At 43.1% G+C, this 72,089-nt stretch overlaps 1 long non-coding RNA gene across 1 annotated transcript; it reads left to right on the forward strand.

The window, feature by feature from the left end:
• Positions 1-23,773: 23,773 nt before the first annotated feature.
• On the forward strand, positions 23,774-38,758 carry LOC142476399 (uncharacterized). The gene is made up of 8 exons (XR_012791649.1): positions 23,774-23,822; positions 24,837-24,932; positions 26,377-26,488; positions 30,113-30,232; positions 31,219-31,316; positions 32,883-32,993; positions 36,306-36,415; positions 37,787-38,758. It is a non-coding gene; the product is annotated as an uncharacterized LOC142476399 (long non-coding RNA).
• Positions 38,759-72,089: the final 33,331 nt, after the last annotated feature.

Raw genomic sequence — 72,089 nt, forward strand, 5'->3', positions numbered from 1 at the left:
GTTTAAAGTTTTTCTACCTTTTTTTGTTTAATTTCTTGAAATTACCTATGTACTGGTAGGAAGATAAATGTTTGAACAGGGGTTCTCAACTCCAGTACTCAAGCCTGTCCAACAGGTCAGGTTTTCAGGATATCCCACCTTAAGCACATGTGGTTCCATCAGGGGCTCAGTTTTCAACCAAGCCTCTGATTGAGCCAAGATATATGACACATATTACTAATGCAGGAATAAGTCATCAGAAATAGGCCCCTTGTTCAAAACAATATAACCATTTTCTCCTGGGATGTTGGAAGCATTAATATGCCTGATGACGCCATATGCTGGGCACAATGACCGAGATAGCAGCTGAGAGAAAGAGCAGAGAATGTAATAGTGTTTAAAATTGTTTCCCAATAGCTCAGATATAGCGATCAGTGAAAGAACAGTGTCCCATCAGCAGTGGCTGGACTGGATGTCTTGCTCACAAGTGCTATGTAATGTGGAAAAATGTTGCACACCAAAAATCAAAATAAATCTGAGATACTAATACCAGTGGGAGTCCAAGTGAAAAAATGGAGAGAAGGGAGAGTGAGAGAGAAGGGAGCGAGAAGGGAGTGGGAGAGGGAGAAGAGGTAGAGAGAGGTGATTAAAGATTGATTAGTTTGAGTCAGGGGAAGTGGGGCAAGGGTCATATAGAAGGAGATAAAGGGGGAGTGAGTGATAAAGGGAGAGAGAAAAGTTGAGAGATAAAGGGGGAGAGAATGAGCACTAAAAACAGGACTGCTATAACGTCTTGAAAGCCTAAGAAATCAGATCAACATACATAGACCTGAAAATGGAGGATTTTTTAAACCGATCGAATTGGCAGAACCAGACTGAAACAGCTTCTTATCAGCCGTCTACCACTGAGATGTATATTCTTTCAGTGGTAGAGAATGTATCATACCCTCCATTAGCAGTGTCTGATTACAATGGCTGCAGTGAAAGAAGTTAGGGTTAGGGTATCCTGAAAACCTGGCCTGTTTGCGGCTCTCGAGGACTGGAACTGTGCAGGCCTGGCTTACAGCATAGCAAAGTAGGCCAATTCACATAAAGAGAGCTATTTAGAAGTGGTTTGCCTCACTTCAGAGTTACTAGAATAGGCCACAAAATCCTTTGCGGTGTACAGGAAAAAAGAGGCATAACATACCAAGGCTGCCATCTCTTAATATTACAAGGTTACTAGATGCTCTGCAGAATTTTATAAATGCAGTAATTAATTGAAGCCAACTAAAGTGTCACTAATTTTAAATATCTTGGCATTTGGTTTCACTCCCATTTAAAATTTGAGTTGCATATTGATAATCTGACATCCAAAATCATTGCCAAACTGGGTGTACTTTATAGGAACAAATCCTCCCTAGGCCAAGGTGCATGATGGGTTAACTTTTGTATCTTACAGACATGCTTAAATGTAGTTAGTACTGCATTGCTGTGAACAGGACACATAGTGGAAAGTTACCTTAATTAAGAGAAACTCTCCAGAGTTGTATGGGAGTCTCCTGGGCCCTCCCCTAGGTCATGCTTATAGTGCCAGCAACGCGACTGGCGAAGTGACGGGTGACGTCACCTGCGAAAGTTATAATTTAACTTTCGGGGATGTCGCTGGCGACATGGGCATTGATTGGTTCAGAGGCTGTCACATGTGGCGACAGCCTCTGAAAAATCTGATTTCCCCAGCTCCAAATTTTGAGTCGCCAGCGTTACTCCCGTCGCGTCGCACTTACTATAAGCGCTGCCTAACTGGGATGTATACTGAATGCCTGGATGTGTTCTCTGACACATTTGTACAGCAGAGAAATGTGCCAGACTCTCAACTGTGGCAAAGCTGATAGTATACTCAGGACTGCGTGCAGTAAAAATTGATCACATAATAGCAACTATTGGGAGTCCCCTGGTTGTTGATGACATCATGAGCGCTATCCTGAGTGTCATAGAATGCTGAAATATATCCAAAGCTATGTATCCAATAAATTGAGCAGAAAGAGATAGGGGAAACTGTCCAAGCATTGCTGGAGTCAGAGGTAATATGGACCGCAGCCAGTTTGTTCAACTATCTGGGCTGTGGAAATACCAGATGGGTAGTGTAGGGTGGCTGTGCACTGTAGAACCCTAAACACAGTAGTGCCACTGTTGGTCGCTGTCATCGCTGACGTAGTTACTTTGGTGGAACATATGCTGTGAAGTATGTATATACAATTATACCAAGGTACAAAAATAGGAGAATGAGAAAAGGAACATAGAGTAGTACGTCTTTGGCTAAGAGAAGAAGAAACCACTTGATTGTCTCTCTCTCTCTCTCTCTCTCTTTTTAGATATATATATATATATATATATATATATATATATATATATTTATTTATAAATAAATATATATATATATATAAAAAAAGAGAGAGAGAGAGAGAGAGAGAGAGAGATATACTGACTGCACTGCACACAGATAGTGAGTATAACATGACCACACAATTATTACCCTATTTATTATTATCCTCTATCTACTCTATAATTCTTGATGCAATTCCTCAGATATACTACATACATTGTATCATTAATATGTCAGTGAGTTGACTGTATTACCCTGTTAATTTAATGTAATCATGTATGGTTATAACTCTGTTCCCAGGTCATTCTTGAAAATGAGAGGTAACTCTCACTGTATTACTTCCTGGTAAACATTTTATAAATACATAATCTAGTTTTTGTTAAACGAGTATAAATGGCTATTGGATTTCAGAGCGCCCTCCTGGATGCTACAAATGTGGGCGCAATGGTGTCTCACCAGTACACATATAGCAAATAGAAACAAAGAAACACAGAGTTTACAGCAGGTACAACCAAGGAATCCTTTCAGATAAAGGGATTCATCAACTGTAATACTCAATAGGTGGTATATCTCCTGACATGCACATGCGGCCTACACTATCTAGGCCATACGAAACGAACAATGTGCAAAAAGTTTTTAGAACATCGGCGCACTAATGTCAAGGGATTCGTAGTCCTTTCAGTAGCTATCAGGAAGGTGATAAACCAAATCAAGGAATTTTCTGATAAGGGGATATCAAGGGCTCAAGAGCACTATAGTCAGAGATGTACAGCGGTTCCTATGTAAATCTGAAGAGTCATTTAAAATGCATGCCCATTAAGTAATAGATATTGCAAGCTTACAAAAACTGTTGAATACAGGGACACCGATATAATCTAATACAATTAAAATTAGAATTTGAGATTGTATTATGCTTAATGAACCATTTATTGAACAAAACAGCCAGCAAATAAACGAGTGCACAGAGATATCTTCATAAGATCCCCTAATATTCTCTAAGTAGGTGGAGCATTATGAACTTTTCCCACTTTTGTTATATGAAGGGGTGATTAGATTTTCTAGGCCCAACGCCTGGAACAGGTTGAAATGTAACTTACACGAATAGCTTTGGGCAAACCTCAATGAATGAAAAGTGTTATGATATTGCCTAGATTGAATAGGATGCCTACCGAGCAGACATTATGTATTAACATTGTTTCCCATTTTGATTTTATCATTTTATTATTGTTAGAACTTTAATAAAAATTATTTTAACTTTAGTTCCTATATGGATTTCACTAGCACTATAAGTGCTATAATGAAAACACTTGGGTGAAAAAAAGAAAAATACTTTTAACCATTAAGTTTTTTTCTCATTATGGCTTTTTAAAAATATATTCATACCCATAATTACTTGCACTTTTATGTTTATTATTATTCATGTATGTTTAATAAATGGGCATCAAAGTGTCAAGGACCAAATAATACCTCTCTTAAAATGTTATTGTTGAGTTTTCCCTAGCTGAGGATGTTTGAGCTCATTCATATGTATTTTTATTCATGTCAATTTTATGCCATTATTTATTTTATTATATTTATTTAAAAAATCTTTTACCCAAGGAGCTGACAGTCAACCCATTTCACATGCTGGGAGGAGGTAAACTTAGGTCATATAGTGTTACACTGGCGACACACTTTATTCGAGCTGGGCTAGTCCCACGAATTCGGGTATACCCGGGTGTATTGAGGTTTGTGACTGTTTTCTGCCCGAGTGCATTGGGTTATTTTCCAGTCAGGGATTGAAGCATTTTATTCCCGCTGGCTGCAATACTGCACAGTATATATATATATACTGCATTACAATTCATGAATTTATGCCATCTGGTAGACACGCGAAGCATTGCAGCCTATTAAATCCTAATCATTATCATTTAACAGATCAGCCGCCCGTCAGCCAGGCATGAACCCAGGCTGGGAAGGCAAACACAACGGGGCTTGTCAGAGGTGAGGAGCGGCGCATTCCAGGTATCTGCCAGGTACATACTGGGTATTTGCTCGAATAAAGTGTGTCGGTGCAGTATACCACTGAATTTATTTGCACCAATCACCATCTATAGACATTGCACTCCCAGTGTATAAATTGGGGGCTGTTCCCCATCTGGGTTATCTCAGATGAAGTCACCTAGTGGCGAAATGCATTACGAGTTAGTGTTGGAGCATTTGCCACCAGCTAGCATGAGCTAGAACCCGTTGCCTTAGCTGCAGCACTCCTAGGCTGTGCAGAGGCATCCTGTATGATCACAGAGCTTTGTCAGCTGTTTGGAGACCAGCTACTGCGGGCCCAGGGAATCCCTTTCCTGATACAGGAAGTAGTCATATGTTTTTAAACGTATTGCGAGGGAGTGGGGGCTTCTATATACACTGGCGACACACTTTATTCGAGCTCGGCTAGTCCCACGAATTCGGGTATACCCGGGTGTATTGAGGTTTGTGACTGTTTTCTGCCCGAGTGCATTGAGTTATTTTCCAGGCAGGGATTGAAGCATTTTATTCCCACTGGCTGCAATACTGCACAGTATATATATATATACTGCATTACAATTCATGAATTTATGCCATCTGGTAGACACGCGAAGCATTGCAGCCTATTAAATCCTAATCATTATCATTTAACAGATCAGCCGCCCATCAGCCAGGCATGAACCCAGGCTGGGAAGGCAAATGCAACGGGGCTTGTTAGAGGTGAGGAGCGGCGCATTCCAGGTATCTGCCAGGTACATACTGGGTATTTGCTCGAATAAAGTGTGTCGGTGCAGTATGTCTTGGGGCTTTTTTTATATGAATTGGAGGGGTTTTATGTGCATTGGGGAGGTGGGTGGTTGTGTGAATTTGGGGGTTGCAGATTTTTTTGTATGTATTTGGGGGTGGGAATTTTTTTGCATTGGGGTGGTTTTTTTTTGGCATATATTTTGTGGGTGGAATTATGTGAGGGAGAGGGAATTGAGTCAGAGTGTTGTAATTGATGGAAGGGTGAGAGGAGAGAGGGGGAGAGAGAGTGAGGAAAAGAGGGAGTAGGGGTAAGAAATACATGTGAGGGGGGGTAGGTTTAGAGGGAGAGTTGGGTAATTGATGGCGGGGGGAGAGTGAGAGGTGAGACAGAGGGAAGAAAAATACATGGGAAAAGGGAGGGAAATAGAGAGGGCCTACAAAGTGTAAAATGGGGGGGTTTGTGAGGTGTGAAATAGGCCTTGCAACACTACCATTTGAGTAAAAGTTGTGCCCTAAAAAAAATGTCATGGTAGGTGTGCTATGGGGTAGGGAGGGGGGCCTGATCCTTGCATTTGTCCTGGGCCCCAATATTTCTGCTGGCGGCCCTACTGACAAGGGATTCCTCAAATTGGGCCCAGCAGAAGCTACTTCCCAAGCAAGCAATTGCCTTTTTATATTATTTGTTCTGCTTTTTACTATTACCAGTATATATATGTAACATCGCCAAAAGAAGGGTCGTGCGGTCACTGCTGTATTTCATCTCCTGTCTGCACCGCTGATAAGAGGCATAGAGGAATTTGTGAGGGCGGACCCTCGCTCTCGCAGAGGGGAGGGGTTTGATGTCTGTCTGTGTGTGTGTGTGTGTGAGAGGGAGAGAGAGAGTGTGTGTGTAAGAGGGAGAGAGTGTGTGTGTGTGTGTGTGTGTGTGTGTGTGTGTGTGTGTGTGTGTGTGTGTGTGTGTGTGTGTCACCCACCCTGTTTCCCTCTGTCTCACTTTCTGTCGCCCTCTGTCTCACTTTCTGTCACCCTCTGTCTCACTTTCTGTCACCCTCTGTTTCCCCCTGTCACCCTCTGTCTCACCCTGTCACCCTTTGTCTCACCCTGTCACCCTGTGTCACACCATGTCACCCATTTTCTCCCTGTCAACCTCTGTATCTCTCGGTATCACCCTGTCATTCTCTGTCTCACCCTGTCACCCTCTGCCTCACCCTGTCACCCTCTGCCTCACCCTGTCACCCTCTGCCTCACCCTGTCACCCTCTGCCTCACCCTATCTCACACACTCTCTGTGTCTCACACACTCTCTGTGTCTCACACACTCTCTGTGTCACACACACACGCACACTCTCTCTGTGTCACACACACACTCTTAACAAGGACTAATTGTAGTATAATGTAATACAATAAATAAACATGTCAAAAACGAATGTTGTTCTTACTAGGAATTTATTCAATTTTTTTTAAAGCGGGCCTGGGGCGGGGCTAGGTGATGAGTAGATTTTTTTGTTCAGCGAGTAGATTTTTGGGTGATTTGTCAACCACAATATATATATATATATATATATATATATATGTAAGGGGGCCACTCCCGGCTTCCCTGATGTTCCTTTGCCCCTTGCCTTACCCCTGTGGCAGTGGGGGAAGGGGATGGCGACTTTTCCCAGTTGGCGCCGCTATCTGTGCCGGCGCCGTCGGGGGCCCTGATGCTCGAGCATGCGCAGATAGCCACAGCGGCCATGTTGTGTTTGGTGCGAGGTTCGCGCAATACGCAGAGGTTGGCAAGGGTAGTGGTGGCCATTACAAGTGTACAGGAGATCTGGTAGGTTGCGCAGGTGCAGTTATGTGTAGCGGTGGCCACTACAGCTTTGCACAGGTGCAGTAGAGACCGCGCACACAGTCCCCATAGGAAAGAGGTTCTGAGTGGACTACATCCCCCAGCAGCCTCTGGTGAATGCCCTATGTTCCCTGTCACCTGCAACCAACCAGCCACTGAGACTTGCAGATTCTCTGCAGCAGGGAATTTGATACATTGTTTTGTGCAGTCAGGAAGCAGACTGGGAAGCACATGAGTGAGTGAGACTTAGGGGACAAAGGGGGAAAGAAGGTGGGCAGAGAGCTGCGAGATTCTGCCTTAGGCCAGAAATCCCCAGGCTAGAGTTGAGGCCCTGACTTCCCACTAGTGAGGGTGGGTGGTCACAGGGACAGGCCCTAGTACAGGAACCTGTCACTTTAGAGAGAGAGAGAAGTGAAGGAAGCAGAGACTGTCGCAGCACCATTACAGAGGTTTAGGATCAGACCTCTTCAAGCACAGCAGCAACCAACCGGGTGGGATCGCCCTGGAAGGTAACCCTGACGTATCTTCACCGTCGGATCCTTTGCGAAGTCTGTTTGCAGGTCCTAGCGCTGGAGCGCTCGGCAGGTAACATCCATAAGTGCACCAACTATAAATCAGTACATAGTGGCTGTGCAGTCACACACACACATACCTTACTTTGGGGGTGGGGTTGTGGTGTGGGGAGTTGGACATGGTGTGGGTACACGGTGAGGGGTTGCATCCTGCGAGACACGTGAGTTACTGTGTCTCCTAGAAGAGAGACACTTAATGTATGACATGCATAGTTATGTTACTGTTAGAAAAGTCACTGTTCTTTTATATGCTGTGTGCGTGATATTATATTATTGTCCTGTGAGGAACAACTCCCGCTCTGCTTGGAGCCATCACAGGTGGAGGCGCTGCACCATATAGTATTGTTCAGGAGGATACACCCCAGGCTCTCAATGGCGGAGGCTCAGGCCTCCTGTGAGCCTCACAGGTAAAGCACCACACTGGGTAATACATATAGCTCCCCTCACATGCACCCTATCTGCGATTGGGTGGGGGAATATGGGTTACATATATATATATATATATATATATATATATATATATATATATATAGTACCGACACACTTTATTCGAGTGTGGCCGGTACCGCAAGCCGGGAGATTTCCCGGCTTGCTAGTGGCCGCCCCTCGGCGTGCCGCGCGTCATAGACGCGCGGTCACGCGTCTTCGGGAGCGTGCGCCCCCTGCACGCGCGTCCAGGGGCTCCCCGAGGGAGCCCTGGTGTCCCGCGATCGCGGGACAGCGGCAGGGGGTTCCGGGGGACCCGGCGGACCCGGCAGCGGTAGGGAGAGCGCCCCGATCGGAGGGCGCTCTTCCGCTGCTTCGGCGCGCGCCCGTCACTCTCGGGCGCGCGCCAGGCTACTGCTGCGGCCAAGAACGGGCAAATGCTCGAATAAACTTGGCCGCAGCAGTATATATATATATATATATATATATATATATATATATATATACTTATTATTAGGCTATAACTGCAGCACTGATTATTGTGCTACCTAGTTCTTGTTGGTTCTTAATAGATTGCTATGAGGGATATTGTTATATGCACTTATGATATAATACACCTCATTTAGCAATCAGGACGCCACACTCCATATATTTTAGCACCCTCCCCATCAGTTACATATGTTGCTGGTACCATGGTTTTTTACCTCACTACTTCTTATTGGGACTCACACTGGTACTGTCATTTAGCGCATGAATATTTATTTTGTTCTAACAAAATTAACACAGTATAGGAAAATATGCATTTGTCAGAGGGAAAGGCCAATAATCTGGAGTCAGGTCACCCTAATGTATATTAAAAATAAACACAGGCCTGTCTGATACTCCCTGATATTATAAAGTAAAGAGGCCACTCTATAATAAATATTTACACAGGCCTTTTTAAGTCTGTCCCTAATAATCTGTAATCAGGAGGTCATTATAAGTGTTAAAACAGTAGTGGTACTGTGATATTAAAGTGACAATCCCATACAAGTTTAATTCAGCCCAAATCCACACAATAATGTTAATAAATGCATTATAAATATCACATGACCATATGTATACTGGCTTAGTTCATGGCTGTGTTATTACATCATTACATGTGTAATTAAATCCGTGACATTCTCAGGCTCCCCCCTTCTGTGACAATCATACAGCCGGGCCGTTACATTGCAACACACTAATCCCGCCCCTAGTGACATCACGTAATCAGTAACCAGTCAGAGAAGCTAGCAGGCAAAGAACTACATTTCCCACAATGCACCTCGTGGAGTGTGGCTAGCAGCTACACCTTCTCTCACTAGTTTGTCTCCTGCGAGCTTCCGTACACAGCGTCTTGTTAGAGTGGGGCGTGGACATGTGTAAACTTCAATGGTGGGAAAATGAGACAGTTTTAGCTGCTAGCTGAGCAGTGGTACAGCGCTCTGTAGAAGGCGCTCTCAGTCGGGTGAGTGATTTTTCAATGTGTGTGTTTATTTTATTTCATTTCTCATTTTACTTTCACTTTAAGTACTGCATGCTTATTTTTTTCTCTGGGCATTTAGGGATTTAAGTGCTATGTGAGCCGATTCCTCCATTGAAGGAGGAGCTATGAGGCCAACCTATCACAGCTACTGTACCATCCTCAGTTGCTTTCAGTATACTGATTAATCCACGGCACAGAATATGCAACTTCAAATACATCTATCAACTGTCTATATGTTAAGCCCCCGGACAAGCATTTGCTTGTTAGTTATACACTAGTTTCATACAAGCACTTCACACAGGGGGCTTCAACTTAGGTAGTACTTGACCGGCCGGTCTGAGTGTTCTCATTTCCATATATTTCTTGCCTCTACACTTTATTTACATACTTTGTACTTATTACTGCAGTGTAGCATTTTTCCCCACACCTTAAGGTTCAGTTTATAACAGCTTTGTAGGTCACCACTGCTCCTCATTTTAACCATTTATGTGTATGTGATTAATAAACCTTTATTGATACAATTTGTGTATGTTAGAGTGCTATTCAGGGGATTCTTTTTTTCTGTGTTAGTTTTCATATATATGTGTGTGTGTGTGTGTGTGTGTGTGTGTGTGTGTATATATGTATATATTTATGTATATATATTTGTGTGTGTGTGACCTTGGGCAAGTCACTTCATATCCTCTGTGCCTCAGGCACCAATGTCATAGATTGTAAGCTCTATGGGGCAGGGACTTGTGTCTGCAAAATGTCTCTGTATAGCGCTACGTAAAACTAGCAGCGCTTTAAAAGAACATGCTGTTATTATTATTATATATAAATGTGTATGTATTTATTTATATAGCACTATTAATGTATATAGCGTTTCACAGTAGTAATACATGTGAAAATCCTATAAATAACAAATACAAATATCAGGTCATGGGAATAAGTGATTTGGACATAAAAGTAACATTTCGGAAGTGTGGACAACTAATACATCTTGTAGATTGCCTTTACAGTGTGATGTCATTGATTCAGTAGATTGTGTGCAGACCAGGACTGCAGTACAGTGTCACTCACATGGATGACTTGCGTGGTAGAAGCTCAAGAACAAGGATGTCAAACTCCAGTCCTCGAGGGCAGCAAACAGGCCAGGTTTTCAGGATATCCCTACTGAAAACCTGGCCTGTTTGGGACCCTCGAGGACTGGAGTTTGACATGCATGCTCTAGACGGAGCACAGCTGTGGGTGGGAGGTGGATTTGCTTTGCATCAAATGGTTTGGAGCAAGGTTTATTGTATGTATTATCATAATAACAATGCAATGCTTAACTTTTATTTCAGGAGGGATGACTGCAGAACAGAAGTGAATATTGAAGCCATGTGTTCCTTTTCTTGCAAAAGAGAAAATTTGAAGGACAGTTGAACAGAATGAAAATTACTACACAGAGACAGATAAGCAATGTGTATATTTCTCATTTACCATTTAGTATTTGTCGTTTTATTGACTCCACACAATCCGGCTGCTACGGGTTTCACATTGAACATTTTCATCTCTACTCTACCCCTTCCTGTGATCTGAACCATGCAAGTTTTCATTGATTCAATACATCATGAGTAGAGTGTGGCTACAGTATGAAATAAAGACCCAAGGACCACATCTACTACCATTCATAACAAGAACATGTGCAGTAGCGCACAGCTGCAGTTCTATGTGATTGTTATGAAAGGTTGAGGTGGTTCAATTCTATGAATCTGGAGTGGGATGGATCCTGTTTGCATCACATGGTTTCATCTAGGCCAGTAGATTATATAACTCTCAGTACAGGTTACACATGGCATCAGTATTAGTGATGTAAAGAGGAGGAAAGCTTCAATGTGGAGAACAAAGCCAAGTAATGTTGAAGTTACTCCTTTTACCATTTACTTGGTCAGTCTGTACTGTCTACTCCCCACACAGCTGCTAAGGGTCTTCCATTTTAAATACTTTCACCTCCTATTCTGCACTGCTTTGCTGCCCATTATTTAGAGATGCGTTCCAGTCATGTTTACCACTCTGAATCTCTCTGCAGTCATTGATTCAGCACATCATGGGTAGAGCATGGCTACAGATACAGAAAGCTTTTATTATTTTACCGGCTGATCATCCATAATATTGCATTAAAACATAGAATATCACTTAATTTCCAAAAGATTCAGTGATGCTGATAATGCAGAATCTCACAACATTTCCCATCATAATGCCATAATGCACCAGAGGAAGAAATAATCCTTGCTATATCTGTACATTGTGTGACGTATTACCTCCATGACCATTGATAGCAAGTACATCTTCTGTATAGAGCAGCTGTGTTATGATGCAGTTATTGATCATCATTGACATAATCACAAGAATCTTATGCAAAGGGAAATTGTCCGCAGCGAAGTGAGATGTGTGCCTGTTTTAAGTCCTCCAGCTTAACGCCCCTACACCTCCCACTACACAGACATACTTACTTATGCATACACTGACATCTGGCATACCTACACACACCCCAGGGCCACTTCCTTCCCCTGATGTCAGGGAGAGGATGGGCATGCAGAGTGCAGTAAGTCTCCACGTTACTCTGGCCAACAGTCTTGGCCTACCCCCAGCATCTGTCACCCACAACATCTGTTCCCTCCTTGTAAAGTGCTGAACTATCTCACCTGGGTCAGTGCTATAGCTGATCACAGTGCCCGATCATGATGTCACTGTGACAGGCAGCAGTGCAGATTGACCGGTCAATCAATGCAGTGCCGCACCATATGCACTAAATGAGATTTCCGTGCCCCCTGTCAGGTTACTCCCTGGGCAGTGACCCTGCTCACCCCCTCCCCTAGTTCCACCTCTGACCACAATTATCTCTCTTGGAGAGTGTAGCAAATTGGTGTTGGTGGAATCTCACCTCTGCCATGCATGGTCACAATCTGGGCACAGGACCCAAATAGTGGGCAATGTGGCACTTCTTACAGTAGAGAATAAGTAACTATATTCTTTACTTGTGTATTAAGGACCTTATTTGCATTAAAATTCAGTCCCCATGGGACCAAGACTTTCTGGCTTACTGAACAAAGTGGAATTGTTTCGTAGAGGGTGGAGAATTGTATTTTATCTGAAATTACCCCCTCTGCACAAAATACAAACAATTATACACATACACGTACCTTGTGGAAGTTGTTGCCCTCTATCTTCCTGTGGTCTCTCCCTGTTTCTCACCGTGCCTCCTCCCATTTCCTTGCACCTCTGCGTCTCCGCATATATCCCTATACTCAGAGCCGGCTCCGGTCAGTGACATGGGATGCCCAAATATGAGCATACCCATATATGGGCATCCATGCCACTGACCGGAGCCCACTCTGTTGCGGATATGGAGAGAGACTGGGAGATTTACATCCCCTTATAATTCATATGGTGCATAGTACCGGCACGTATTGTTTTACCGTTACTGTGTACCTTCCTACTTTCACACTGGTACAGTATGTGCTGCAGTGGGACTGAGAGGGATATATTGGTAACACATAGTTATTGTTGGGGGAATTCAATCCATTTTGAAAATAGTAATGCAATGTTTTATACTTTTTTTTTTGCAGTAATGAAGAATGAAAAAGTTCTGTTAAAATTGAATTGGAGGTGAACTGGAATCATCATCAACTCTGCACCAGTGTGAATTGATGTTCTTTAATGTTCTGATAAGGTACATGCAACATCTCTTCCTCAACCCCTACACCACTCTCTGCCTCTTGCCTCTCTCTCTCCACCTCCCTGCTAAGCGTATTAACCCATCTAATGTAATCCACATTCCATGTCTCACTTTACTCTTCACTTCTCACGTGCCCTCTGGAATGTCTGCTCTCTGACTAACAAGGTCTATTTGTACATGACCTCTTCTGCTCTCATCATCCACCACTTCTCATTCCCCTCACCCCTGTCCTACTCGATACCTCAGCTTAATTGAACTCTCTCCTCTGACATCTACCCTTATCTCTAACCTCTCCTCACTTTCTGCTTAAACTAACTATCTTGTTAACTTTTACAATGCTATCATCTCCTCCTCCTCCCTCCTCCCTCCTCCATTATATATTTATATGCCCCTTCTAGGCTCTGACACACTCATCCCTCTAAGGCCATGATTATCATGGGCACATGCTTGGTCATCCACAGTGCGTGCGAGCGATGCAGAGCCGCCTCGGACCTCAGTGCAGGGATTGCTGCATACCCCAGCATCTGTCACCCACAAACAATACACACACTAATACTCCCCACAATACACACTATAATACCTCCTCAATACTAATCTCTCCAATAATATTATAGCTCCAAACACAATATACACAACACCCTTACACAAGATACACAATCTAGTACTCTCCTCTGCACCTCTACACACAATATAATACTCCCACACACACAATATACACACTACCCTCCTACCCCCATAAAATACAACCAATAATACACACACACTTTGTGGATGTTGGGACCAGCTCCCGGCATGCACCAGTGAAAGAGAGAGGCCAGCAGAAGCTCGGAAGAACTCCCTCTCTCCATCCGTGCCTCCCTCCGTTTCCCATCTTCTCCCTGTCTCTCTCCCTCCCTTTCCTTGCATCTCCCTGCGTCTTTACGTATACCCAGTCAGTGACGGCTCTGGTCACGTGATGCCTTAATATGGGCTTATCCATATATGTTCATCCACGTCACTAATGTGATGCCCGCACTGTTGCGGAGCTGGTACTTACGACGCGCACTTATTGTTTTATCAGTACTGCGTACCTGACTCTACCGGCCTACTTTCAACACTAGTACAATAAGTGCTTCACTACGAGTGAGTGGGGAATATTGGCATCACACAGTCACTGTTGAATATGCCATTCAATCCATTTTGAAAATAGTAATGCAATGTGGTTTTGTTTTGTTTGCTTTTTGCAGTAATGAAGAATGGATAAGTTATATTAAAATTAAATTGGAGGGGAACTGGATTCAGCATTTCATCATGAACTCTGCACTTGTGAGAATTTACCTTCTTGAATGCCCTGACAGGTACACGCAACTTTAAGACTATAATCTGCTGTGCAAGCTTTCGTGCTATACCTCCCCCTCAGGTTTTGATTTATACATTTGCTCCCTCAAGTCATGTCCTCTAATATTTGAAAGCTCTCTCCTAGCATTTTCTCTCTACCACAGAACGTCATCCCAATGTAACCTCTCTCTTGTTCTCTCTGCTTGCTGTTTCCTCACTCCTCTGTTAAACTTTTCTAATTTCTCTAACTTCCACACTCCTGCTTTTATCCACATGTTCTCCTCTTTCCTTCCCCTACCTTTGCATGTGTCTACACACTGCACCATTTGTACAGACCTCTATTGCAGCTATTTCTGCACTGCTCAATGAAAAGCACTCATGTACATCCTATTCTCTGCGCCCCCTCTCTCTGCGCCCCCTCTCTCTCTGCACCCCTCTCTCTCTGCGCCCCCTCTCTCTCTGCGCCCCCTCTCTCTCTGCGCCCCCTCTCTCTCTGCGCCCCCTCTCTCTCTGCGCCCCCTCTCTCTCTGCGCCCCCTCTCTCTCTGCGCCCCCTCTCTCTCTGCGCCCCCTCTCTCTCTGCGCCCCCTCTCTCTCTGCGCCCCCTCTCTCTCTGCGCCCCCTCTCTCTCTGCGCCCCCTCTCTCTCTGCGCCCCCTCTCTCTCTGCGCCCCCTCTCTCTCTGCGCCCCCTCTCTCTGCGCCTATCTGTCTCATTCTCTCTACGTCCCTCTCTCTCTACATAGAGCTATCTCTGGCTCTCTCTACACCTATCTCTGTGTCTCCTTCTATGTTTGCTGATGTGTGGGATATCTCTTATAATCTTGAACCTGCTCATATACACATCGGGTCTCCCTGCCTCTGCCTCCCTGCTAAGAGTGTTAACCTATCTAATGTAATCCACATTCCTTTCCTTACTTTTCTCTTCCCTTCTCCTATGCCCTCTGGAATGTCCGTTCTCTGACTAACAAGGCTCTAGTTGTACATGACCTCTTCTGCTCTCATCATTCACAATCAGTCATTCCCCTCACCCCATCTTACCTGTCCCACTGATTTTCCTCTGCTTAATTAAACTCTCCTCTGACATCTACTCTAACCTCTCTGCTCTCTCTCTCTCTCTTTCTGCTTAAACTGACAATCTTATTAACTCTTACAATGCTATCCTCTATATGCCCCTTCAAGCTCTGACACACTCGTCCCTCTAACCCACACCCTTGGCTAAATTCCCAAACATGTTCATCACACTTCCACTCGCTGTTCTTAATGCCTATGAAGGAAATCTCACACTTGATGTTTGATTTTTCTACAGTAAAAATGTCTCCAGTCCTGTATAAAGCTGCTCTCTTGGGCCAAACCACACTACTTTTTTTTCCACATTCATCAACACACAAATTTAATTTACGCTGTCTTTTTTCCCCTGTATTTGACTCCCTCCACTAACCTTCTTCTCACACTTGCCATCCTTCCTTCACTTCTCCTCAAGCATTTGACTACTTCAGAGGCAAGGTGGATGCCACCCACAAGGAGATTCCTTCTGTCCCTTCCCCCTTCTCTCCTTCTACCTAATTCTCCTTCTGCATTTGACTCCTTTTCTTCTCTTACAGAGCTGGAAGCTAATCATCTTCTCTTCTCCCTCTACCACATGCCCTCTAGATCGTATCCCCTCACACCTTACTGCATCTCTTAGTCCCCACTCTCACCCACATCTTCAAGTCCTCCCTATTCTCTGGCTCTTTACCCTCTTACTTTAAGCCTGTAGTGGTCACCCTTTTCTCAGAAACAACCTACACCCTATGTGCCTTACTAACTACCGCCCTATATCCCTCCTGCTGTTTGTCTCCTAATTGCTAGAATGTCAACATTCTTAAATCACATGCCCTCCTGGATCCTTTACAACCTGCCTTTCGTACAGCTCGTTCTACAGACTGTGCTTAAAGCAAATTCCCAAGGTCACTTTTCCCTACTAATCCTACTTGATCTATCTGCTGCGTTTGATGCTCTCAATCACTCTCCTCCTTCATATTCTAAACTCTCTCTTGGTATCCGTAACACAGTTCTATCCTGGTTTTCATCATAACTTTCCTGTCACACATTCTCCATCTCTGTTGCTAACATGTCTTCGTCTTCTATTGCATCAGGGCTCTGTTCTGAGATCTCTCTTTCTCTCTACATACTATCATTTGGTGACCTCATCAACTCTTTGTGACAATCCTATAAATAACAAATACAAATATCAGGTCATGGGAATAAGTGATTTGGACATAAAAGTAACATTTCGGAAGTGTGGACAACTAATACATCTTGTAGATTGCCTTTACAGTGTGATGTCATTGATTCAGTAGATTGTGTGCAGACCAGGACTGCAGTACAGTGTCACTCACATGGATGACTTGCGTGGTAGAAGCTCAAGAACAAGGATGTCAAACTCCAGTCCTCGAGGGCAGCAAACAGGCCAGGTTTTCAGGATATCCCTACTGAAAACCTGGCCTGTTTGGGACCCTCGAGGACTGGAGTTTGACATGCATGCTCTAGAAGGAGCACCGCTGTGGGTGGGAGGTGGATTTGCTTTGCATCAAATGGTTTGGAGCAAGGTTTATTGTATGTATTATCATAATAACAATGCAATGCTTAACTTTTATTTCAGGAGGGATGACTGCAGAACAGAAGTGAATATTGAAGCCATGTGTTCCTTTTCTTGCAAAAGAGAAAATTTGAAGGACAGTTGAAGAGAAGGAAAATTACTACACAGAGACAGATAAGCAATGTGTATATTTCTCATTTACCATTTAGTATTTGTCGTTTTATTGACTCCACACAATCCGGCTGCTACGGGTTTCACATTGAATATTTTCATCTCTACTCTACCCCTTCCTGTGATCTGAACCATGCAAGTTTTCGTTGATTCAATACATCATGAGTAGAGGGTGGCTACAGTATGAAGTAAAGACCCAAGGACCACATCTACTACCATTCTTAACAAGAACATGTGCAGTAGCGCACAGCTGCAGTTCTATGTGATTGTTATGAAAGGTTGAGGTGGTTCAATTCTATGAATCTGGAGTGGGATGGATCCTGTTTGCATCATATGGTTTCATCTAGGCCAGTAGATTATATAACTCTCAGTACAGGTTACACATGGCATCAGTATTAGTGATTTAAAGAGGAGGAAAGCTTCAATGTGGAGAACAAAGCCAAGTAATGTTGAAGTTACTCCTTTTACCATTTACTTGGTCAGTCTGTACTGTCTACTCTCCACACAGCTGCTAAGGGTCTTCCATTTTAATTACTTTCACCTCCTATTCTGCACTGCTTTGCTGCCCATTATTCAGAGATGCGTTCCAGTCATGTTTAGCACTCTGAATCTCTCTGCAGTCATTGGTTCAGCACATCATGGGTAGAGCATGGCTACAGATACAGCAAGCTATTATTATTTTACCGGCTGATCACCCATAATATTGCATTAAAACATAGAATATCACTTAATTTCCAAAAGATTCAGTGATGCTGATAATGCAGAATCTCACAACATTTCCCATCATAATGCCATAATGCACAAGTGTGAGAAATAATCCTTGCTATATCTGTACATTGTGTGACGTATTACCTCAATGACCAATGAGAGCAAGTACATCTTCTGTATAGAGCGGCTGTGTTATGATGCAGTTATTGATCATCATTGACATAATCACAAGAATCTTATGCAAAGGGAAATTGTCCGCAGCGAAGTGAGATTTCAGCCCCCAAACGTCTGTAATATTAATGCAATGTCTTACTTTTGTTGCAGTGAACACTGAAGAGACGGATCTACTACAACACTGTACAGGATGAGCATACGCTACAAGCAGCAAAATGATCTTGCAGTTGACAGTATGTTGTTCTGGTAATGTGCACAATTATTATTTATGGGCTACACACCACAGTGCTGGACATATTCTGTTAACTTCAACTCTACTCCTAACATGGAGATGTCTTCCTGGTGTTACTGATTCAGTACATCATATGCACAGTGTGGTTATGATATGATGGATTGATTTAATGAACCCACCAACCAATGATGACATCTGCATCATCTTCTGTAAAGTGCAGCTACAGCATGATATTATCAGCATTTGGTGCGGTATAATCAGAGGTATCTATGTGCTTTTGTGCCTGTTTTAAGTCCTCCAGCTTAACGCCCCTACACCTCCCACTACACAGGCATACTTACTTATGCATACACTGACATCTGGCATACCTACACACACCCCAGGGCCACTTCCTTCCCCTGATGTCAGGGAGAGGATGGGCATGCAGAGTGCAGTAAGTCTCCACGTTACTCTGGCCAACAGTCTTGGCCTACCTCCAGCATCTGTCACCCACAACATCTGTTCCCTCCTTGTAAAGTGCTGAACTATCTCACCTGGGTCAGTGCTATAGCTGATCACAGTGCCCGATCAGGATGTCACTGTGACAGGCAGCAGTGCAGATTGACCGGTCAATCAATGCAGTGCCGCAACATATGCACTAAATGAGATTTCCGTGCCCCCAGTCAGGTTACTCCCTGGGCAGTGACCCTGCTCACACCCTCCCCTAGTTCCACCTCTGATCACAATTATCTCTCTTGGAGAGTGTAGCAAATTGGAGTTGGGGGAATCTCACCTCTGCCATGCATGGTCACATTCTGGGCACAGGACCCAAATAGTAGGCAATGTGGCACTTCTTACAGTAGAGAATAAGTAACTTTATTCTTTACTTGTGTATTAAGGACCTTATTTGCATTAAATTCAGTCCACATGGGACCAAGACTTTCTGGCTTACTGAACAAAGTGGAATTGTTTCGTAGAGGGTGGAGAATTGTATTTTATCTGAAATTACCCCCTCTGCACAAAATACAAACAATTATACCCATACAAGTACCTTGTGGAAGTTGTTGCCCTCTATCTTCCTGTGGTCTCTCCCTGTTTCTCACCGTGCCTCCTCCCATTTCCTTGCACCTCTGCGTCTCCGCATATATCCCTATACTCAGAGCCGGCTCCGGTCAGTGACATGGGATGCCCAAATATGAGCATACCCATATATGGGCATCCATGCCACTGACCGGAGCCCGCTCTGTTGCGGATATGGAGAGAGACTGGGAGATTTACATCCCCTTATAATTCATATGGTGCATAGTACCGGCACGTATTGTTTTACCGGTACTGTGTACCTTCTTACTTTCACACTGGTACAGTATGTGCTGCAGTGGGACTGAGAGGGATATATTGGTAACACATAGTCATTGGTGGGGGAATTCAATCCATTTTTTTTTGCAGTAATGAAGAATGAAAAAGTTCTGTTAAAATTGAATTGGACGTGAACTGGATTCAGCATTTCATCATCAACTCTGCACCAGTGTGAATTGACGTTCTTTAATGTTCTGACAAGGTACATGCAACATCTCTTCCTCTACCCCTACACCACCCTCTGCCTCTTGCCTCTCTCTCCACCTCCCTGCTAAGCGTATTAACCCATCTAATGTAATCCACATTCCATGTCTCACTTTACTCTTCACTTCTCACGTGCCCTCTGGAATGTCTGCTCTCTGACTAACAAGGTCTATTTGTACATGACCTCTTCTGCTCTCATCATCCACCACTTCTCATTCCCCTCACCCCTGTCCTACTCGATACCTCAGCTTAATTGAACTCTCTCCTCTGACATCTACCCTTATCTCTAACCTCTCCTCACTTTCTGCTTAAACTAACTATCTTGTTAACTTTTACAATGCTATCATCTCCTCCTCCTCCCTCCTCCTCCCTCCTCCATCATATATATGCCCCTTCTAGGCTCTGACACACTCATCCCTCTAAGGCCATGATTATCATGGGCACATGCTTGGTCATCCACAGTGCGTGCGAGCGATGCAGAGCCGCCTCGGACCTCAGTGCAGGGATTGCTGCATACCCCAGCATCTGTCACCCACAAACAATACACACACTAATACTCCCCACAATACACACTATAATACCTCCTCAATACTAATCTCTCCAATAATATTATAGCTCCAAACACAATATACACAACACCCTTACACAAGATACACAATCTAGTACTCTCCTCTGCACCTCTACACACAATATAATACTCCCACACACACAATATACACACTACCCTCCTACCCCCATAAAATACAACCAATAATACACACACACTTTGTGGATGTTGGGACCAGCTCCCGGCATGCACCAGTGAAAGAGAGAGGCCAGCAGAAGCTCGGAAGAACTCCCTCTCTCCATCCGTGCCTCCCTCCGTTTCCCATCTTCTCCCTGTCTCTCTCCCTCCCTTTCCTTGCATCTCCCTGCGTCTTTACGTATACCCAGTCAGTGACGGCTCTGGTCACGTGATGCCTTAATATGGGCTTATCCATATATGTTCATCCACGTCACTAATGTGATGCCCGCACTGTTGCGGAGCTGGTACTTACGACGCGCACTTATTGTTTTATCAGTACTGCGTACCTGACTCTACCGGCCTACTTTCAACACTAGTACAATAAGTGCTTCACTACGAGTGAGTGGGGAATATTGGCATCACACAGTCACTGTTGAATATGCCATTCAATCCATTTTGAAAATAGTAATGCAATGTGGTTTTGTTTTGTTTGCTTTTTGCAGTAATGAAGAATGGATAAGTTATATTAAAATTAAATTGGAGGGGAACTGGATTCAGCATTTCATCATGAACTCTGCACTTGTGAGAATTTACCTTCTTGAATGCCCTGACAGGTACACGCAACTTTAAGACTATAATCTGCTGTGCAAGCTTTCGTGCTATACCTCCCCCTCAGGTTTTGATTTATACATTTGCTCCCTCAAGTCATGTCCTCTAATATTTGAAAGCTCTCTCCTAGCATTTTCTCTCTACCACAGAACGTCATCCCAATGTAACCTCTCTCTTGTTCTCTCTGCTTGCTGTTTCCTCACTCCTCTGTTAAACTTTTCTAATTTCTCTAACTTCCACACTCCTGCTTTTATCCACATGTTCTCCTCTTTCCTTCCCCTACCTTTGCATGTGTCTACACACTGCACCATTTGTACAGACCTCTATTGCAGCTATTTCTGCACTGCTCAATGAAAAGCACTCATGTACATCCTATTCTCTGCGCCCCCTCTCTCTCTGCGCCCCCTCTCTCTCTGCGCCCCCTCTCTCTCTGCGCCCCCTCTCTCTCTGCGCCCCCTCTCTCTCTGCGCCCCCTCTCTCTCTGCGCCCCCTCTCTGCGCCCCCTCTCTCTCTGTGCCCCCTCTCTCTCTGCGCCCCCTCTCTCTCTGCGCCCCCTCTCTCTGCGCCTATCTGTCTCATTCTCTCTACGTCCCTCTCTCTCTACATAGAGCTATCTCTGTCTCTCTCTACACCTATCTCTGTGTCTCCTTCTATGTTTGCTGATGTGTGGGATATCTCTTATAATCTTGAACCTGCTCATATACACATCGGGTCTCCCTGCCTCTGCCTCCCTGCTAAGAGTGTTAACCTATCTAATGTAATCCACATTCCTTTCCTTACTTTTCTCTTCCCTTCTCCTATGCCCTCTGGAATGTCCGTTCTCTGACTAACAAGGCTCTAGTTGTACATGACCTCTTCTGCTCTCATCATTCACAATCAGTCATTCCCCTCACCCCATCTTACCTGTCCCACTGATTTTCCTCTGCTTAATTAAACTCTCCTCTGACATCTACTCTAACCTCTCTGCTCTCTCTCTCTCTTTCTGCTTAAACTGACAATCTTATTAACTCTTACAATGCTATCCTCTATATGCCCCTTCAAGCTCTGACACACTCGTCCCTCTAACCCACACCCTTGGCTAAATTCCCAAACATGTTCATCACACTTCCACTCGCTGTTCTTAATGCCTATGAAGGAAATCACACAATTGATATTTGATTTTTCTACAGTAAAAATGTCTCCAGTCCTGTATAAAGCTGCTCTCTGGGGCCAAACCACACTACTTTTTTTTCACATTCATCAACACTCAAATTTAATTTACGCTGTCTTTTTTTCCCTGTATTTGACTCCCTCCACTAACCTTCTCCTCACACTTGCCATCCTTCCTTCACTTCTCCTCAAGCATTTGACTACTTCAGAGGCAAGGTGGATGCCACCCACAAGGAGATTCCTTCTGTCCCTTCCCCCTTCTCTCCTTCTACCTAATTCTCCTTCTGCATTTGACTCCTTTTCTTCTCTTACAGAGCTGGAAGCTAATCATCTTCTCTTCTCCCTCTACCACATGCCCTCTAGATCGTATCCCCTCACACCTTACTGCATCTCTTAGTCCCCACTCTCACCCACATCTTCAATTCCTCCCTATTCTCTGGCTCTTTACCCTCTTACTTTAAGCCTGTAGTGGTCACCCTTTTCTCAGAAACAACCTACACCCTATGTGCCTTACTAACTACCGCCCTGTATCCCTCCTGCTGTTTGTCTCCTAATTGCTAGAATGTCAACATTCTTAAATCACATTCCCTCCTGGATCCTTTACAACCTGCCTTTCGTACAGCTCGTTCTACAGACTGTGCTTAAAGCAAATTCCCAAGGTCACTTTTCCCTACTAATCCTACTTGATCTATCTGCTGCGTTTGATGCTCTCAATCACTCTCCTCCTTCATATTCTAAACTCTCTCTTGGTATCCGTAACACAGTTCTATCCTGGTTTTCATCATAACTTTCCTGTCACACATTCTCCATCTCTGTTGCTAACATGTCTTCGTCTTCTATTGATCTGTCTGTGGGTATACATCAGGGCTCTGTTCTGAGATCTCTCTTTCTCTCTACATACTATCATTTGGTGACCTCATCAACTCTTTGTGACAATCCTATAAATAACAAATACAAATATCAGGTCATGGGAATAAGTGATTTGGACATAAAAGTAACATTTCGGAAGTGTGGACAACTAATACATCTTGTAGATTGCCTTTACAGTGTGATGTCATTGATTCAGTAGATTGTGTGCAGACCAGGACTGCAGTACAGTGTCACTCACATGGATGACTTGCGTGGTAGAAGCTCAAGAACAAGGATGTCAAACTCCAGTCCTCGAGGGCAGCAAACAGGCCAGGTTTTCAGGATATCCCTACTGAAAACCTGGCCTGTTTGGGACCCTCGAGGACTGGAGTTTGACATGCATGCTCTAGAAGGAGCACAGCTGTGGGTGGGAGGTGGATTTGCTTTGCATCAAATGGTTTGGAGCAAGGTTTATTGTATGTATTATCATAATAACAATGCAATGCTTAACTTTTATTTCAGGAGGGATGACTGCAGAACAGAAGTGAATATTGAAGCCATGTGTTCCTTTTCTTGCAAAAGAGAAAATTTGAAGGACAGTTGAAGAGAAGGAAAATTACTACACAGAGACAGATAAGCAATGTGTATATTTCTCATTTACCATTTAGTATTTGTCGTTTTATTGACTCCACACAATCCGGCTGCTACGGGTTTCACATTGAATATTTTCATCTCTACTCTACCCCTTCCTGTGATCTGAACCATGCAAGTTTTCGTTGATTCAATACATCATGAGTAGAGGGTGGCTACAGTATGAAGTAAAGACCCAAGGACCACATCTACTACCATTCATAACAAGAACATGTGCAGTAGCGCACAGCTGCAGTTCTATGTGATTGTTATGAAAGGTTGAGGTGGTTCAATTCTATGAATCTGGAGTGGGATGGATCCTGTTTGCATCATATGGTTTCATCTAGGCCAGTAGATTATATAACTTTCAGTACAGGTTACACATGGCATCAGTATTAGTGATTTAAAGAGGAGGAAAGCTTCAATGTGGAGAACAAAGCCAAGTAATGTTGAAGTTACTCCTTTTACCATTTACTTGGTCAGTCTGTACTGTCTACTCCCCACACAGCTGCTAAGGATCTTCCATTTTAAATACTTTCACCTCCTATTCTGCACTGCTTTGCTGCCCATTATTCAGAGATGCGTTCCAGTCATGTTTACCACTCTGAATCTCTCTGCAGTCATTGGTTCAGCACATCATGGGTAGAGCATGGCTACAGATACAGCAAGCTATTATTATTTTACCGGCTGATCACCCATAATATTGCATTAAAACATAGAATTAATTTCCAAAAGATTCAGTGATGCTGATAATGCAGAATCTCACAACATTTCCCATCATAATGCCATAATGCACAAGTGGGAGAAATAATCCTTGCTATATCTGTACATTGTGTGACGTATTACCTCAATGACCAATGAGAGCAAGTACATCTTCTGTATAGAGCGGCTGTGTTATGATGCAGTTATTGATCATCATTGACATAATCACAAGAATCTTATGCAAAGGGAAATTGTCCGCAGCGAAGTGAGATTTCAGCCCCCAAACGTCTGTAATATTAATGCAATGTCTTACTTTTGTTGCAGTGAACACTGAAGAGACGGATCTACTACAACACTGTACAGGATGAGCATACGCTACAAGCAGCAAAATGATCTTGCAGTTGACAGTATGTTGTTCTGGTAATGTGCACAATTATTATTTATGGGCTACACACCACAGTGCTGGACATATTCTGTTAACTTCAACTCTACTCCTAACATGGAGATGTCTTCCTGGTGTTACTGATTCAGTACATCATATGCACAGTGTGGTTATGATATGATGGATTGATTTAATGAACCCACCAACCAATGATGACATCTGCATCATCTTCTGTAAAGTGCAGCTACAGCATGATATTATCAGCATTTGGTGCGGTATAATCAGAGGTATCTATGTGCTTTTGTGCCTGTTTTAAGTCCTCCAGCTTAACGCCCCTACACCTCCCACTACACAGGCATACTTACTTATGCATACACTGACATCTGGCATACCTACACACACCCCAGGGCCACTTCCTTCCCCTGATGTCAGGGAGAGGATGGGCATGCAGAGTGCAGTAAGTCTCCACGTTACTCTGGCCAACAGTCTTGGCCTACCTCCAGCATCTGTCACCCACAACATCTGTTCCCTCCTTGTAAAGTGCTGAACTATCTCACCTGGGTCAGTGCTATAGCTGATCACAGTGCCCGATCAGGATGTCACTGTGACAGGCAGCAGTGCAGATTGACCGGTCAATCAATGCAGTGCCGCAACATATGCACTAAATGAGATTTCCGTGCCCCCAGTCAGGTTACTCCCTGGGCAGTGACCCTGCTCACACCCTCCCCTAGTTCCACCTCTGATCACAATTATCTCTCTTGGAGAGTGTAGCAAATTGGAGTTGGGGGAATCTCACCTCTGCCATGCATGGTCACAATCTGGGCACAGGACCCAAATAGTGGGCAATGTGGCACTTCTTACAGTAGAGAATAAGTAACTTTATTCTTTACTTGTGTATTAAGGACCTTATTTGCATTAAATTCAGTCCACATGGGACCAAGACTTTCTGGCTTACTGAACAAAGTGGAATTGTTTCGTAGAGGGTGGAGAATTGTATTTTATCTGAAATTACCCCCTCTGCACAAAATACAAACAATTATACCCATACAAGTACCTTGTGGAAGTTGTTGCCCTCTATCTTCCTGTGGTCTCTCCCTGTTTCTCACCGTGCCTCCTCCCATTTCCTTGCACCTCTGCGTCTCCGCATATATCCCTATACTCAGAGCCGGCTCCGGTCAGTGACATGGGATGCCCAAATATGAGCATACCCATATATGGGCATCCATGCCACTGACCGGAGCCCGCTCTGTTGCGGATATGGAGAGAGACTGGGAGATTTACATCCCCTTATAATTCATATGGTGCATAGTACCGGCACGTATTGTTTTACCGGTACTGTGTACCTTCTTACTTTCACACTGGTACAGTATGTGCTGCAGTGAGACTGAGAGGGATATATTGGTAACACATAGTCATTGGTGGGGGAATTCAATCCATTTTGAAAATAGTAATGCATTGTTTTTTACTTTTTTTTTTTTGCAGTAATGAAGAATGAAAAAGTTCTGTTAAAATTGAATTGGACGTGAACTGGATTCAGCATTTCATCATCAACTCTGCACCAGTGTGAATTGACGTTCTTTAATGTTCTGACAAGGTACATGCAACATCTCTTCCTCTACCCCTACACCACCCTCTGCCTCTTGCCTCTCTCCACCTCCCTGCTAAGCGTATTAACCCATCTAATGTAATCCACATTCCTTGTCTCACTTTACTCTTCCCTTCTCACGTGCCCTCTGGAATGTCTGCTCTACGACTAACATGGTCTATTTGTACATGACCTCTTCTGCTCTCATCATCCACCACTTCTCATTCCCCTCACCCCTGTCCTACTCGATACCTCAGCTTAATTGAACTCTCTCCTCTGACATCTACCCTTATCTCTAACCTCTCCTCACTTTCTGCTTAAACTAACTATCTTGTTAACTCTTACAATGCTATCATCTCCTCCTCCCTCCTCCTCCATCATCTATATGCCCCTTCTAGGCTCTGACACACTCATCCCTCTAAGGCCGTGATTATCATGGGCACACGCTTGGTCGTCCACAGTGCGTGCGAGCGATGCAGGGCCTCCCCGTCGCCTCGGACCTCAGTGCAGGGATTGCTGGAGCGACAGGCATGCGCTAACTTTGCCTTCTGTTGCGTGCTTACTATAGACGCAGCCTAACCCATGCATTGGTTTAATTCACAAGCACGCTCTCATCACACTTCATCACATCACACTGCTGCTCTTAACACCTATGGAGGAAATCTCACAGTCTGATTTTCTACACTAAACCTTTGTCCTGTTCTGTAAAACTCTGCTCCTTTTTTAAGGTCAAACACTACTTTTTCCTCACTCATCAACACTCCAATTTCATTCACACTGTCTTCTATGTATTTGAGTCCCACCACTGACTTTCTCCTCCCACTTAACATCCATCCTTTATTTCTCCTCAAGCCTTTGCTCACTTGAGGCAAGGTGGATGCCATCCACAAGTAGATTCGTTCTCTCCCTTCCCCCTCTCTCTTTTTCTATCTAGATCTCATTGCACTCTTGACTCCTTTTCTCCTGTCACAAAGCTGGAACCTGATCTTCTCTTCTCCCTCTACCACATGCCCTCTCAATCCTATATTCTCACTCTCACCCACATCTTCAATTCCTCCATATCCTTTGGCTCTTTCAACTCTTCCTTTTAAGCATGCAGTGGTCACCCCTATTCTCAAAAATAACCTTGACCTTGTGTGAATTTCTAACTATCGCCCTGTATCCGTCCTACCATTTGCCTCCTAATTGCTAGAACGTCTTGTGATCTCCCGTTTGATCAACATTCTTAAATCACATGCTCCTCTGGGCCCTTCACAATCTGGCTTTCCCAATGTAACCAATTATGTACATAAAGAAAATTCCCAAGGTCCATTTTACTTACTAATCCTGCTTGATCTCTCTTCTGCTTTTGATACTGTCAATCACTCTTCTCATTCATATTCTAAACTCTTTCTTCGTATCCGCAGCAAACTTATATCCTGGTTTTCATCATACTTCTCCATCACACATTCTCCATCTCTGTTGCTAACGTGTCTTTGTCTCCTGTTGTTTTGTCTGTTGGTATACCTCAGGACTCTGTTCTGGGACCTCTCTCACTACATACTATCACTAGTTGACCTTATCAACTATTTTGGCCCTTGATATCATCTCTATGCAGATGATACACACACCTATCCACCCTACCGTCACTCCTGCAATTTAGTTCCTAGTTTCGGGTCGCCTCCTGGCTATATCCTCCATGGATGACACTCTTCTGCCTTAAACCTAATGTCTAAAACTGAGCTCCTCATATTTCCCCCTAAATCTGGCCTAATATCACCTTTCTCCATCGCAGTAAACAGTACTACCATCATCCTGTCATGAAAGCACATTGCCTAGGAGTAACATTTGACTCTTCCCTTTCTATCTTCATTCACGACACTGGCTAAAGTTTGTCGATTCTTTCTCTGTAATATTTCCAAGATTTGCCCTTTTCTCTGTCAATCTACTGCTAAAACGCCAATGCATGCCCTTATCGTATGGGTTAACATACTGCTAACAGGGCTCCCTGTTTCACAACTTTCTCATTTGCAATCTATCCAAAACTCTGCTGCTTGAATAATTTCCCTTTCTCCCACAACAGTATCTGCTCATCTCCTCCTCCTCCTTAAAGCCCTCTCCTTGCTTCCCATCAAGTTTCAGATCACCTACAAAGTTCTCCTCCTTACCTTTTTGTTAAGGTTCTCTATTAGTGGTGTACCGAGTACCCGGCGTTACCCGACACATTTCCAGCTACCCGGACATTACTCGAAACCGGCCACTGAGAAGTGGACTTGGCCGGGTAATACCCGGCGTCGGGTAATGTCAGGGCAGCTGGAAATAATCTTTTATACTTACCTTTCCTAAGACATCTAGGATCAGCAGCAGCAGTCCTCTGATGTTGGCAGCATCAGAGGTGTCTTCACCTGGCGGGGGGAGCTGCAGGAATCACTTCCACAGCACCGAAGCAGGTAAGCTGTGTCTGTGAGCCTGCAGCTCCCCCGCCGGCTGAAGACACCACAGATGCTGCCACCGTCACAGGACTGCTGCTGATCCTAGATGTCACCGCCACCCGGAAGGTAAGTGCCAAACCGTGTACCCGACCGGGTAGAACCTTTCATTTTGGCCGGGTACCCGTTACCCATTTTTTTATAGTTGAGGACCCAGTCCAACACTATTCTCTATTCATCTGCTCCTTCCTACATATCATCTTTGGTCTCGTTATGCCCTTCCTCGTCTCCTAAGCTCTACTAATAACTGTCTCCATTATACTTCTTACACCTCTACTGCGCACTTGCTCTCTTGCCTGAAACCCTTTCCCATCAATTTACCTGTGAAACTCACACACACTCAGTATATGCCAACATACCCTCTTCCACCCACATTTAAGATCAACCTTAAAATTCACAACTTAAATGAAGCATTTCAATAGCTTTTACTCGTTGCTACTGTCACTCATTCAGTCACTAACTATTGTTCCCAAGAAGTGCTTTATACTACAAGTACCCACCATTAAGGACAAGCATTGTCATCTACTGCACTTGTTCCCCCACCTGTTGTCTCTCTGTAAGTCTCCTTACATTTCTCTTAGATTGTAAACTACCCAGGACAGGGATTTACTTTCCTATTGTCTGTTTTTGTTTGTTGAACTTATTGTATAATAATTTCCTGTACTTTTTGGTCTCTCTTGTAAAGCGCTGAGTACACAATGGGTGGTATATAAATAGAGATATATGCAGAGTCTAGAGACAAGGCACACGTGTATAGGTAGCTACAGTTTATCCGGGACCGTATGCATCCTTGAAGTGCCTGTCCCAGTTATTTTCTATTGATTGCAATGTAGGAGTGTCTGTCCTGTCTTATTTTTTTTTATTATTATTATTATTATTATTATTATATATACAAAGATATATACAAAGATTGTTTCCTGTCGTTAGCATGACATTGTGTGACACAGTGTGATGTCATTGATTCAGTAGATTGTGTGCAGACCGGGACTGCAGTACAGTTTCACTGACATGAATAACTTGTGTGGTAGAAGCTCTAGAAGGAGCACAGCTGTGGGAGGGAGGTGGATTTGCTTTGTATCACATGGTTTGGAGCAAGGTTCATTGTATGTATCGTCAATAATAATTATAATAATAATAATGCAATGCTTAACTTTTTTATTTCAAGAGGAAAGACTGCAGAACAGAAGTGAATATTGAAGCCATGTGTTCATTTTCTTGCAAAATAGAAAATTGAAGGACAGTTGAAGAGGAGGAAAATGACTACACAGAGACAGATAAGCAATGTGTATATTTCTCATTTAGTATTTGTCGTTTTATTGACTCCAAAAAATCCGGCTGCTAAGGGTTTCGCATTGGACATATTCACCTCTACTCCACCCCTTCCTGTGATCTGTACCATGCAGATTTTTGTTGATTCAATACATCATGAATAGAGTGTGGCTACAGTATGAAGTACTGACCCAAGGACCACATCTACTACCATTCATAACAAGAACATGTGCAGTAGCGCACTGCTGCAGTTCTATGTTATTGCTATGAAAGGTTGAGGTGGTGCAATCATATGAATCTTGAGTGGGAGGGATCCTGTTTGCATCATTTAATTTGATCTAGGCCAGTAGAGTATATAACTCTCAGTACAGGTTACATATGGCATCAGTATTAGTGATTTAAAGAACAGAAAAACAGGAGTGGAGAACAAAACCAAGTAATGTTGAAGTTACTACTTTTTACTATTTACTTGGTCAGTCTGTACTGTCTACTCCCCACACAGCTGCTAAGGGTTTCCATTTGAGATACATTCACCTTCTACTCTGCACTACTGTGCTACCCTCTATTCAGAGATGAGTTCAAGTCATGTTTACCACTCTAAATCGCTCTGCAGTCATTGATTCAGCACATCATGGGTAGAGCATGGCTATAGATACAGCAAGCTTTATTTTACCCTAATATTGCATTAAAAAATAGAATATCACTCAGTTTCCTACAGATTTACTGATGCTGATAATGCAGAATCTCACCCTCCCATCATAATACACCAGAGGAAGAAATAATCCTTGCTATATATGTACATTGTGTGACATATTGCCTCCATGACCATTGATGGCAAATACATATTCTGTATAGAGCAGCTGTGTTATGATGTAGTTGTTATTGATCATCATTGAGATATAATCACAAGAATCTTATGCAAAGGGAAACTGTCATTAGCATAGTGGGATTTCAGCCCCCAAACTTCTGTAATATTAATGCAATGTCTTACTTTTATTGCAGTGAACACCGAAGAGACGGATCTACTACAACACTGCACAGGACAAGATTATACACTACAAGCAGCAAAATGATCATGCAGTTGACAATATGTTGTTCTGGTAATGTGCACAATTATTATGTATGGGCTCCACACCACAGTGCTGGACATATTTTGTTAACTTCAACACTACCCCTACCATGGAGATGTCTTCCTGTGATTGGTGTTACTGATTCAGTACATCATATGCACAATGTGGCTATTATATGATGGATTGATTTAATGAACCCACCAAACACTGATGACATCTGTATCATCTTCTGTAAAGTGCATCTACAGCAGGATATTATCAGCATTTGGGGTGATATAATCAGAGGCATCTATGTGCTTTTGTGCTGGGTAAAGTCCTCCAGCTGAACCGCCCCCCGCCCCCCACCCCCCTACACCTCCTGCCACACAGGCAAACTTACTTACACACACAGCACACTTACTTATGCACACTGACACTTGGCATACCTACACACACACACCCCACAGCCACTGGCATGCATGCAGAGTCCTGGGCATGCAGGATGGGCATGCAGAGTACAGAATATCTCCACCTTGCTCTGGCCCGTACTCTTGGCCTACCCCCAGCATCTGTCACCCACAACCTCTGTTCCCTCCCTGTAAATTGCTGCACTAACACACCTTGGTCAGCGCTGCAACCGATCACAGCACCGGATCATGTCACTGTGATAGGAAGCAGTGCTAATTGACCGGTCAATCAATGCCACGTGGCAACATACGCACCAAAAGAGATTTCCATGCCCCCTGACAGGCTACTCCCTGGGCAGTGACCCTGCTCATCTTCCACCTCTGATCACAATATTCTCTCTTGGAGAGTGTAGCAAATTGGAGTTGGGGGAATTTCACCTCTGCAGTGCATGTAGAGTCCTGTATGCAGAGTACAGAAAGTCTCCACCTTAGTCTGGCCCGTACTCTTGGCCTACCCACAGCATCTGTCACCCACAAATAATACATACACTAATACTCCCCACAATACACACTTTAATACCTCCTCAATAATAATCTCCCCAATAATATTATAGTCTTAAACACAATATACACAATACCCCCTAACACAAGATACCCAATCTAACACTCTCCTCTGCACCTCAACATAATATACACACTATAATACCCTACACACAATATAATACTCCCACACACACACAATATACACACTATCCTCCTACCGCCATAAAACACAACCAATAATACACACACAATTTGTGGATGTTGGGACCAGCTCCTTGCATGCACCAGTGAAAGAGAGAGGCCTGCCATCCGTGCCTCCCTCCGTTTCCCATCTTCTCCCTGTCTCTCTCCCTCCCTTTCTTTGCATCTCCCTGCATCTTTGCGTATACCCAGTCAGTGACGGCTCCGGTCACGTGATGCCTTAATATGGGCTTATCCATATATCTGTTGCAGAGATGGAGAGAGACCTGGAGATTTTACATTTCCTTATAATTCATATTGGTACTTAGTACGGGCACTTATTGTTTTATCAGTACTGGGTACCTGACCGTACTGGCCTACGAGTGAGAAGGCAATATTGGCATCACACAGTTACTGTTGAATATGTCATTCAATCCATTTTGAAAATAGTAATGCAATGTGGTTTTGTTTTGTTTGCTTTTTGCAGTAATGAAGAATGAAAAAGTTATATTAAAATTAAATTGGAGGGGAACTGGATTCAGCATTTCTTCATGAACTCTGCACTTGTGAGCATTGACCTTCTTGAGTGCCCTGACCGGTACACGCAACTTTAAGACTATAATCTTCATCAACTGCTGTGCAAGCTTTCGTGCTATACCTCCCCCTCCGGTTTTGATTTATACATTTGCTCTCTCAATTCATGTCCTCTAATATCTGGAGGCTCTCTCCTAGCATTTCTCTCTACCACAGCACGTCATCCCAATGTAACCTCTCTCTTGTTCTTTCTGTTTTCTGTTTCCTCACTCCTCTGTAAAACTTTTCTAATTTCTCTAACTTCCACACTCCTGCTTTTATCCACATGTTCTATACACTTTCCTTCCCCTACCTTTGCATGTGTCTACACAAAGCACCATTTGTACAGACCTCTATTGCAGCTATTTCTGCACTGCTCAATGAAATGCACTCCTGCACATCCTATTCTCTTCCACCTTCCCTCATTCTCTACGCCCCCCTCTCAAAGCCCCCTCTCTCTATGTCTCCTCTCTCTACGCCTATCTGTCTCATTCTCTTGACGCCCTTCTCTCTCTACATATCCCTATCTCTGTCTCTCTCTACACCTATCTCTGTGTCTCCTTCTATGCTCGCTGATGTTGGGGGATATCTCTTATAATCTTGGACCGGCTCATATACACATCAGGCCTCCCTACTAAGAGTGTTAACCTATCTAATGTAATCCACATTCCTTTCCTTACTTTTCTCTTCCCTTCTCCTGTGCCCTCTGGAATGTCCACTCTTACTAACAAGGCTCTAGTTGTACATAACCTCTTCTGCTCTCATCAGTCACAATCAGTCATTCCCCTCACCGCATCTTACCTGTCCCACTGATTTGCCTCTGCTTAATTAAACTCTCCTCTGACATCTACTCTAACCTCTCTTCTCTCTTCTCTCTCTTTCTTTCTGCTTAAACTAACAATCTTATTAACTCTTACAATGCTATCCTCCTATCTATATGCCCCCTATAGGCTCTGACACACTCATCCCTCTAACCCACACCTTTGGCTAAATTCCCAAACACACTCATCACACTTCCACTCGCTGTTCTTAATACCTACGGAGGAAATCTCACACTTTGTTTGATTTTTCTACAGTAAAAATGTCTCCTGTCCTGTATAAAGCTGCTCTCTAGGGCTAAATACACTACTTTTTTCCACACTCATCAACACTCAAATTTAATTTACGCTGTTTTTTTTCTCTGTATTTGACTCCCTCCACTGACCTTCTCCTCCCACTTGCCATCCTTCCTTCACTTCTCCTCAAGCATTTGACTACTTCAGAGGCAAGGTGGATGCCACCCAAAAGGAGATTCCTTCTGTCCCTTCCCCCTTCTCTCCTTCTACCCAAATCTCCTTCTGCACTTGACTCCTTTTCTTCTCTTACAGAGCTGGAAGCTAATCATCTTCTATTCTCCCTCTACCACATGCCCTCTAGATCGTATCCCCTCACACCTTACTGCATCTCTTAGTCCCCACTCTCACCCACATCTTCAATTTATCCCTATTCTCTGGATTTTTGCCCTCTTACTTTAAGCCTGTAGCGGTCACCCTTTTGTCAGAAACAAACTACACCCTATGTGCCTTACTAACTACCGCTCTGTATCCCTCATGCTGTTTGCCTTCTAATTGCTAGTGTCAACATTCTTAAATCACATGCCCTCCTGGATCCTTTACAACCTGCCTTTCGTACAGCACGTTCTACAGACTGTGCTTAAAGCTAATTCCCAAGGTTTTTCCCTACTAATCCTACTTGATCTATCTGCTGCGTTTGATGCTCTCAATCACTCTCCTCCTTCATATTCTAAACTCTCTCTTGGTATCCGTAACACAGTTCTATCCTGGTTTTCATCATAACTTTCCTGTCACACATTCTCCATCTCTGTTGCTAACATGTCTTCGTCTTCTATTGATCTGTCTGTGGGTATACATCAGGGCTCTGTTCTGAGATCTCTCTTTCTCTCTACATACTATCATTTGGTGACTTCATCAATGCTTTTGGCCTTAGATATAATCTCTATGCGGATGATACACACACAAATCTATCCACCCCTGTTCTCACTCCTGCAATCCAGTCCCTACTCTTGGGTTGTCTCCTGGCTATATGCTCATGGATGGCACTCCACTGCCTTAAACTTAATGTCTAACACTGGGCTCATATTATCCCCTTTCTCCATCACAGTAAACAGTACTACCATCTATCTTGTCATCAAACATGTTGCATAGGAGTAACATTTGGCTCTTCAATTCCATCTCCATTCACATGCACGGCTATGGGTAAAATGTGTTGCCTCTTTCTCTGTAATATTGCCAAGATCTTCCCTGTCCCCTCTCAACCTACTGCTAAAACTCCAATGTATACTGTTATCCTATAGGTTATTTTAACATACTACTAACAGGCCTCCATGCTTCACAACTTTCTCCTATGCAAAACTCTGCTGCTTGAATTATCTCACTTTCTCCCACAACAGTCTCTGCTCATCTCCTTAAATCCCTGTCCTGGCATCCCATCAAGTTTTTGTATCACCTACAAAGTTCTCCTCCTTACCTTTTTGTTAAGGCTCTCCATTAATCTGCTCCTTCTTGCATATCATCTTTGATCTCTCGTTATGCCCTTGCTTGTCTCTTGCACTATAACCATAACTGTCTCCTGTAAACTTCTTTCACCTCTACTGTTCTCTCACTTGCCTGAAACCATTTTCCATCACTGCACCGTACATGTGAAACTTCCTCACACTCAGTATATGCCAACATAACCTCTTCCACCCACATGTAAGACCAATCTTAAAATTCACGACTTAAATCAAGCATTTAAAAAACTTTGACTCGTGGCTACTGTCCCACACCCACAGTCACTGCTAACAACTATTGTTCCCAAGATGTGCTTTCTACTAATTGTACCCACCATTAAGGACAAGCATTGTCATCTACTGCACTTCTTCCCCCAACTGCTACCTCTCTTTAAGTCTTCTAACATTTCTATTAGATTGTAAAGTTCCCAGGGCAAGGATTTACTTTCCTATAATCTGTTTTTATTTGTCGCACTTATTTTTTAATTATTTTTCCCCTCTCCCCTAATGATATACATATAGGTTTTCCTGTCATTTGCATGACAGAGTTATTATGGTTAACTATTGCATCATGTAGACTGCCTTTTCAGTGTGATGTAATTGATTCAGTACTTTGTGTGCAGACTGTGACTGCAGTACAGTGTCACGAACATTAATGACTTGTGTGGTAGAAGCTCTAGAAGGAACACAGCTATGGGAGGGAGGTGGATTTACTTTGGATCACATGGTTTGGCGCAAGGTTCATTGTATGTATGATCATAACCATGCAATGCTTAACTTTTATTTCAGGAGGGAAGAACAGTGAATATTGAAGCCATGTGTTTCTTTTCTGTCAGAAGAGAAATTTTGAAAGACAGTTGAAGAGGAGGAAAATGACTACACAGAGACAGATAAGCAATGTGTATATTTCTCATTTAGTATTTGTCGTTTTGTTGACTCCACACAATCCAGCTGCTAAGGGTTTCGCATTGGACATATTCCCCTCTACTCTACCCTTCCTGTGATCTGTACCAAGCAGGTTTTTGTTGATTCAATACATCATGAGTAGAGTGTGGCTGCTGTATGAAGTATTGACCCAAGGACCACATCTACTACCATTCATAACAAGAACATGTGCAGTAGCGCACTGCTGTAGTTCTATGTGTTTTATTAAAGGTTGAAGTGGTGCAATCATATGAATCTGGAGTGGGATGAATCCTGTTTGCATCATATGGTTTCATCTAGGCCAGTAGAGTATATCTCTCAGTACAGGTTACACATGGCATCAGTAGTAGTGATTTAAAGAACAGAAAAAACAAGAGAAACTTCAATGTTGATAACAAAGCCAAGTAATGTTGAAGATACTCCTTTAACTATTTATTTGATCAGTCTGTACTGTCTACTCCCCACACAGCTACTAAGTCTTCCATTTGAGATACATTCACCTCCTACTCTGCACTGCTGTTCTGTCCTCTATTCAGAGATGAGTTCCAGTCATGTTTACCACTCTGAATCACTCTGCAGTCATTGATTCAGCACATCATGGGTAGAGCATGGCTACAGATACAGTAAGCTTTATTTTACCGGCTGATCATCCATAATATTGCATTAAAACATAGAATATTACTCAGTTTCCAAAAGATTCAGTGATGCTAATAATGCAGAATCTTACAACACATCCCATCATAATGCACCAGAGGAAGAAATAATCCTTGCTACACTACCGACACGTTTTATTGAAGCACGGCTAGCACCGCAAGCCGGGGGATGCCCCGGCGTGCTAGCCGCACTCCCTCAGCGTGCCGCGCATCACCGATGCACGGTCACGCGTCATCGGGTGCCTGCGCCCCCTGCACGCGCGTCCAGGGCTCCCCGAGGGAGCACTGGTGTCCCGCGATGTGGGGGACAGCGGCAGGGGGTTCCGGGGGACCCGACGGACCCGGCAGCGGAAGGGAGAAAGCCCCGATCGGAGGGCGCTCCTCCGCTGCTTCGGCGTGCGCCCGGCACCCTCCGGCGCGCGCCAGGTTACTGCTGCGGCCAAGAACGGGCAAATGCTCGAATAAACTCGGCCGCAGCAGTATATCTGTACATTGTGTGACGTTTGGCCTCCATGACCATTGATAGCAAATACATATTTTGTATTGAGCGGCTGTGTTATGATGTAGTTGTTATTGATCATCATTGAGATATAATCACAAGAATCTTATGCAAAGGGAAAATGTCTGCAGCATAGTGGGATTTCAGCTCCCAAACTTCTGTAATATTAATGCAATGTCTTACTTTTATTGCAGTGAACACTGAAGAGACGGATCTACGACAACACTGCACAGGACAAGAGCAAACACTACAAGCAGCAAAATGATCTTGCAGTTGCAAGTATGTTCTGTAATGTGCACAATTATTATTTATGGGCTACACACCACAGTGCTGGACATATTCTGTTAACTTCTACCCCTACCATGGAGATGTCTTCCTGTGATTGATTCAGTACATCATATGCACAGTGTGGCTATGATATGATGGATGGATTTAATGAACCCACCACCCACTGACATCTGCATCATCTTCTGTAAAGTGCAGCAGGATATTATCAGCATTTGGGGTGGTATAATCTGGGGCATCTATGTGCTTTTGTGCCTGGATAAGTTCCTCCAGCTGAACCACCCCCCTATACCTGCCACACAGGCATAGTTACAGAGCACACTTACTTATGCACACTGACACTTGGAATACACACACACACACACACACACACAGACACTGTCATGCATGCAGTGTCCTGTATGCAGAGTACAGAAAGTCTCCACCTTACTCTGGCCCGTACTCATGGCCTATCCCCAGCATCTGTCATCCACAACCTCTGTTCCCTCCCTGTAAAGTGCTGCACTAACACACCTGGGTCAGCGCTGCAGCTGATCACAGTGCCGGATCATGATGTCAATGGGATAGGCAGCAGAGCTGATTGACAAGTCAATCAATGCAGCTCCGCAATATATGCACCAAAAGAGATTTCTGTACCCCCTGTCAGGCTACTCCCTGGGCAGCGACCCTTCTCACCCCTCTCATTCCACCTCTGATCACAATAATCTCTCTTGGAGTGTGTAGCAAATTGGAGTTGGGGGAATCTCACCTCTGTAGTGCATGGTCACAATCTGGGCACTGTACCCAAATATTGGGCAATGTGGCACGTCTTACAGTAGAGAATAGAATAAGTAACTATATTCTTTACTTGTGTATTAAGGAACTTATTTGCAATAAAAATTCAGTCCACCTGGGACCAAGACTTTCTGGTTTTCTGAACAAAGTGGAATTGTTTTCCTATAATTTTATATTCTCTGAAATGTAACATCACAATAAAGTACTCCTATTTTTTTCCTTTGTGCTTTTTTATGGACTATTCCTTTATGTATTTCACTTAATGGGACTAATTACCTTACGATTAGATTTCACTTGTATTTTCTTGGGTTACTCTTTGGAATTTCTCTCTGTGTTCATTTATACTATCTTATTTAGAGCAGTCTTTGCCATTGGACCCCATTTCTTGCCAGAGAGATCTGTAACACAGAGTATTGAAGAGAGTACAGAACAGTGGTGAAGTAGATTTTTATGCTTCTAGGCAGCCTCCCTTCTCACCATGTATTCTGCCCCCGACGGTCTCTTGCACTGCTCCCTCCTACACCCACTCTCCTCACTCTTCCCTCCCCTCCCCGCTATCACTCAATGACCCCCTCTCATTCAATCCTGCTCCCTTACTCCCCCCTCACTCATTCTTCCTTCTGCACACACAATCCTCCCGAATATCACTCCCAAACAACACACACACTAATTCTCCCCACAATACACACTATAATACCTCCTTGTGACGATAGCTTCCACAGGCTTATTAATATTACACAAAAATAATTGGGTTTGAACTGAACGAGGCTTAAGATATAATAAATTGTATTTATTCCTTAGAATATAGGTGAACACAACAGATAATACAGTAACGAACAAGAAGTACACTTACTTAAGGGTTGGGGAATGAGAAGTATGATGTAGCATTTCTTTCAGCAGTGAGGAAATCATTCAGGTGATATCAGGTAACCATATCAGCAAACGAAGACAAAGGATATATGGGTGGACAGCAGTTTATAAACCATTCTCCTTCTATTCTTAACCTTAAGCACAGGGGATTGGTTTACAATTACCTCCAGCCACTCACTAACGTGGGAAAGCATTCTGACCCATGCCCCCCTGCTAGTTGGCACATGCGCAGTAGAACTCTGGGGGTCTCATTTCTGAAGCCCCACATTTACGTCAGGAATGCCAGACAGTCTACCATTTGGAGTTCTGGCAGGAAAACCTTTGTTGAAAGGTGTTAACTGGAACACTTAAGACCTGCCCTGGTTTGGGCTTCGGATAAACAGTGAGGGTGATAAAACTCTTTGAACAGCACTTAAATCCTAGACATTGCGGCGTCCCCAGGGCCATCTGCTACCTTATGGCCCAAAAGAATCTCTTCTGGGTCTTTGTCCATACCTTAAGATACACTATTAAGCATAAAACATAAACGTATTAAAATATCCGGTTCCGTTAGGTTTAGCAGGTCCAAACTTCCCAGTTCGCATTGCCAGAACTGGGACACCATATGGTCCAAAAAGCGACTTGCTACGATCTAAGAAACCGGAGTTACACCAATGCACATTAAATCATTTTAATACAAAAATCTCCATTGAAAAAGAAATCTCAGCTTTTCACTAAATCCCCATTGAAAACAACGGGCAGCTCCGCCATAGACTTTCAATGGTAAATCGCCGCCATTGAAGTCAATGGGGGTTTTCTGCCATTGAAGTTTATGGGAAAAGTCCCGAACTTCAAGGGGGTCCATACTCCGTCGGGTTGGTCCAAGCGGGTCAAGGATGGTTCTGCAGCGATGCCGGAGCAGTGGCTACAGATACCCCAAACCCTGATCCGCTGAACCCTCCGGAACCGGAGATATGGATTCCTAAAATTCAGCATTTCTCACTTAGTCATTTTTCTGAGCCGTTTCTGCCGCCGCCGGCAAAGCCTATGGCGCGACCCGCTCTATCTGGTTCGACCCTTATCGGGGGTCCAGGATTCGGGGACCCGGTGGTGGTCGAGTGGGGGGACGCTTAGGAACTAGGGGCAAAAAGAATTTTATCCCTAGGTGCCCTAAAACAGTTTATTTCCCCGCTAATTGACGTTGAACTTGACCCAGTGATTTTAGCTCTTTTGAAGGACATTGTATCCGCTTTGCGGTTTGCGGTCTGGACGGCAGCCAACTAGGTTACCTCGAGGCATCTCCATTGAAGTCAATGAGCCCATTGACTTTCAATGGGAAACCGCCGCTCTCCCTCTCGGACGCCACCTGCTGGTCACTACAGGAAACAGGACGAAAACAGCACAAATTCCTATTGAAATGCATTGAGCCCTAATGGCGGCCAATGGGGACCTGCAAAATGGTGCCCGAAAAGGCGGGAAACTTACACAAAGAGCTATAATCATTAAAGAATTATTAACCCTTGTGCTCCCGGATGGATTCTAGTGTGTGTGTGATGCAAACACTGAGTAACCAGACATTACAATGGAACAGGGGAAAATACATTTACATGTCATAACAAGGGTTACATCACATTTCTGGACCTCAGCCCAGTTAACCCCTTGTCTCCCTGGTGCGGTCAGGGGTGGCCAAATGGGGTGCAACCCCTTTAATACCGGGCCACCCCCTCTCTCCCTCTACACCTCCCCTTCTTAATGCGTGTCCTGTGGCCCACTGGCCCTGACGGGGAGTGGGGCACTGCTGGCACCATTAATGAATTCAGTCTCAGAGGGATAGTCCTGGCGTGAAAGTCCTTCAGCATTGCTGTTTTCACTACCCTTTTTGTGCTGAATGGTGAATTCAAATTCTTGCAAAGCCAAGCTCCATCTCAGCAGTTTGGCATTTTCCCCTGATACCCTCTGTAGCCAGCTCAGGGGATTGTGGTCGGTAATGACCGTGAAAGCCCTCCCATAGACATAGGGCTGGAGCTTTTTGAGTGCCCACACAATGGCCAAGCACTCCTTTTCAATGGTGGCATATGCCACCTCCCTGGGGAGCAGTTTGCGACTGAGATACACCACAGGGTGCTCTTTGCCGTTGTCCCCCACCTGGCTCAACACAGCCCCCACACCAAAGTCTGAGGCATCAGTCTGAATAAGAAAATGCTTGGTATAATCTGGGGCAGCCAGGATGGGGGCCTCAGCAAGCGCAGCTTTCAGTGCCTGGAAAGCAGTTTCACAGCAGGAGACCAGGTAATAAGCACAGGCAGTTGCTTCTTAGTCAGATCAGTCAGGGGTTTGGCCACGGCGCTGTACTGTGGGACAAATTTCCTGTAGTACCCTGCGGTGCCCAAAAAGGCCATGACCTGTTTCTTGGTTTTTGGAACAGGCCACTGAACTATGGCTTCTACCTTGGCTGGCTCTGGCTTGAAATGCCCTCCACCCACCCTGTGCCCTAAGTACAGGACTTCTGCCATACCTACCATACACTTAGTGGGTTTTAAGGTAAGCCCAGCCTCCCTGATTCTATCCAGCACCGCAGCTACATGTCCTATGTGGGATTCCCAGGAATTACTAAAGACAGCAATGTCATCTAAGTAAGCCCTGGCATAGCTCTGCATCCCTTCCAGTAACCTATTGACCAGGCGTTGGAAGGTAGCCGGGGCATTCTTCATCCCAAATGGCATCACCAAAAACTCATAGAGGCCACTTGGAGTGAAGAATGCTGACTTCTCCCTAGCCTCCAGGGTCAGGGGAATCTGCCAGTAGCCTTTGCTCAGATCCATGGTGGTCAGATACTTTGCCCCCGCGAGTTCATCTAGTAACTCATCCATGCGGGGCATGGGGTAAGCATCTGACACCGTCCCAGCGTTGAGCAACCGGTAGTCCACACAAAACCGGGTGGTTTTGTCCTTCTTAGGCACTAGGACTACTGGACTTGCCCAAGGGCTCTGGGATGGAGTAATTACCCCTAGGGTCAGCATCTCCTCAATCTCTCTCTCCATACTTGTCTTGACCTCTGCTGACACTCTATAAGCGTGCTTATGCAGAGGCTGCAGGTCCCCTGTGTGTACTGGGTGTTTGGTGAGATGTGTGGTCCCTGGCATGTCAGTGAAGAGGGCGCTATACTGAGCTAGCATGTCCCTGGCTTCTCCCTTCTGCCTAGCACTCAACTGTGCCCCGATCTCTACCTGCTCAACAGTGTTTCCTTGCTTTGCCTCCCCTAGGAGATCAGGCAGAGCATTGCTCGCCGGATCCTCCAGCAGTGGGCTACAAATGGCCATTACTGCTCCCATACTCGGTGCTCTGTATTCCTTTAACATATTAATGTGATATGTCTTGTGCCTCTCAGGCGCTACCTGTACAACATAGTTGCACTCATTCACCTTTCGGATAACCGGGTACGGTCCCGACCAGGCAGCCATCAGCTTGTTCTCCCGAGTGGGTTTGAGAACAAGCACCTGCTGTCCTGGGATGAATTCTCTGCTACGGCCTGCTGGTCATACCATTGCTTCTGCTTGGTCTGAGCAGCCCTGAGGTGGTCCTGGGCCACCCCCATAAGCATCTCTAACCGGTCTCTGAGATCTACTACATACTGGATCACTGAAGCATCAGTAGCAGTAGTCTCCCCCTCCCATCCCTCACGGAAGAGGTCCAGAGGTCCACGTACCCTGCGGCCATATAGTAGCTCGAAGGGGGAGAAGCCTGTAGATTCTTGCGGTACCTCTCGGTATGCAAACAGCAAGTGCTGCAGGTGAATCTCCCAGTCTTTCCCCTCCGCCTCTATAAAGGTCCGAAGCATCTGCTTCAGGGTACCATTAAACCTCTCACATAATCCGTTTGTTTGGGGATGGTAAGGGGTAGTGCGCTGGTGCTGTACACCGCAGGCATCCCAGAGACAATGTAACAGTTCACTCATGAACTGCGACCCCTGATCAGTTAGGATCTCACTAGGGAAACCTACCCTAGCAAAAATGTTCAGCAAAGCTGCTGCCACTGTCTTGGCACTTATGGTGCCCAGCGCTACCGCCTCAGGGTACCGGGTGGCAAAATCCACCACCGTGAGGATGTAGCACTTCCCTGACCTGCTAGGAATCATGAGGGGTCCTATCAGGTCCATCGCTACCTTCTGGAAGGGTTCCCCTATTATCGGTAGGGGTCTCAGGGGTGCCTTCACACGGTCGCCCGCCTTACCTACTCGCTGGCAGGCATCACAGGAGCGGCAGAAATCAGCCGCATCCCTGGATGCCCCCGGCCAGAAATAACGCTGCAATAACCGGGCTCGCGTTCTGGTGACCCCCTGATGTCCCGCTAACGGAATAGAGTGAGCTACCCGTAACAATTGCTGTCGGTACCCCTGGGGTACTACTAGCTGTCACTTACCGGTCAATCCCTTCTCTATTCTCGGGTTCCCTTCTTCTCTGTATAGGAGTCCCTTATGCCATAGGCAGCGCTCAGTGCCCTCCCCTGCCTGAGATTCGGACGCCCGAAGTCTCACGCCGGCCAGGGTAGGGTCTGCCTTCACTGCCTCCCTAAACTGGGCTCCTAAATCTGCCCCCCCCCAGTCATGTCATTGTCAGGGGAAGGGGACACGGTAAGGGGGAACAGTAAGTCAGCCTGTGGTTGCAACTGATCCTGGCTTACCTCCCTGGGCTCCTCTGTGCCCTCCGCTAACGTTGGTCCCAAAGGCTGGGGGACTGGGGTGGCCACCGCCGACATTGCCGCGGTCTGGCTCCGGGTAACCGCCGCCACTGCAGCGGGCTGGGGCACACGGTCGTAGGTGCAGGTCATCGGTCCCAGGTCATTGCCCAAAAGAATTTCAGCATCCAAACCTGGTAAAACCCCCACCTCCCGCACACCCTTGCCCACCCCCCAATCCAAAAAAATGCGGGCCACCTGCAGGAAACGTGGCTCTCCGTCAGCCACAGTGATCTGTATCCCAGGGCCTGGGATCAATTCCTCTGGCCGGACCATATCAGGTCGGACCAGGGTCACTGCAGCTCCTGAATCAAGTAAGCCAACTGCTTGCCGGTCACCGACTGTGACCGGGGTGAGATGCTTGCTCCTGCCGTCCGTCTGCTGCAGGTCTGCGCTGTGATGTCCTCCGCTCCTGGCTGTAGGCACTGAAGAAACCGGGGTAGGGGTGACATGGGACGTCTCGCTGGGAGTTGTTTCCATGACCGGTCCTGGTTCTTTGGTGGAAGCCACCCGCACGCGGGCTACCGGCTTTGCAGCTGGGGTGCGTTGCCCTCGATAGGGTCCGTTGGAACGCAGGGGTTCCGGGCAATCTGGTCTGATGTGACCAGTGCTGTTGCAATTGTAGCACCGGCGCTCATGCCGGAGCTCTCCCACCTTCTGTGACCCGCTGCCCGCAGGCGGCTTTTGGGTCCACTGGGGGGTACTCACAGCTTTCTTGGCCGGCGCCGGTGGGGTTACCGCTTTGGCTGGTACCTTGGCGGTCATCTGGGACCGGCTGACCACATAGTCATCTGCCATCCTCGCCGCCTCGGTGTAGGTCTTGGGCTTTTTATCATACACAAAAGCCCTCACCGCCAGCGGGCACTGCTGCATGAGCTGCTCCTGAAAGATGAGGTCCAGCAGGCGTTGGTAAGTCTTGGCCTCAGAGCCCTCCACCCAGTGTAACCCATAAAAAGCCATGCGGGTCACATAAGTGACATAGGTCTCCTGAGGGTGCCTCTCCTCCAGCCGGAACTTACCCCGGTAAGCTTCAGGGGTAAAACCATGCTGAAACAGCAAAAGTTCTTTCAGGTGGTCATAGTCATCAGCAAACTCCTCTGTAAGCGCCATCAAAGTCTGTTTAGCCAAGCTGGAGAGTAGCGGGTCCAGGCGTGCAACCCTATGCTGGGGAAGCACCCCGTACCGCCGGCACTGCGTTTCAAAGTTCCTTAGAAACATGTCAATCCGATCAGTGCCCTCCACATACTTGGTGAGACTGTGCTTGTCCAGTTGGAGTCCATCTCTGGGGGGTCAGACCGGGGGGCAATAAGCGGGTCTGTTCATTGCCATAGAGATAAACGTTAGGGTTAGGGTTAGGGTTAGGGTTATAGGGGAATACGAAAATTTAGGTATGTTACTCATTTGGGTACTAACCAATCAGAGAAGAGTTAGGGTTGAAAGTTAGGGTTGAAAGTTAGGGTTGAAAGTTAGGGTTGACACTTAGGATTATTTTTCTATTTTTGTTTGGCCCAGGGTTATAGGGGAATACGAAAATTTAGGTATGTGACTCATTTGGGTACTAACCAATCAGAGAAGAGTTAGGGTTGAAAGTTAGGGTTGAAAGTTAGGGTTGAAAGTTAGGGTTGAAAGTTAGGGTTGAAAGTTAGGAATGACACTTAGGATTATTTTTCTATTTTTGTTTGGCCCAGGGTTATAGGGGAATACGAAAATTTAGGTATGTGACTCATTTGGGTACTAACCAATCAGAGAAGAGTTAGGGTTGAAAGTTAGGGTTGAAAGTTAGGGTTGAAAGTTAGGGTTGACACTTAGGATTATTTTTCTATTTTTGTTTGGCACAGGGTTATAGGGGAATACGAAAATTTAGGTATGTGACTCATTTGGGTACTAACCAATCAGAGAAGAGTTAGGGTTGAAAGTTAGGGTTGAAAGTTAGGGTTGAAAGTTAGGGTTGACATTTAGGATTATTTTTCTATTTTTGTTTGGCCCAGGGTTATAGGGGAATACGAAAATTTAGGTATGTGACTCATTTGGGTACTAACCAATCAGAGAAGAGTTAGGGTTGAAAGTTAGGGTTGAAAGTTAGGGTTGAAAGTTAGGGTTGAAAGTTAGGGTTGAAAGTTAGGGTTGACACTTAGGATTATTTTTCTATTTTTGTTTGGCCCAGGGTTATAGGGGAATACGAAAATTTAGGTATGTGACTCATTTGGGTACTAACCAATCAGAGAAGAGTTAGGGTTGAAAGTTAGGGTTGAAAGTTAGGGTTGAAAGTTAGGGTTGACACTTAGGATTATTTTTCTATTTTTGTTTGGCACAGGGTTATAGGGGAATACGAAAATTTAGGTATGTGACTCATTTGGGTACTAACCAATCAGAGAAGAGTTAGGGTTGAAAGTTAGGGTTGAAAGTTAGGGTTGAAAGTTAGGGTTGACATTTAGGATTATTTTTCTATTTTTGTTTGGCCCAGGGTTATAGGGGAATACGAAAATTTAGGTATGTGACTCATTTGGGTACTAACCAATCAGAGAAGAGTTAGGGTTGAAAGTTAGGGTTGAAAGTTAGGGTTGAAAGTTAGGGTTGAAAGTTAGGGTTGAAAGTTAGGGTTGACACTTAGGATTATTTTTCTATTTTTGTTTGGCCCAGGGTTATAGGGGAATACGAAAATTTAGGTATGTGACTCATTTGGGTACTAACCAATCAGAGAAGAGTTAGGGTTGAAAGTTAGGGTTGAAAGTTAGGGTTGAAAGTTAGGGTTGAAAGTTAGGAATGACACTTAGGATTATTTTTCTATTTTTGTTTGGCCCAGGGTTATAGGGGAATACGAAAATTTAGGTATGTGACTCATTTGGGTACTAACCAATCAGAGAAGAGTTAGGGTTGAAAGTTAGGGTTGAAAGTTAGGGTTGAAAGTTAGGGTTGACACTTAGGATTATTTTTCTATTTTTGTTTGGCACAGGGTTATAGGGGAATACGAAAATTTAGGTATGTGACTCATTTGGGTACTAACCAATCAGAGAAGAGTTAGGGTTGAAAGTTAGGGTTGAAAGTTAGGGTTGAAAGTTAGGGTTGAAAGTTAGGGTTGACATTTAGGATTATTTTTCTATTTTTGTTTGGCCCAGGGTTATAGGGGAATACGAAAATTTAGGTATGTGACTCATTTGGGTACTAACCAATCAGAGAAGAGTTAGGGTTGAAAGTTAGGGTTGAAAGTTAGGGTTGAAAGTTAGGGTTGAAAGTTAGGGTTGACACTTAGGATTATTTTTCTATTTTTGTTTGGCCCAGGGTTATAGGGGAATACGAAAATTTAGGTATGTGACTCATTTGGGTACTAACCAATCAGAGAAGAGTTAGGGTTGAAAGTTAGGGTTGAAAGTTAGGGTTGAAAGTTAGGGTTGAAAGTTAGGATTATTTTTCTATTTTTGTTTGGCCCAGGGTTATAGGGGAATACGAAAATGTAGGTATGTGACTCATTTGGGTACTAACCAATCAGAGAAGAGTTAGGGTTGAAAGTTAGGGTTGAAAGTTAGGGTTGAAAGTTAGGGTTGAAAGTTAGGGTTGACACTTAGGATTATTTTTCTATTTTTGTTTGGCCCAGGGTTATAGGGGAATACGAAAATTTAGGTATGTGACTCATTTGGGCACTAACCAATCAGAGAAGAGTTAGGGTTGAAAGTTAGGGTTGAAAGTTAGGGTTGAAAGTTAGGGTTGAAAGTTAGGGTTGAAAGTTAGGGTTGACATTTAGGATTATTTTTCTATTTTTGTTTGGCCCAGGGTTATAGGGGAATACGAAAATTTAGGTATGTGACTCATTTGGGTACTAACCAATCAGAGAAGAGTTAGGGTTGAAAGTTAGGGTTGAAAGTTAGGGTTGAAAGTTAGGGTTGAAAGTTAGGGTTGACACTTAGGATTATTTTTCTATTTTTGTTTGGCCCAGGGTTATAGGGGAATACGAAAATTTAGGTATGTGACTCATTTGGGTACTAACCAATCAGAGAAGAGTTAGGGTTGAAAGTTAGGGTTGAAAGTTAGGGTTGAAAGTTAGGGTTGAAAGTTAGGATTATTTTTCTATTTTTGTTTGGCCCAGGGTTATAGGGGAATACGAAAATGTAGGTATGTGACTCATTTGGGTACTAACCAATCAGAGAAGAGTTAGGGTTGAAAGTTAGGGTTGAAAGTTAGGGTTGAAAGTTAGGGTTGAAAGTTAGGGTTGACACTTAGGATTATTTTTCTATTTTTGTTTGGCCCAGGGTTATAGGGGAATACGAAAATTTAGGTATGTGACTCATTTGGGCACTAACCAATCAGAGAAGAGTTAGGGTTGAAAGTTAGGGTTGAAAGTTAGGGTTGAAAGTTAGGGTTGACACTTAGGATTAGTTTTCTATTTTTGTTTGGCCCAGGGTTATAGGGGAATACGAAAATTTAGGTATGTGACTCATTTGGGTACTAACCAATCAGAGAAGAGTTAGGGTTGAAAGTTAGGGTTGAAAGTTAGGGTTGAAAGTTAGGGTTGAAAGTTAGGGTTGACACTTAGGATTATTTTTCTATTTTTGTTTGGCCCAGGGTTATAGGGGAATACGAAAATTTAGGTATGTGACTCATTTGGGTACTAACCAATCAGAGAAGAGTTAGGGTTGAAAGTTAGGGTTGAAAGTTAGGGTTGAAAGTTAGGGTTGAAAGTTAGGGTTGAAAGTTAGGGTTGACACTTAGGATTATTTTTCTATTTTTGTTTGGCCCAGGGTTATAGGGGAATACGAAAATTTAGGTATGTGACTCATTTGGGTACTAACCAATCAGAGAAGAGTTAGGGTTGAAAGTTAGGGTTGAAAGTTAGGGTTAGGGTTAGGGTTAGGGTTAGGGTTAGGGTTAGGGTTAGGGTTATAGGGGAATACGAAAATTTAGGTATGTGACTCATTTGGGTACTAACCAATCAGAGAAGAGTTAGGGTTGAAAGTTAGGGTTGAAAGTTAGGGTTGAAAGTTAGGGTTGAAAGTTAGGGTTGACACTTAGGATTATTTTTCTATTTTTGTTTGGCCCAGGGTTATAGGGGAATACGAAAATTTAGGTATGTGACTCATTTGGGTACTAACCAATCAGAGAAGAGTTAGGGTTGAAAGTTAGGGTTGAAAGTTAGGGTTGAAAGTTAGGGTTGAAAGTTAGGGTTGACACTTAGGATTATTTTTCTATTTTTGTTTGGCCCAGGGTTATAGGGGAATACGAAAATTTAGGTATGTGACTCATTTGGGTACTAACCAATCAAAGAAGAGTTAGGGTTGAAAGTTAGGGTTGAAAGTTAGGGTTGAAAGTTAGGGTTGACACTTAGGATTATTTTTCTATTTTTGTTTGGCCCAGGGTTATAGGGGAATACGAAAATTTAGGTATGTGACTCATTTGGGTACTAACCAATCAGAGAAGAGTTAGGGTTGAAAGTTAGGGTTGAAAGTTAGGGTTGAAAGTTAGGGTTAGGGTAAGGGTTAGGGTTAGGGTTAGGGTTAGGGTTAGGGTTAGGGTTATAGGGGAATACGAAAATTTAGGTATGTGACTCATTTGGGTACTAACCAATCAGAGAAGAGTTAGGGTTGAAAGTTAGGGTTGAAAGTTAGGGTTGAAAGTTAGGGTTGAAAGTTAGGATTATTTTTCTATTTTTGTTTGGCCCAGGGTTATAGGGGAATACGAAAATTTAGGTATGTGACTCATTTGGGTACTAACCAATCAGAGAAGAGTTAGGGTTGAAAGTTAGGGTTGAAAGTTAGGGTTGAAAGTTAGGGTTGAAAGTTAGGGTTGAAAGTTAGGATTATTTTTCTATTTTTGTTTGGCCCAGGGTTATAGGGGAATACGAAAATTTAGGTATGTGACTCATTTGGGTACTAACCAATCAGAGAAGAGTTAGGGTTGAAAGTTAGGGTTGAAAGTTAGGGTTAGGGTTAGGGTTAGGGTTAGGGTTAGGGTTAGGGTTAGGGTTAGGGTTATAGGGGAATACGAAAATTTAGGTATGTGACTCATTTGGGTACTAACCAATCAGAGAAGAGTTAGGGTTGAAAGTAAAGGTTGAAAGTTAGGGTTGAAAGTTAGGGTTGACACTTAGGATTATTTTTCTATTTTTGTTTGGCCCAGGGTTATAGGGGAATACGAAAATTTAGGTATGTGACTCATTTGGGTACTAACCAATCAGAGAAGAGTTAGGGTTGAAAGTTAGGGTTGAAAGTTAGGGTTGAAAGTTAGGGTTGAAAGTTAGGGTTGAAAGTTAGGGTTGACACTTAGGATTATTTTTCTATTTTTGTTTGGCCCAGGGTTATAGGGGAATACGAAAATTTAGGTATGTGACTCATTTGGGTACTAACCAATCAGAGAAGAGTTAGGGTTGAAAGTTAGGGTTGAAAGTTAGGGTTGAAAGTTAGGGTTGAAAGTTAGGATTATTTGGGTTAGGGTTAGGGTTAGGGTTAGGGTTAGGGTTAGGGTTATAGGGGAATAGGGTTAGGGTTAGGGTTAGGGTTATAGGGGAATAGGGTTAGGGTTAGGGTTAGGGTTAGGGTTAGGGCTATAGGGGAATACGAAAATTTAGGTATGTGACTCATTTGGGTACTAACCAATCAGAGAAGAGTTAGGGTTGAAAGTTAAGGTTGAAAGTTAGGGTTGAAAGTTAGGGTTGACACTTAGGATTATTTTTCTATTTTTGTTTGGCCCAGGGTTATAGGGGAATACGAAAATTTAGGTATGTGACTCATTTGGGTACTAACCAATCAGAGAAGAGTTAGGGTTGAAAGTTAGGGTTGAAAGTTAGGGTTGAAAGTTAGGGTTGAAAGTTAGGGTTGACACTTAGGATTATTTTTCTATTTTTGTTTGGCCCAGGGTTATAGGGGAATACGAAAATTTAGGTATGTGACTCATTTGGGTACTAACCAATCAGAGAAGAGTTAGGGTTGAAAGTTAGGGTTGAAAGTTAGGGTTGAAAGTTAGGGTTGAAAGTTAGGGTTGAAAGTTAGGGTTGAAAGTTAGGGTTATTTGGGTTAGGGTTAGGGTTAGGGTTATAGGGGAATAGGGTTAGGGTTAGGGTTAGGGTTATAGGGGAATAGGGTTAGGGTTAGGGTTAGGGTTAGGGTTAGGGTTAGGGTTATAGGGGAATACGAAAATTTAGGTATGTGACTCATTTGGGTACTAACCAATCAGAGAAGAGTTAGGGTTGAAAGTTAAGGTTGAAAGTTAGGGTTGAAAGTTAGGGTTGAAAGTTAGGATTATTTTTCTATTTTTGTTTGGCCCAGGGTTATAGGGGAATACGAAAATTTAGGTATGTGACTCATTTGGGTACTAACCAATCAGAGAAGAGTTAGGGTTGAAAGTTAGGGTTGAAAGTTAGGGTTGAAAGTTAGGGTTGACACTTAGGATTATTTTTCTATTTTTGTTTGGCCCAGGGTTATAGGGGAATACGAAAATTTAGGTATGTGACTCATTTGGGTACTAACCAATCAGAGAAGAGTTAGGGTTGAAAGTTAGGGTTGAAAGTTAGGGTTGAAAGTTAGGGTTGAAAGTTAGGGTTGAAAGTTAGGGTTGACACTTAGGATTATTTGGGTTAGGGTTAGGGTTAGGGTTAGGGTTAGGGTTATAGGGGAATAGGGTTAGGGTTAGGGTTATAGGGGAATAGGGTTAGGGTTAGGGTTAGGGTTATAGGGGAATAGGGTTAGGGTTATAGGGGAATACGAAAATTTAGGTATGTGACTCATTTGGGTACTAACCAATCAGAGAAGAGTTAGGGTTGAAAGTTAGGGTTGAAAGTTAGGGTTGAAAGTTAGGGTTGAAAGTTAGGGTTGAAAGTTAGGGTTGAAAGTTAGGGTTGAAAGTTAGGGTTGAAAGTTAGGGTTGACACTTAGGATTATTTTTCTATTTTTGTTTGGCCCAGGGTTATAGGGGAATACGAAAATTTAGGTATGTGACTCATTTGGGTACTAACCAATCAGAGAAGAGTTAGGGTTGAAAGTTAGGGTTGAAAGTTAGGGTTGAAAGTTAGGGTTGACACTTAGGATTATTAGGGTTAGGGTTAGGGTTAGGGTTAGGGTTAGGGTTAGGGTTAGGGTTAGGGTTAGGGTTAGGGTTAGGGTTAGGGTTAGGGTTAGGGTTAGGGTTAGGGTTATAGGGGAATACGAAAATTTAGGTATGTGACTCATTTGGGTACTAACCAATCAGAGAAGAGTTAGGGTTGAAAGTAAAGGTTGAAAGTTAGGGTTGAAAGTTAGGGTTGACACTTAGGATTATTTTTCTATTTTTGTTTGGCCCAGGGTTATAGGGGAATACGAAAATTTAGGTATGTGACTCATTTGGGTACTAACCAATCAGAGAAGAGTTAGGGTTGAAAGTTAGGGTTGAAAGTTAGGGTTGAAAGTTAGGGTTGAAAGTTAGGGTTGAAAGTTAGGGTTGACACTTAGGATTATTTTTCTATTTTTGTTTGGCCCAGGGTTATAGGGGAATACGAAAATTTAGGTATGTGACTCATTTGGGTACTAACCAATCAGAGAAGAGTTAGGGTTGAAAGTTAGGGTTGAAAGTTAGGGTTGAAAGTTAGGGTTGAAAGTTAGGGTTGAAAGTTAGGGTTGAAAGTTAGGATTATTTGGGTTAGGGTTAGGGTTAGGGTTAGGGTTAGGGTTAGGGTTATAGGGGAATAGGGTTAGGGTTAGGGTTAGGGTTATAGGGGAATAGGGTTAGGGTTAGGGTTAGGGTTAGGGTTAGGGTTATAGGGGAATACGAAAATTTAGGTATGTGACTCATTTGGGTACTAACCAATCAGAGAAGAGTTAGGGTTGAAAGTTAAGGTTGAAAGTTAGGGTTGAAAGTTAGGGTTGACACTTAGGATTATTTTTCTATTTTTGTTTGGCCCAGGGTTATAGGGGAATACGAAAATTTAGGTATGTGACTCATTTGGGTACTAACCAATCAGAGAAGAGTTAGGGTTGAAAGTTAGGGTTGAAAGTTAGGGTTGAAAGTTAGGGTTGAAAGTTAGGGTTGACACTTAGGATTATTTTTCTATTTTTGTTTGGCCCAGGGTTATAGGGGAATACGAAAATTTAGGTATGTGACTCATTTGGGTACTAACCAATCAGAGAAGAGTTAGGGTTGAAAGTTAGGGTTGAAAGTTAGGGTTGAAAGTTAGGGTTGAAAGTTAGGGTTGAAAGTTAGGGTTATTTGGGTTAGGGTTAGGGTTAGGGTTATAGGGGAATAGGGTTAGGGTTAGGGTTAGGGTTATAGGGGAATAGGGTTAGGGTTAGGGTTAGGGTTAGGGTTATAGGGGAATACGAAAATTTAGGTATGTGACTCATTTGGGTACTAACCAATCAGAGAAGAGTTAGGGTTGAAAGTTAAGGTTGAAAGTTAGGGTTGAAAGTTAGGGTTGAAAGTTAGGATTATTTTTCTATTTTTGTTTGGCCCAGGGTTATAGGGGAATACGAAAATTTAGGTATGTGACTCATTTGGGTACTAACCAATCAGAGAAGAGTTAGGGTTGAAAGTTAGGGTTGAAAGTTAGGGTTGAAAGTTAGGGTTGACACTTAGGATTATTTTTCTATTTTTGTTTGGCCCAGGGTTATAGGGGAATACGAAAATTTAGGTATGTGACTCATTTGGGTACTAACCAATCAGAGAAGAGTTAGGGTTGAAAGTTAGGGTTGAAAGTTAGGGTTGAAAGTTAGGGTTGAAAGTTAGGGTTGAAAGTTAGGGTTGACACTTAGGATTATTTGGGTTAAGGTTAGGGTTAGGGTTAGGGTTAGGGTTAGGGTTATAGGGGAATAGGGTTAGGGTTAGGGTTATAGGGGAATAGGGTTAGGGTTAGGGTTAGGGTTATAGGGGAATAGGGTTAGGGTTATAGGGGAATACGAAAATTTAGGTATGTGACTCATTTGGGTACTAACCAATCAGAGAAGAGTTAGGGTTGAAAGTTAGGGTTGAAAGTTAGGGTTGAAAGTTAGGGTTGAAAGTTAGGGTTGAAAGTTAGGGTTGAAAGTTAGGGTTGAAAGTTAGGGTTGAAAGTTAGGGTTGACACTTAGGATTATTTTTCTATTTTTGTTTGGCCCAGGGTTATAGGGGAATACGAAAATTTAGGTATGTGACTCATTTGGGTACTAACCAATCAGAGAAGAGTTAGGGTTGAAAGTTAGGGTTGAAAGTTAGGGTTGAAAGTTAGGGTTGAAAGTTAGGATTATTTTTCTATTTTTGTTTGGCCCAGGGTTATAGGGGAATACGAAAATTTAGGTATGTGACTCATTTGGGTACTAACCAATCAGAGAAGAGTTAGGGTTGAAAGTTAGGGTTGAAAGTTAGGGTTGAAAGTTAGGGTTGAAAGTTAGGGTTGAAAGTTAGGGTTGACACTTAGGATTATTTTTCTATTTTTGTTTGGCCCAGGGTTATAGGGGAATACGAAAATTTAGGTATGTGACTCATTTGGGTACTAACCAATCATAGAAGAGTTAGGGTTGAAAGTTAGGGTTGAAAGTTAGGGTTGAAAGTTAGGGTTGACACTTAGGATTATTTTTCTATTTTTGTTTGGCCCAGGGTTATAGGGGAATACGAAAATTTAGGTATGTGACTCATTTGGGTACTAACCAATCAGAGAAGAGTTAGGGTTGAAAGTTAGGGTTGAAAGTTAGGGTTGAAAGTTAGGGTTGACACTTAGGATTATTTTTCTATTTTTGTTTGGCCCAGGGTTATAGGGGAATACGAAAATTTAGGGTTAGGGTTAGGGTTAGGGTTAGGGTTAGGGTTAGGGTTAGGGTTAGGGTTAGGGTTAAGGTTAGGGTTAGGGTTAGGGTTATAGGGGAATACGAAAATTTAGGTATGTGACTCATTTGGGTACTAACCAATCAGAGAAGAGTTAGGGTTGAAAGTTAGGGTTGAAAGTTAGGGTTGAAAGTTAGGGTTGAAAGTTAGGGTTGACACTTAGGATTATTTTTCTATTTTTGTTTGGCCCAGGGTTATAGGGGAATACGAAAATTTAGGTATGTGACTCATTTGGGTACTAACCAATCAGAGAAGAGTTAGGGTTGAAAGTTAGGGTTGAAAGTTAGGGTTGAAAGTTAGGGTTGAAAGTTAGGGTTGAAAGTTAGGGTTGACACTTAGGATTATTTTTCTATTTTTGTTTGGCCCAGGGTTATAGGGGAATACGAAAATTTAGGTATGTGACTCATTTGGGTACTAACCAATCAGAGAAGAGTTAGGGTTGAAAGTTAGGGTTGAAAGTTAGGGTTGAAAGTTAGGGTTGAAAGTTAGGGTTGAAAGTTAGGGTTGACACTTAGGATTATTTTTCTATTTTTGTTTGGCCCAGGGTTATAGGGGAATACGAAAATTTAGGTATGTGACTCATTTGGGTACTAACCAATCAGAGAAGAGTTAGGGTTGAAAGTTAGGGTTGAAAGTTAGGGTTGAAAGTTAGGGTTGAAAGTTAGGGTTGAAAGTTAGGGTTGACACTTAGGATTATTTTTCTATTTTTGTTTGGCCCAGGGTTATAGGGGAATACGAAAATTTAGGTATGTGACTCATTTGGGTACTAACCAATCAGAGAAGAGTTAGGGTTGAAAGTTAGGGTTGAAAGTTAGGGTTGAAAGTTAGGGTTGAAAGTTAGGGTTGAAAGTTAGGATTATTTTTCTATTTTTGTTTGGCCCAGGGTTATAGGGGAATACGAAAATTTAGGTATGTGACTCATTTGGGTACTAACCAATCAGAGAAGAGTTAGGGTTGAAAGTTAGGGTTGAAAGTTAGGGTTGAAAGTTAGGGTTGAAAGTTAGGGTTGACACTTAGGATTATTTTTCTATTTTTGTTTGGCCCAGGGTTATAGGGGAATACGAAAATTTAGGTATGTGACTCATTTGGGTACTAACCAATCAGAGAAGAGTTAGGGTTGAAAGTTAGGGTTGAAAGTTAGGGTTGAAAGTTAGGGTTGACACTTTGGATTATTTTTCTATTTTTGTTTGGCCCAGGGTTATAGGGGAATACGAAAATTTAGGTATGTGACTCATTTGGGTACTAACCAATCAGAGAAGAGTTAGGGTTGAAAGTTAGGGTTGAAAGTTAGGGTTGAAAGTTAGGGTTGAAAGTTAGGGTTGACACTTAGGATTATTTTTCTATTTTTGTTTGGCCCAGGGTTATAGGGGAATACGAAAATTTAGGTATGTGACTCATTTGGGTACTAACCAATCAGAGAAGAGTTAGGGTTGAAAGTTAGGGTTGAAAGTTAGGGTTGAAAGTTAGGGTTGACACTTAGGGTTAGGGTTAGGGTTAGGGTTAGGGTTAGGGTTAGGGTAGGTATATACGAAAATTTAGGTATGTGACTCATTTGGGTACTAACCAATCAGAGAAGAGTTAGGGTTGAAAGTTAGGGTTGAAAGTTAGGGTTGAAAGTTAGGGTTGAAAGTTAGGGTTGAAAGTTAGGGTTGACACTTAGGATTATTTTTCTATTTTTGTTTGGCCCAGGGTTATAGGGGAATACGAAAATTTAGGTATGTGACTCATTTGGGTACTAACCAATCAGAGAAGAGTTAGGGTTGAAAGTTAGGGTTGAAAGTTAGGGTTGAAAGTTAGGGTTGAAAGTTAGGGTTGAAAGTTAGGATTATTTTTCTATTTTTGTTTGGCCCAGGGTTATAGGGGAATACGAAAATGTAGGTATGTGACTCATTTGGGTACTAACCAATCAGAGAAGAGTTAGGGTTGAAAGTTAGGGTTGAAAGTTAGGGTTGAAAGTTAGGGTTGAAAGTTAGGGTTGAAAGTTAGGGTTGAAAGTTAGGGTTGACACTTAGGATTATTTTTCTATTTTTGTTTGGCCCAGGGTTATAGGGGAATACGAAAATTTAGGTATGTGACTCATTTGGGTACTAACCAATCAGAGAAGAGTTAGGGTTGAAAGTTAGGGTTGAAAGTTAGGGTTGAAAGTTAGGGTTGACACTTAGGATTATTTTTCTATTTTTGTTTGGCCCAGGGTTATAGGGGAATACGAAAATTTAGGTATGTGACTCATTTGGGTACTAACCAATCAGAGAAGAGTTAGGGTTGAAAGTTAGGGTTGAAAGTTAGGGTTGAAAGTTAGGGTTGAAAGTTAGGGTTGACAGTTAGGATTATTTTTCTATTTTTGTTTGGCCCAGGGTTATAGGGGAATACGAAAATTTAGGGTTAGGGTTAGGGTTAGGGTTAGGGTTAGGGTTAGGGTTAGGGTTATAGGGGAATACGAAAATTTAGGTATGTGACTCATTTGTGTACTAACCAATCAGAGAAGAGTTAGGGTTGAAAGTTAGGGTTGAAAGTTAGGGTTGAAAGTTAGGGTTAGGGTTAGGGTTAGGGTTAGGGTTATAGGGGAATACGAAAATTTAGGTATGTGACTCATTTGGGTTAGGGTTAGGGTTAGGGTTAGGGTTAGGGGTTAGGGGTTAGGGGTTAGGGTTAGGGTTAGGGTTAGGGTTAGGGTTAGGGTTATAGGGGAATACGAAAATTTAGGTATGTGACTCATTTGGGTACTAACCAATCAGAGAAGAGTTAGGGTTGAAAGTTAGGGTTGAAAGTTAGGGTTGAAAGTTAGGGTTGAAAGTTAGGGTTGAAAGTTAGGGTTGACAGTTAGGATTATTTTTCTATTTTTGTTTGGCCCAGGGTTATAGGGGAATACGAAAATTTAGGGTTAGGGTTAGGGTTAGGGTTAGGGTTAGGGTTAGGGTTATAGGGGAATACGAAAATTTAGGTATGTGACTCATTTGGGTACTAACCAATCAGAGAAGAGTTAGGGTTGAAAGTTAGGGTTGAAAGTTAGGGTTAGGGTTAGGGTTAGGGTTAGGGTTATAGGGGAATACGAAAATTTAGGTATGTGACTCATTTGGGTACTAACCAATCAGAGAAGAGTTAGGGTTGAAAGTTAGGGTTGAAAGTTAGGGTTGAAAGTTAGGGTTGAAAGTTAGGGTTGAAAGTTAGGGTTGAAAGTTAGGGTTGAAAGTTAGGGTTGAAAGTTAGGATTATTTTTCTATTTTTATTTGGCCCAGGGTTATAGGGGAATACGAAAATTTAGGTATGTGACTCATTTGGGTACTAACCAATCAGAGAAGAGTTAGGGTTGAAAGTTAGGGTTGAAAGTTAGGGTTGAAAGTTAGGGTTGACACTTTGGATTATTTTTCTATTTTTGTTTGGCCCAGGGTTATAGGGGAATACGAAAATTTAGGTATGTGACTCATTTGGGTACTAACCAATCAGAGAAGAGTTAGGGTTGAAAGTTAGGGTTGAAAGTTAGGGTTGAAAGTTAGGGTTGAAAGTTAGGGTTGACACTTAGGATTATTTTTCTATTTTTGTTTGGCCCAGGGTTATAGGGGAATACGAAAATTTAGGTATGTGACTCATTTGGGTACTAACCAATCAGAGAAGAGTTAGGGTTGAAAGTTAGGGTTGAAAGTTAGGGTTGAAAGTTAGGGTTGAAAGTTAGGGTTGAAAGTTAGGATTATTTTTCTATTTTTGTTTGGCCCAGGGTTATAGGGGAATACGAAAATTTAGGTATGTGACTCATTTGGGTACTAACCAATCAGAGAAGAGTTAGGGTTGAAAGTTAGGGTTGAAAGTTAGGGTTGAAAGTTAGGGTTGAAAGTTAGGGTTGAAAGTTAGGGTTGACACTTAGGATTATTTTTCTATTTTTGTTTGGCCCAGGGTTATAGGGGAATACGAAAATTTAGGTATGTGACTCATTTGGGTACTAACCAATCAGAGAAGAGTTAGGGTTGAAAGTTAGGGTTGAAAGTTAGGGTTGAAAGTTAGGGTTGAAAGTTAGGGTTGAAAGTTAGGATTATTTTTCTATTTTTGTTTGGCCCAGGGTTATAGGGGAATACGAAAATTTAGGTATGTGACTCATTTGGGTACTAACCAATCAGAGAAGAGTTAGGGTTGAAAGTTAGGGTTGAAAGTTAGGGTTGAAAGTTAGGGTTGAAAGTTAGGGTTGACACTTAGGATTATTTTTCTATTTTTGTTTGGCCCAGGGTTATAGGGGAATACGAAAATTTAGGTATGTGACTCATTTGGGTACTAACCAATCAGAGAAGAGTTAGGGTTGAAAGTTAGGGTTGAAAGTTAGGGTTGAAAGTTAGGGTTGACACTTTGGATTATTTTTCTATTTTTGTTTGGCCCAGGGTTATAGGGGAATACGAAAATTTAGGTATGTGACTCATTTGGGTACTAACCAATCAGAGAAGAGTTAGGGTTGAAAGTTAGGGTTGAAAGTTAGGGTTGAAAGTTAGGGTTGAAAGTTAGGGTTGACACTTAGGATTATTTTTCTATTTTTGTTTGGCCCAGGGTTATAGGGGAATACGAAAATTTAGGTATGTGACTCATTTGGGTACTAACCAATCAGAGAAGAGTTAGGGTTGAAAGTTAGGGTTGAAAGTTAGGGTTGAAAGTTAGGGTTGACACTTAGGGTTAGGGTTAGGGTTAGGGTTAGGGTTAGGGTTAGGGTTAGGGTTATAGGGGAATACGAAAATTTAGGTATGTGACTCATTTGGGTACTAACCAATCAGAGAAGAGTTAGGGTTGAAAGTTAGGGTTGAAAGTTAGGGTTGAAAGTTAGGGTTGAAAGTTAGGGTTGAAAGTTAGGGTTGACACTTAGGATTATTTTTCTATTTTTGTTTGGCCCAGGGTTATAGGGGAATACGAAAATTTAGGTATGTGACTCATTTGGGTACTAACCAATCAGAGAAGAGTTAGGGTTGAAAGTTAGGGTTGAAAGTTAGGGTTGAAAGTTAGGGTTGAAAGTTAGGGTTGAAAGTTAGGATTATTTTTCTATTTTTGTTTGGCCCAGGGTTATAGGGGAATACGAAAATGTAGGTATGTGACTCATTTGGGTACTAACCAATCAGAGAAGAGTTAGGGTTGAAAGTTAGGGTTGAAAGTTAGGGTTGAAAGTTAGGGTTGAAAGTTAGGGTTGAAAGTTAGGGTTGAAAGTTAGGGTTGACACTTAGGATTATTTTTCTATTTTTGTTTGGCCCAGGGTTATAGGGGAATACGAAAATTTAGGTATGTGACTCATTTGGGTACTAACCAATCAGAGAAGAGTTAGGGTTGAAAGTTAGGGTTGAAAGTTAGGGTTGAAAGTTAGGGTTGACACTTAGGATTATTTTTCTATTTTTGTTTGGCCCAGGGTTATAGGGGAATACGAAAATTTAGGTATGTGACTCATTTGGGTACTAACCAATCAGAGAAGAGTTAGGGTTGAAAGTTAGGGTTGAAAGTTAGGGTTGAAAGTTAGGGTTGAAAGTTAGGGTTGACAGTTAGGATTATTTTTCTATTTTTGTTTGGCCCAGGGTTATAGGGGAATACGAAAATTTAGGGTTAGGGTTAGGGTTAGGGTTAGGGTTAGGGTTAGGGTTAGGGTTATAGGGGAATACGAAAATTTAGGTATGTGACTCATTTGTGTACTAACCAATCAGAGAAGAGTTAGGGTTGAAAGTTAGGGTTGAAAGTTAGGGTTGAAAGTTAGGGTTAGGGTTAGGGTTAGGGTTAGGGTTATAGGGGAATACGAAAATTTAGGTATGTGACTCATTTGGGTTAGGGTTAGGGTTAGGGTTAGGGTTAGGGGTTAGGGGTTAGGGGTTAGGGTTAGGGTTAGGGTTAGGGTTAGGGTTAGGGTTATAGGGGAATACGAAAATTTAGGTATGTGACTCATTTGGGTACTAACCAATCAGAGAAGAGTTAGGGTTGAAAGTTAGGGTTGAAAGTTAGGGTTGAAAGTTAGGGTTGAAAGTTAGGGTTGAAAGTTAGGGTTGACAGTTAGGATTATTTTTCTATTTTTGTTTGGCCCAGGGTTATAGGGGAATACGAAAATTTAGGGTTAGGGTTAGGGTTAGGGTTAGGGTTAGGGTTAGGGTTATAGGGGAATACGAAAATTTAGGTATGTGACTCATTTGGGTACTAACCAATCAGAGAAGAGTTAGGGTTGAAAGTTAGGGTTGAAAGTTAGGGTTAGGGTTAGGGTTAGGGTTAGGGTTATAGGGGAATACGAAAATTTAGGTATGTGACTCATTTGGGTACTAACCAATCAGAGAAGAGTTAGGGTTGAAAGTTAGGGTTGAAAGTTAGGGTTGAAAGTTAGGGTTGAAAGTTAGGGTTGAAAGTTAGGGTTGAAAGTTAGGGTTGAAAGTTAGGGTTGAAAGTTAGGATTATTTTTCTATTTTTATTTGGCCCAGGGTTATAGGGGAATACGAAAATTTAGGTATGTGACTCATTTGGGTACTAACCAATCAGAGAAGAGTTAGGGTTGAAAGTTAGGGTTGAAAGTTAGGGTTGAAAGTTAGGGTTGACACTTTGGATTATTTTTCTATTTTTGTTTGGCCCAGGGTTATAGGGGAATACGAAAATTTAGGTATGTGACTCATTTGGGTACTAACCAATCAGAGAAGAGTTAGGGTTGAAAGTTAGGGTTGAAAGTTAGGGTTGAAAGTTAGGGTTGAAAGTTAGGGTTGACACTTAGGATTATTTTTCTATTTTTGTTTGGCCCAGGGTTATAGGGGAATACGAAAATTTAGGTATGTGACTCATTTGGGTACTAACCAATCAGAGAAGAGTTAGGGTTGAAAGTTAGGGTTGAAAGTTAGGGTTGAAAGTTAGGGTTGAAAGTTAGGGTTGAAAGTTAGGATTATTTTTCTATTTTTGTTTGGCCCAGGGTTATAGGGGAATACGAAAATTTAGGTATGTGACTCATTTGGGTACTAACCAATCAGAGAAGAGTTAGGGTTGAAAGTTAGGGTTGAAAGTTAGGGTTGAAAGTTAGGGTTGAAAGTTAGGGTTGAAAGTTAGGGTTGACACTTAGGATTATTTTTCTATTTTTGTTTGGCCCAGGGTTATAGGGGAATACGAAAATTTAGGTATGTGACTCATTTGGGTACTAACCAATCAGAGAAGAGTTAGGGTTGAAAGTTAGGGTTGAAAGTTAGGGTTGAAAGTTAGGGTTGAAAGTTAGGGTTGAAAGTTAGGATTATTTTTCTATTTTTGTTTGGCCCAGGGTTATAGGGGAATACGAAAATTTAGGTATGTGACTCATTTGGGTACTAACCAATCAGAGAAGAGTTAGGGTTGAAAGTTAGGGTTGAAAGTTAGGGTTGAAAGTTAGGGTTGAAAGTTAGGGTTGACACTTAGGATTATTTTTCTATTTTTGTTTGGCCCAGGGTTATAGGGGAATACGAAAATTTAGGTATGTGACTCATTTGGGTACTAACCAATCAGAGAAGAGTTAGGGTTGAAAGTTAGGGTTGAAAGTTAGGGTTGAAAGTTAGGGTTGACACTTTGGATTATTTTTCTATTTTTGTTTGGCCCAGGGTTATAGGGGAATACGAAAATTTAGGTATGTGACTCATTTGGGTACTAACCAATCAGAGAAGAGTTAGGGTTGAAAGTTAGGGTTGAAAGTTAGGGTTGAAAGTTAGGGTTGAAAGTTAGGGTTGACACTTAGGATTATTTTTCTATTTTTGTTTGGCCCAGGGTTATAGGGGAATACGAAAATTTAGGTATGTGACTCATTTGGGTACTAACCAATCAGAGAAGAGTTAGGGTTGAAAGTTAGGGTTGAAAGTTAGGGTTGAAAGTTAGGGTTGAAAGTTAGGGTTGAAAGTTAGGATTATTTTTCTATTTTTGTTTGGCCCAGGGTTATAGGGGAATACGAAAATGTAGGTATGTGACTCATTTGGGTACTAACCAATCAGAGAAGAGTTAGGGTTGAAAGTTAGGGTTGAAAGTTAGGGTTGAAAGTTAGGGTTGAAAGTTAGGGTTGAAAGTTAGGGTTGAAAGTTAGGGTTGACACTTAGGATTATTTTTCTATTTTTGTTTGGCCCAGGGTTATAGGGGAATACGAAAATTTAGGTATGTGACTCATTTGGGTACTAACCAATCAGAGAAGAGTTAGGGTTGAAAGTTAGGGTTGAAAGTTAGGGTTGAAAGTTAGGGTTGACACTTAGGATTATTTTTCTATTTTTGTTTGGCCCAGGGTTATAGGGGAATACGAAAATTTAGGTATGTGACTCATTTGGGTACTAACCAATCAGAGAAGAGTTAGGGTTGAAAGTTAGGGTTGAAAGTTAGGGTTGAAAGTTAGGGTTGAAAGTTAGGGTTGACAGTTAGGATTATTTTTCTATTTTTGTTTGGCCCAGGGTTATAGGGGAATACGAAAATTTAGGGTTAGGGTTAGGGTTAGGGTTAGGGTTAGGGTTAGGGTTAGGGTTATAGGGGAATACGAAAATTTAGGTATGTGACTCATTTGTGTACTAACCAATCAGAGAAGAGTTAGGGTTGAAAGTTAGGGTTGAAAGTTAGGGTTGAAAGTTAGGGTTAGGGTTAGGGTTAGGGTTAGGGTTATAGGGGAATACGAAAATTTAGGTATGTGACTCATTTGGGTTAGGGTTAGGGTTAGGGTTAGGGTTAGGGGTTAGGGGTTAGGGGTTAGGGTTAGGGTTAGGGTTAGGGTTAGGGTTAGGGTTATAGGGGAATACGAAAATTTAGGTATGTGACTCATTTGGGTACTAACCAATCAGAGAAGAGTTAGGGTTGAAAGTTAGGGTTGAAAGTTAGGGTTGAAAGTTAGGGTTGAAAGTTAGGGTTGAAAGTTAGGGTTGACAGTTAGGATTATTTTTCTATTTTTGTTTGGCCCAGGGTTATAGGGGAATACGAAAATTTAGGGTTAGGGTTAGGGTTAGGGTTAGGGTTAGGGTTAGGGTTAGGGTTAGGGTTAGGGTTAGGGTTAGGGTTAGGGTTAGGGTTAGGGTTAGGGTTAGGGTTAGGGTTAGGGTTAGGGTTAGGGTTAGGGTTAGGGTTAGGGTTAGGGTTATAGGGGAATACGAAAATTTAGGTATGTGACTCATTTGGGTACTAACCAATCAGAGAAGAGTTAGGGTTGAAAGTTAGGGTTGAAAGTTAGGGTTGAAAGTTAGGGTTGACACTTAGGATTATTTTTCTATTTTTGTTTGGCCCAGGGTTATAGGGGAATACGAAAATTTAGGGTTAGGGTTAGGGTTAGGGTTAGGGTTAGGGTTAGGGTTAGGGTTAGGGTTAAGGTTAGGGTTAGGGTTAGGGTTATAGGGGAATACGAAAATTTAGGTATGTGACTCATTTGGGTACTAACCAATCAGAGAAGAGTTAGGGTTGAAAGTTAGGGTTGAAAGTTAGGGTTGAAAGTTAGGGTTGAAAGTTAGGGTTGACACTTAGGATTATTTTTCTATTTTTGTTTGGCCCAGGGTTATAGGGGAATACGAAAATTTAGGTATGTGACTCATTTGGGTACTAACCAATCAGAGAAGAGTTAGGGTTGAAAGTTAGGGTTGAAAGTTAGGGTTGAAAGTTAGGGTTGAAAGTTAGGGTTGAAAGTTAGGGTTGACACTTAGGATTATTTTTCTATTTTTGTTTGGCCCAGGGTTATAGGGGAATACGAAAATTTAGGTATGTGACTCATTTGGGTACTAACCAATCAGAGAAGAGTTAGGGTTGAAAGTTAGGGTTGAAAGTTAGGGTTGAAAGTTAGGGTTGAAAGTTAGGGTTGAAAGTTAGGGTTGACACTTAGGATTATTTTTCTATTTTTGTTTGGCCCAGGGTTATAGGGGAATACGAAAATTTAGGTATGTGACTCATTTGGGTACTAACCAATCAGAGAAGAGTTAGGGTTGAAAGTTAGGGTTGAAAGTTAGGGTTGAAAGTTAGGGTTGAAAGTTAGGGTTGAAAGTTAGGGTTGACACTTAGGATTATTTTTCTATTTTTGTTTGGCCCAGGGTTATAGGGGAATACGAAAATTTAGGTATGTGACTCATTTGGGTACTAACCAATCAGAGAAGAGTTAGGGTTGAAAGTTAGGGTTGAAAGTTAGGGTTGAAAGTTAGGGTTGAAAGTTAGGGTTGAAAGTTAGGATTATTTTTCTATTTTTGTTTGGCCCAGGGTTATAGGGGAATACGAAAATTTAGGTATGTGACTCATTTGGGTACTAACCAATCAGAGAAGAGTTAGGGTTGAAAGTTAGGGTTGAAAGTTAGGGTTGAAAGTTAGGGTTGAAAGTTAGGGTTGACACTTAGGATTATTTTTCTATTTTTGTTTGGCCCAGGGTTATAGGGGAATACGAAAATTTAGGTATGTGACTCATTTGGGTACTAACCAATCAGAGAAGAGTTAGGGTTGAAAGTTAGGGTTGAAAGTTAGGGTTGAAAGTTAGGGTTGACACTTTGGATTATTTTTCTATTTTTGTTTGGCCCAGGGTTATAGGGGAATACGAAAATTTAGGTATGTGACTCATTTGGGTACTAACCAATCAGAGAAGAGTTAGGGTTGAAAGTTAGGGTTGAAAGTTAGGGTTGAAAGTTAGGGTTGAAAGTTAGGGTTGAAAGTTAGGGTTGACACTTAGGATTATTTTTCTATTTTTGTTTGGCCCAGGGTTATAGGGGAATACGAAAATTTAGGTATGTGACTCATTTGGGTACTAACCAATCAGAGAAGAGTTAGGGTTGAAAGTTAGGGTTGAAAGTTAGGGTTGAAAGTTAGGGTTGACACTTAGGGTTAGGGTTAGGGTTAGGGTTAGGGTTAGGGTTAGGGTTAGGGTTATAGGGGAATACGAAAATTTAGGTATGTGACTCATTTGGGTACTAACCAATCAGAGAAGAGTTAGGGTTGAAAGTTAGGGTTGAAAGTTAGGGTTGAAAGTTAGGGTTGAAAGTTAGGGTTGAAAGTTAGGGTTGACACTTAGGATTATTTTTCTATTTTTGTTTGGCCCAGGGTTATAGGGGAATACGAAAATTTAGGTATGTGACTCATTTGGGTACTAACCAATCAGAGAAGAGTTAGGGTTGAAAGTTAGGGTTGAAAGTTAGGGTTGAAAGTTAGGGTTGAAAGTTAGGGTTGAAAGTTAGGATTATTTTTCTATTTTTGTTTGGCCCAGGGTTATAGGGGAATACGAAAATGTAGGTATGTGACTCATTTGGGTACTAACCAATCAGAGAAGAGTTAGGGTTGAAAGTTAGGGTTGAAAGTTAGGGTTGAAAGTTAGGGTTGAAAGTTAGGGTTGAAAGTTAGGGTTGAAAGTTAGGGTTGACACTTAGGATTATTTTTCTATTTTTGTTTGGCCCAGGGTTATAGGGGAATACGAAAATTTAGGTATGTGACTCATTTGGGTACTAACCAATCAGAGAAGAGTTAGGGTTGAAAGTTAGGGTTGAAAGTTAGGGTTGAAAGTTAGGGTTGACACTTAGGATTATTTTTCTATTTTTGTTTGGCCCAGGGTTATAGGGGAATACGAAAATTTAGGTATGTGACTCATTTGGGTACTAACCAATCAGAGAAGAGTTAGGGTTGAAAGTTAGGGTTGAAAGTTAGGGTTGAAAGTTAGGGTTGAAAGTTAGGGTTGACAGTTAGGATTATTTTTCTATTTTTGTTTGGCCCAGGGTTATAGGGGAATACGAAAATTTAGGGTTAGGGTTAGGGTTAGGGTTAGGGTTAGGGTTAGGGTTAGGGTTATAGGGGAATACGAAAATTTAGGTATGTGACTCATTTGTGTACTAACCAATCAGAGAAGAGTTAGGGTTGAAAGTTAGGGTTGAAAGTTAGGGTTGAAAGTTAGGGTTAGGGTTAGGGTTAGGGTTAGGGTTATAGGGGAATACGAAAATTTAGGTATGTGACTCATTTGGGTTAGGGTTAGGGTTAGGGTTAGGGTTAGGGGTTAGGGGTTAGGGGTTAGGGTTAGGGTTAGGGTTAGGGTTAGGGTTAGGGTTATAGGGGAATACGAAAATTTAGGTATGTGACTCATTTGGGTACTAACCAATCAGAGAAGAGTTAGGGTTGAAAGTTAGGGTTGAAAGTTAGGGTTGAAAGTTAGGGTTGAAAGTTAGGGTTGAAAGTTAGGGTTGACAGTTAGGATTATTTTTCTATTTTTGTTTGGCCCAGGGTTATAGGGGAATACGAAAATTTAGGGTTAGGGTTAGGGTTAGGGTTAGGGTTAGGGTTAGGGTTATAGGGGAATACGAAAATTTAGGTATGTGACTCATTTGGGTACTAACCAATCAGAGAAGAGTTAGGGTTGAAAGTTAGGGTTGAAAGTTAGGGTTAGGGTTAGGGTTAGGGTTAGGGTTATAGGGGAATACGAAAATTTAGGTATGTGACTCATTTGGGTACTAACCAATCAGAGAAGAGTTAGGGTTGAAAGTTAGGGTTGAAAGTTAGGGTTGAAAGTTAGGGTTGAAAGTTAGGGTTGAAAGTTAGGGTTGAAAGTTAGGGTTGAAAGTTAGGGTTGAAAGTTAGGATTATTTTTCTATTTTTATTTGGCCCAGGGTTATAGGGGAATACGAAAATTTAGGTATGTGACTCATTTGGGTACTAACCAATCAGAGAAGAGTTAGGGTTGAAAGTTAGGGTTGAAAGTTAGGGTTGAAAGTTAGGGTTGACACTTAGGATTATTTTTCTATTTTTGTTTGGCCCAGGGTTATAGGGGAATACGAAAATTTAGGTATGTGACTCATTTGGGTACTAACCAATCAGAGAAGAGTTAGGGTTAGCGTTGAAAGTTAGGGTTAGGGTTGACCCTTACGATTATTTTTGTATTTGTGTTTGGTGAAAAAAGAATAGAAGATTTTTAGTTATGTGACTCATTTAGGTACTTGGCCAATGAGAGTTAAGTTCTGAACAATTTAGGGAGGGTGTGGTTTGGGGTTGAAAGTGTGGTAAGAAAAAGTGTAAGTGGGTAAGAACGTGAGGGAGGTTGTGGGTAGGTGGGTGAGGGAGGTTTAGGGATGTATGGTGGGTGTGGGTAAGGAGGTTGAAGGTTTTTGAGGGAAGGTGGATGATGAAGAGAGTGGGTAGGTGGTGTTGAAGGTGGATTAGGGAGGGTGAGTAAATGTGTCTGGGAGGGTGAGGATGAAGGTGGGTGAAAAAAGTGTGGGTCAGTTCAGGTATGGGTGAGTGGGCAAGGGTGAGGCTGGGTATTGGTGTGCAGGTAAGGGTGGTGAAGGTGAATTTTAATATGGATGATGAGGGTAGAAGGTGGGTGAGGGAGGTTGGGTGAAGGAGGGTGTGGGAAGGTGATGTTGAAGGTGGGTGAGGGATGGTTAATATGGGTATAGGAGGCTTTGTAGGTAAGGTTGAGGCCAGTAAGGTAGAGTGAACATGGGTGAGGGAGGGTGAGGATTAAGGTGGAAGAGGGAGGGTGTGTTTAAGTGGGGTTAAAGGTTGGTGAATGTAGGTGAGGTAGGGGGATGAGTGAAGGTGTGGGTGAGTGAAGGTGTTGGTGAGGGGGCAATGGTGGGTGGGTGAAGGTGGATGAGTGTGAGGGTGAAGGTGGATGAGGTGGTGGGTGATAGTGAACATGGGTCAAGAGCGGGTGAGGGAGGGCATGGAATCAGTCTGTGAGCCTGCCCTTTCTATTTTGTTGTATATATTCTATTCCCTATCCAATTGACATGTTGCATTTATATGCAGTTAGTCATTCAAAAATTTGAAAACTCTTGCATTCGTTGCATGTTAGCGAGAGGCACCCTTAGAGGTAAAGAGCTAGCTTTTACCTCACTACTAAGTACTTGGACATTGAGGACTAGATCCGTTTTGTACAGAGCGGAGCTTCTCCTCTGCCGTATGCTAGGAGTGAAGAAGCACTACTGTCTATCGTCCGTAAAGGGGTATGCTTTCTTCCCCCAATTTACAGTCGAGCTAGCGCTGCAGATGGGACAGTAGCGAAGAGTTCACTGCCTGACTCTAAAAGGGCACACTCGTGTAAAGGGAGAGAAATCAACTCAAAGCTTTATATCCTGAGAGATAAAAGCAATGCATTGTGTAGGTGTACTCACTTACCTCAACTACTTACCTCCTTGTTAGTATGTCCTTTGTGAACATCATCTTGATAGACGAACTTACCTATTTTCATACTGCAAATAAATTTTACCCAAGATAAGTGAAAAAATATAATGCAATCCCCTTTAGAGCAATGCAGTTGAGGACCCTCTTTCACTGATGAACTAAATAAACAATGCTTAGACTGAGTGAGAGAGGGGTTTGTGAGAGAGAGGGGAGAGTGGTAGTCCTTGAAAGAGAGAGAGAAAGAAAGGACATTTGTGAGAGTAAAATACAGGTGATTTAGAAGGAGCAGGGATGCTAGTCAGGGAGAGTAATAGAGAGCAGGGAGAGAAAGAGAGGGTTTGAGAAAGAAAAAGAGAGAGAGAGAAGTGGAAGAAAGAAATGTGTGTGAGAGCAAGAGACGGGTTGAAGTGAAAGAGATAGAGTGGGAGTAAGAGAGAAAAAAATGGAGAGAAGGGAGAGGGAGAGAGAAGGGAGAGGGAGAGAGAAGAGAGGGAGAGAGAAGGGAGAGAGAGAAAGCAGGGAGAGACAAGTGTGAGAGGAGGGACAGAGAAGGGAGAGGGAGAGAGAAGGGAGAGGGAGAGAAAAGGAAAAGGGAGAGAAAATGAAAAGGGAGAGAGAAGGAAATGGAGATAGAAGGAAAAGGGAGAGAGAAGGAAGAGGGAGAGAGAATGGAGAGACAAGGGAGAGGGAGAGACAATGAAAGGGAGAGAGAAGGGATAGTGAGAGAGAAGGGAGAGGGAGAGAGATGGAAGTGACAAGGGAGAGAGGAGGGAGAGAGAAGGGAGAGGGAGAGCGAAGGAAAGGAGAGGGGAAAGGAAAAGGGAGAGAATGGAGAGACAAGGAAAAGGGAGAGAGCATGGAAAGTGAGAGAGAAGGAAGAGGGAGAGAGAAGGAAGAGGGAGAGAGATGGGATAGGGAGAGAGAAGGGAGAGAGAAGGCAGAGGGATAGAGAAGGGAGTGAGAAAAGGGAGAGAGAATGGAGAGAGAAAGTAAAGGGAGAGAGAAGGGAGAGGGAGAGACAAGGAAAGGGAGAGAGAAGGGATAGGGAGAGAGAAGGAAGAGGGAGAGAGAGAAGGGATAGGGAGAGAAAGAAGGGATAGGGAGAGAGAGAAGGGATAGGGAGAGGAAGAAGGGATACGGAGAGAGAGAAGGTAGATGTAGAGAGAAGGGAGATGGAGAGAGAAGGGAGAGGGAGAGAGAAGGGTGAGGGAGAGAAAAGGTAAAGGGAAAGAAAAGGAAAAGGGAGAGAAAAGGAAAAGGGAGAGAAAAGGAAAAGGGAGAGAAAAGGAAAAGGGAGAGAAAAGGAAAAGAAAAGGGAGAGAAAAGGGAGAGAAAAGGGAGAGAAAAGGGAGAGAAAAGGGAGAGAGAAGGCAAAATGAGAGAGAAGGTAAAGGGAGAGAGAAGGAAAAGGGAGAGAGAAGGAAAGGGAGATAGAAGGAAAAGGGAGAGAGAAGGAAGAGGGAGAGAGAAGGAAGAGGGAGAGAGAATGGAGAGACAAGGGAGAGGGAGAGACAAGGAAAGGGAGAGAGAAGGGATAGGGAGAGAGAAGGGATAGGGAGAGAGAAGGGAGAGGGAGAGAGAAGGGAGAGGGAGAGAGTGATGAGGGAGTGACAAGGAAAAGGGAGAGAGAAGGGAGAGGGAGAGAGAAGGGAGAGGGAGAGAGGAGAGAGAGAAGGGAGAGAGAGAAGGGAGAGGGATAGACAGAGAGAAGGAAGAGGGTGCGAGAGAAGGGAAAGGGAGAGAGAGAGAAGGGAGAGGGGGAGAGAGAGGTAGAGGGAATGATCAGGGAGTTATAAGGGAGAGGGATAGAGAAGGGAGGGGGAGAGAGAGAGAGAAGGGAGTGGAGAGAGAGAGAAGGGAGAGGGAGAGCAAAGGAAAGGGGAGGGGAAAGGAAAAGGGAGAGAATGGAGAGACAAGGAAAAGGGAGAGAGATTGGAAAGGGAGAGAGAAGGAAGAGGGAGAGAGAAGGAAGAGGGAGAGAGAATGGATAGGGAGAGAGAAGGGAGAGAGAAGGCAGAGGGATAGAGAAGGGAGTGAGAAAATGGAGAGAGAAAGAAAAGGGAGAGAGAAGGAAAAGGGAGAGAGAAGGAAAAGGGAGAGAGAAGGAAAGGGAGATAGAAGGAAAAGGGAGAGAGAATGAGAAGGGAGAGAGAATGGAGAGACAAGGAAGAGGGAGAGACAAGGAAAGGGAGAGAGAAGGGATAGGGAGAGCGAAGGAAGAGGGAGAGAGAAAAGGGAGAGAGAGAGAGAAGGGAGAGAAAGAGAGTGATGAGGGAGTGACAAGGAAAAGGGAGAGAGAAGGGAGAGGGAGAGAGAAGGGAGAGGGAGAGAGGAGAGAGAAAAGGGAGAGAGAGAGAAGGGAGAGGGAGAGAGAGAGGTAGAGGGAATGACGAGGGAGTTATAAGGGAGAGGGAGAGAGAAGGGAGGGGGAGAGAGAGAGAAGGGAGTGGAGAGAGAGAGAAGGGAGTGGAGAGAGAGAGAAGGGAGAGGGAGAGCGAAGGAAAGGGGAGGCAAGGAAAAGGGAGAGAATGGAGAGATAAGGAAAAGGGAGAGAGCATGGAAAGGGAGAGAGCATGGAAAGGGAGAGAGAAGTAAGAGGGAGAGAGAAGGAAGAGGGAGAGAGAAGGGATAGGGAGAGAGAATGGAGAGACAAGGGAGAGAGGAGGGAGAGAGAAGGGAGAGGGAGAGAGAAGGAAAAGGGAGGGGAAAGGAAAAGGGAGAGAGAAGGAAGAGGGAGGGAGAAGGAAGATGGAGAGAGAAGGAAGATGGAGAGAGAAGGAAGATGGAGAGAGAAGGAAGATGGAGAGAGAAGGAAGAGGGAGAGAGAAGGAAGAGGGAGAGAGAAGGAAGATGGAGAGAGAAGGAAGAGGGAGAGAGAAGGAAGAGGGAGAGAGAAGGAAGAGGGAGAGAGAATGGAGAGACAAGGGAGAGGTAGAAACAAGGGAGAGGGAGCGACAAGGGATAGGGAGAGAGAAGGAAGAGGGAGAGAGAGAAGGAAGAGGGAGAGAGAGAAGGAAGAGGGAGAGAGAGAAGGAAGAGGGAGAGAGAGAAGGGATACGGAGAGAGAGA

Source organism: Ascaphus truei, unplaced genomic scaffold, assembly GCF_040206685.1.
Source record: "Ascaphus truei isolate aAscTru1 unplaced genomic scaffold, aAscTru1.hap1 HAP1_SCAFFOLD_1575, whole genome shotgun sequence".
Lineage (NCBI taxonomy): Eukaryota > Metazoa > Chordata > Amphibia > Anura > Ascaphidae > Ascaphus > Ascaphus truei.